The sequence below is a fragment of the Pantherophis guttatus genome, chromosome 4, assembly GCF_059756535.1.
Source record: "Pantherophis guttatus breed Tessera chromosome 4, ASM5975653v1, whole genome shotgun sequence".
NCBI lineage: Eukaryota > Metazoa > Chordata > Lepidosauria > Squamata > Colubridae > Pantherophis > Pantherophis guttatus.
Genome location: NC_142066.1, coordinates 126,864,946 through 126,937,034, shown reverse-complemented (window position 1 = coordinate 126,937,034; position 72,089 = coordinate 126,864,946).

Below are 72,089 nucleotides of genomic sequence, written 5' to 3'. Positions count from 1 at the left end.
TTTCTCCGGTTGCTACACAGTCCCTTTAATCTTCAAATCACTCTCCTTCTCCCTCTTTCTCTGTCTGTTCTGTTTTGCCTTGTCTCCCTGAGCCGGTCAAAACCGCAGCGTCATTGGCTTCTGGGCCGCTGTTTCACGGCCCTCTTCCTGTCCTCCGGATCCTCGGAGCTTGCACCTCATCGCAGGGAGGGGTCGCACTCCCCCCTCTTGCCTCCGAAGAAAGCCTCTCTGCTCTCTCAACCTCTCCGGGGCTGAGAACGGCAAAGAAAAACGCCCCGGAGGTCTGGAAATTCGATCGGTCTTAATCAGAAATCATAGAGAAACTATGATTTCTGATTAAGATCCTATAAATGGTAGCAAGTTTTTGAAGGACAGACGGGAGCCAAGTAACCTTATCTGAATCTCATTTGCAAATTGCTTCAACTGGGTTTAGCAACTAGGTGAATATAAACAAGATGATGGAATTTGTACATATTATAGGGAAATGCCAGGCATGTTCTGTTCAACCAAGTTGTTTTTGTCTTACTACACCCTTATCTTGCAACTTTATTCTGTAGCAAAAAAGAAACTATAAATCCTGTTTCATCTTAGAACCAAATACATCTCAAAGAATCTTTAACTCACTAGACTTGATCAGGTTACTCCAATTTCTCAGATTCCTTAAATAGGATTGAAAGAAAGAAAAATTCAAACGGTTGAAAATTTATTAGTATTACAATTATGCATTATAACTTATTGTTGTAGTGTATGTATGTGTGTGTTTGTATAACTAGATGATGGCTAGATTGATATACTATTACTGATTTTCTTTTTGAGAGTTGAATTAATTGCTGATATGCATATCTTGCCTATAAGTTATTTCTTGGGTTATAAACATTCATTTTCAAAATGAATTAGAGTTGCATAATAGAGGACTTCATGAATATTTTATCCCCATCTACTATTTTAGGACTAAGTTGGAAACTTGCTTGATATAAGATTGCTCTAAATAATATAGCTAAGGAAGGAAATATTTGGCATAAACACAAATTTCAGACACCTGCTATTCCTCTCGTCTCCCAACCTCCTCTCCAAATATCCTGGTGTCATTTTTTAAAATTGCTGTATATTTTTGTTGGAAAGATCTGGAGAAGAAATATTCTTTTCATGAAACCCAGCTGGGCAAAGCTTCTTGTAGGGTAAATACAAAAATGGAAATTGTGCTATGACATTGAACAGAGTATCTGCCAAAAGCGAATCTCCTTACTGGACTAATTAATTGTGATTGAAAGCTTCATCAGATCCCATTGTTTCATTTAACATGGAATTCAGCGAGGTATACAGCACCTATCACAATGAGCAAATTTATTCACAAACTATACATAATTAACAAGAAGTTATATACGTGAGAGTGTGAGATTTTAACTTGAAAAATCAATAGCTATCTAGTTGGGCTATTGTTGTCTGGGGTGTGGCTGCTTAGAGTATAAAAGCAGCTGGAAGCAAAATCTTAAAACTGCCATAACAAATGCATATAAATAAATAATTTCTAGTTAGAGATTTTCCTTTACTTAGAGAAAGAGTTATATAACATAACTGGATTTTTCATAGATGTCAGAAAAAGGAAAAAAAGGGAGCTCAAGGGAAACAGGGGGAATTATTGCCACTAAATCAATTTGGCTCAGTGATGGGTTCATATATCTCAACTACCTTGAAATACAGAAATGACAGTAGCCAAAGGTACAACATATGTATCCCCAAAGCTATATTTTTCATTTGTCTGTAGTAAAAAAATCAGAATAATTGCTGGTTCAGTAGCTCTGGTTCAGTTCAGGTATCTTTGAAATTTTTCTGATTGAATCTTACTGTCTTGATTTTTGATTGTTCCAATGTTGATATTTCCTTTTTTTAATTTCTAGTACAGAATTATAAACACACACACACACACACACACACACACTACAGTGGCTTACAAGCCACTGGGGGAGAGAAGTATTCTCTCTTTTAGGGCATTTAATTTCTTTGTATCGGGAATAAATTTGATTGATGATTCTTAGGCTTGAATTATTTTATGATAACTTACATGATCTTGAATATGCAAATTCCTAATGTGGATATTATTAATGCATGAAATAACTAAGTTGGTATTTGTGAATCAGCTTGGAAATCCAGTATCCCTAACTTTATTCCACAGACAATAAATATCCATTTGTGGCTGGAGTTACTGAGGGATGAATAATTTTGGTTCTGACATTATTTTTTCTCCTCTTTTCTCATTTTAATAATTTTCATGTATTAATTTCATTGGCGATTAAAGAGGTATAAAAAAGATATACCTCAAAATTTCAAAAGCAAACAGGTGCTGAAGTCATGTTAAAGAGATCCTGGATATTGAGAAAGTGGTACTGCTGGAGGTTTTCAATATCTGTTTATGATTGTGAGGACATGACTTCTCTCAGTTTAACCTTTAATAATAAAAATATGGAGTTTTGTAATTATGCAATTTTGTTAACTTTGATACGAAAGAGTCTCTTGTCTAAAGAGAAGATGAGCTTTCTTGTTATTTGGTTTTTCAGAATTTTCTTGAGCATAATTCTTGAGCTAAATCTGAACTTTCTTAGTAATACTAAATTTTCAGAACAGAAAGGTCATGGTAGAGAAATTGTGTGGTAAATGGTTATGCGACAAGTACTGGCAATTACTTTCCTTATTCCTTATATTCTTTCTTCTTAAAAGTTGCAGTGCCAATGCATATGAAAAGGATATTCCTATTAGTAAATAAGAAATCATGCTTCTAATGAAAGAAAGAAGAAAAAAAAGTCAATCGAAAGAAAGCAAAAAACATATTTTTAACTTTTGTAAGGATCACAAACTTGATTTTTAAGCATAACTATAAATCTTGGTTTTAGATGGTATAATGGTATATTATAATCATACCATTATGATTTTAATGTTAATTTATAAACAACCAAAGAGCAGACAGTATTCCAAACAACAAAACAGAAATTCCATTATGTCAATGTACAATCACTTCATCTGCACACAGCAAACATAAATCCAGGATGAACTATTTTTCATAAAACAATAATGTGTTTCAGCATATTTCATCTGTGATAGCACTATAATTCTTCATATATCAAAATGTTTCAATTTGAGGAATAGAATTAAAAATTACATTTACATTTTTTAATCAGCGTGCCTTTTCCAAAATCACATTATCAAATAACATTGAAGTAAATACTATATATAACTTACACATTATCATTTTGCATTTCCAACATAATTAAGTTGACAATCAATCCTTTTTTGCACATTCCATGGGCAGCCCAATGAAAATGGGGAACATTTTTTTTAATTTTCATAATCTCAACAGGTTATAACAAACACATTTAAAATCCTTTCAGATTCTTAACCATTGATTTGTTAATATGAGTATATCAGATCTTTGTTCCATAAATAGAGCCTTTTATTTGTTCCATGAATAGGGTCCTTCTATTCAAACCTGATGCATAAAGCTGACTAAAAAAACTGTGGATAGAAGTAATAGGCCATCTGCTGTTCCTGGGACCAGGAAAACTCATAATATCTGCAAATGATGTGAAAACAAGACACACAAAAGGCAAAAGGATTATTGGGTTGAATCCTTGTCTTCTTTAGGCCTTGTATATAGAGAGATCAAAACTAAAAGAGACAAATCCTTCTAACTATAGGAATTAAAATCTATTTTGAGCAGAAGAAAATATCATTGCAATTATTGTGTAGTACTAGTTCACAAAAGGCTTTTAAAGCATTTTCTATTTAGCCAAGACAGGATAGTGAGGCAAATTGATAGCTTAGATTCATTCATTTATAGGAAAAATAATTATTTTGATGTGGAACCTTCTATAACCAGTCATATTCAAGCAGTCAAAACACTGATATTGCCTAATGCCCTATACAAAATAATGTATGTGACTATTATTTTCCTCAGAGCCTTATTGACTTATTGATATGCTCACATCAGTAAAATAGTTTTTAAAGGAAGGCAGATTTGCTTTTGACAAAGGCATTTTGTTGAAAAAAATTCTAAATTAAGTATTATTAATCTGTAACAAAACTAATAAAATTATTGGTGGAGGAGAAAGAAAAAGAGAAGAAGGAGAACAGTCTGAATTATTTGGCTTCAAAGTGAGAGAAAAATCAGACTGATGTGTCTCTGCAAATAGTGAAGACAATGCTGGGTTTTAAGCCCAGGATATGAGAGGCCAGGAGATTTTGTGCTCGGAAAGACTGCTCCTAATGAGGGAAACTACAAGATTCAAGGTGATTCTATGGTTTTCTCAGATCAGGGCTTATTCAGTGTAGCAGAGCAATCAAGGTATCTGATGAATGATCTTTCATTTATATACTACTAAAATTCTTAATTTCATCAGAGGAGAACAATATTTGAATCCACATGCTTCAAATGGGCTAATTTTTAAAAAGTGTCCAAAAATGAGGAACCATTACTCCTGTGGAATTGAAATTTGCCAGAATTGTGATCCTCTAACACAGGGGTGTCACATTTGTATCATCATGGTGTCATCATGTGACATAACATGACTTTACCCCCTTCACTAAACTAGGCATGGATGTTGGCAGCGCGTGACGCATCTGGCCCGCTGCTCTAACACTACCATGTGGCCAGCTGCTGCACCACTGAGGAAATGTGATCAACATTTCCAAAGCTACCTGCTGGAAAAATAAATAGGGAACCTGGTAGAAGTTAGAAGTTGTTTCTGCACCCACTGCTTGTTTGCCCATCTGCAATTTCTCAGTTTATGCAAAAAAATAATTTTGAATCAATGACCCAAACGGTCATGGGTTATCTAGTCCCAACTTAAACATAAAATAACAATAACAATTTAAAGCATTGAAAACTAATTTAATGCAAAAAGGTTGCCAAAACCTTTAAAGTTTAAAGCAGTCTAAGAATTTTTATTTACTTATTTAAAGCATTTTTTATAACAACTAAACAATCATGTATCATGTGTATGATTTTGTTTCTTTTCCTTTTTCTGCACGTTCTACTTTATGCTTATATTTTACTTCTCATTTTTCTTTTTTCTTTTTCTCTTAATCTTTTGTTTTACCCTTTACCTTTTATACATTTAGCAATAGATTTATATCCTGCTCCATAGCCCTTTACCACACTCTTTTGGAAATTTACAATCTAAAAATATTATTTGCATATTGTCTCCAAAAATCTAGTTCTCATTTTGGAAGGATGGAAGACTGAGTTAACCTTGAGCTCCATAAGGATCAAATTTTAGGCTATGGGTAGAGTTAGCCAGCAGTACTGCATTCTAACCATAGCACACCACCTTTAATAATAATAAAAAAAAAATTAAAAAGGGAAAACAGTTGCTTCAGACCTGGGCAATCAAAGCCAAACCAAAAATAGCTAGTAGGCAAAGAACCCTAAGAATTTACCACACAATAGAAGCAATCTGCTTCTTTACAGAAAGAACAGTTTTCCTTCACTGCTGAATTGAAGAAGCTAATTTTGGTCTTGACAATTTGGGGTTCTACACCATTAGTTTCCACTTGATTCTATAGCAACAAAGTAAGAGAAAATTAATTATACTAGATGCTGGAAACCAACTAGTGAAATTAAAATCCCAGCATTCTCATTTAATGCCCAGGAAACAAATTATGCTATTACAGCAGAACAACTATTTTAACTTTCCTGAACTTGTTTTCATGTTTGTAAAACAAAGTAACAAACAAACATGGGCATAATTTAATTTGCCTTCTTGGCCTAGAATATCAGTACTAGGGATTTAAAAATATAGATATGCAAAACATTCAAGGTTCAGAACTTTTTAAGCTCAAAATCATTGTGCTGATTGTAGTGAATTTGGGAAAAAAACTTCTCCATTCTGCCCCTGCTCTCCCCATTTGTCCCTGGTTTTAATGTCTGATTTTAACTTTTTATGTTTTAACTGTATATGTAACTGTAAGATACCCAAATTTAGCCTTTGTAAGATAGGCGGCCAATAAATTTTATAAATATTCCTTCTAACATATGTAGTCATGCCATAGCTGCGGTGGTAAGTGGCTCAGAATCTTGCTTCTGAGTTGCTGTTCTTCACTTTCTATGTGTGTCATGGCCCTGTCAGAGCTTGGATCTGAGAAGGAGGACTAGATGGAGCTGGGGCCGATGAAGGAGGATGGCACAGTTTCTCTGGAGCAACCGGGGGAACAGGACCAGGCAGTTCCAGATCCCTCAGGCCTTGGAGGGATGGTCTGTGATGGAGAGAGGATGATTGAAAGAGGGAGGAAGAGAGGGAAAGAGTAGGTAGTGCAGCAGAGGAGTGATGGAGCTTCGGGGAAGAGGGATTGCCTCCCTCACTTGATCTTCAAGCATGAAAGGTGGAGTGGAGATAGGATCAGCACAGGATGGCCTGCGGGTATGTGTGTGTGGCTTGGGGGGGGGGGTGAGGGCGCCCTGCCCCTCATCCACAAGGTTCACATGAGGAATAAGATTTAAAAAGATGCTGTGGGGAGGGATGCTTGTCGGGAACAAGTGCTGCCTTTTTCCAGCTACACTTGCAGTTGCCAACATCTTGCCACCTTGCCTTACTGTGCTTAGCCTTGCTTTGCCTGTGTTCAATTTGCCTTGCTTTGCCTGGCCTGGTCGTGGGCAAGTACTCAGCAACACAGTTCTACTTCGGATTGTGCTACAGTCCCAGTGACCCCTCTGTGTGATGGGGATTCCCTGGAACCAACCGTGTTTGCTCTCAGAACTGACTACTTCTCTGGACTCACAGCAGCCAGGAACTGGCACATGTGTCTGTGTTTGGAGCTTTGCTCTTGGACTTACAGTGAATTGTGGGAACATTGGGCGGAAAAGTTGGAGCAATAAAGGGGAAATATGCTTTCACTCTGGCTGTGTTGCTTTTATGCCCAACCCTAGGTCATCACAATTTGTGTTGTGGATGTTCATGTCTATGTTACTGTCCTGTAAAAGTTTGGAAACATATTGGCTCTTGGATCTGCTAACCTTCAACATTGATTTGGCAGATTCGAATAATCTCTTGTCATTTGGGCCTAAAAATGTCCATTTTTTATTTTAGTTTTTGTTGCCATATATTTTGAGAGCCAGGAAAGTCTAGATAGTAGTCTGGCTGCCAGCAGTTGCTAGTTTGTTTAGTTCACATTGTCATGCTATCATGCTGTCATGGTACCATGAGGAAGTGAATTAACTTCATATCCCATGTTATTACAATTATACTTTAGTGGCTATTTGTGCAAGCAAGTTAGCTTATAAAACGTGTGCTCAGCAGCTATGTCAAATGCTGGCTCAAAGGTCCAGGAACTATCTGGACATCATGGCTAAATGAGAACGTTTATAATATACTTTAAGCAGTTGATTGCCTTTTGTCAATGTGAAGTGAGAACACTCTGATATCCATGATGGTTTCATTACAGTATTTCTTTTTCTTGTTTTTTCCATAGCTTAAAAATATATATTTTTATACTTTGCAGCTCAGCATCACCATTGGCTGTTCACATAAGTGATATTTATCCTGACATAACCCTAATACATTGCTTATTATGGAAATGTTTAAAATGTTCTAAAATTGTAATGTTGTTAGTTTTTAAATTAATAAGAGGATAGGGATTACTAATTTCCTTTAGTTTTATAGCTCTAAAATAAAAACAAGAAAGCATAAGGCCTACTATAAGTACCCATTGTTCTAAATGATACAGTATTCAAACTATGTGAACCTAGGGAAAATATAATTAATTTTATTTGAGTGATTTGATTCTCAAAACACAGTAGAGTTATAAAACTGCTTTCGAGTATCACTTAACAGGATATTGAGGCAAGCTAGTTATCAGACTGACACCAGAAATAGTGTCACATTTTAATCATTACCAAATGCATTTTGTAACATATAGAAACATAAATGCAATGTCAGTGTCTGTCTGTCTTATCTATTTTTGTATTCATTTTATATAACAGAGTGAATTTATTTTTACAAGATTTGCTGTTCTTACATATGAGGCAACTAAGATAACTTTTAAGCAAAGAAGGAGATAAAGCCTGTTTATTGGTGAACAGATCTATTTAATTATTTATTTATTTATGTAGGGCTTTATAGGTAAGTACCAGCACCTTGAAGCAGATCCGAAGGACCACCGGTAACCAGTGCAGCTCGCGCAGGAGAGGTGTAACACAGGAGTAACGGGAAGCTCCCATAACAATCCACACGGCCACATTCTGGACCAGCTGGAGCCTCCGGATACACCCCAAAGGCAGCCCCATGTAGAGGGCATTGCAGTAGTCCAAACGAGAGATAATGAGAGCTTGGGTGACTATACAGAGGGCATCCCTGTCTAGGAAAGGGTATAACTGGTGCACCAGGCAAACCTGTGCAAAAGCCCCCCTGGTCATGGCTGTCAGATGGTCCACTAAGGACAGCCGCAAATCCAGGAGGATGCCTAGATTGTGAGCCCTTTCAGAGGGAGTAAGCAACTCCACTCCCATCAAGAGTGATGGGGCCACTAGACCATGAGATGCCAGCAACCGCTGCCACTCCATCTTGGAGGGGTTGAGTCTGAGCCTGTTCCTACCCATCCAGACACGTACCACCTCCAGGCACTTAGACATCACAGAAAGGGCATCTCTGAGTTGGTCCGGGGTGGAGATGTAAAGCTGGGTATCATCAGCATACTGATGATACCTCACCCCAAAACTGTGAATGATCTCACTCAGCGGCTTCATATAGATGTTAAAGAGCAAGAGGGAGAGAACCGACCCCTGAGGCACCCCACAAGTGAGGGGCTTCAGGGAGGATCTCTGTCCCCCTGCCCAGACAAACTGCATGCGACCCGGGAGGTAGGAGGAGAACCACTGCAAAACAGTGCCCCCCATCCCCAACCCTCTGAGTCGTCGCAGTAGGATACCACGGTCGATGGTATAGAAAGCCGCTGAGAGGTCAAGTAGGACCAGGATAGAGGAATAACCCCCATCCCGTGCCCGCCAGAGATCATTCACCAGAGTGACCAATGCCGTTTCCATGCTGTGTCCATGCCTGAAGCCCGATTGGTACGGTCTAGATAATCTGTTTCCTCCAGGAATTGTGGAAGTTGGTGTGCCACCATGGACTCAACAACCTTCGCTATAAAGCGAAGATTGGAGACAGGATGAAAGTTGTTCAAGAAGGCTGGATCCAGGGCAGGCTTATTGAGAAGTGGTCGAACCATTGCCTCCTTAAGGGTGGCGGGGAAGACCCCATCCCTCAGTGAAGCATTGACAATCACCTGGATCCAGCCTCTGGTCACCTCTCTGGTTGCCACAACAAGCCAGGAGGGACATGGATCCAACAAACACGTGGAGGCCCCCAATCTACCAACAATCCTGTCCACTTCATCTATGGATACAGGGTCAAAGTCAACCCAGATGTTGCCTTCAAGGCTTGCTCCCGTCTCCTCGTCAAACCCTGCTCAGTCAAAGTCTAAACCCATCCAGATCTGAGCGATTTTGTCTTGTAGAAATCTAGACAGTCTGTTCTTGATAGGCTTCCATTTATTTGTTTGTTTGTTTGTTTATTTGTTTATTTGTTTATTCATTTATTTTATTCGATTTTTATACCACCCTTCTCCTGCTGGACTCAGGATGGTGCACAGCCAAAGATAAAAACAGTGCATACAAAATTTAAAATTTTAAAAGAATTAAACTAGTATTGGCCCAATAAAATGTAAAATTATCCCAACTAAAACCAATTTAGCAATTAAAAATATCTAAATGGGGGGGGGGGTCAAGCCAGCCCAGCTTGATGAAATAAAAAAGTTTTAAGGGCACAGCGAAAAGCACGGAGATCTGGGATTCTATGTATCTCTGGGGGCAGGTCGTTCCAAAGGACCGGTGCTGCCACAGAGAAGGACCTCCCCCTGGGGGTTGCCCGCCGACATTGTCTGGCCAATGGCACCCTGAGGAGTCCCTCTCTGTGGGAGTGTACTGGCCAGTGGGAGGCTACCGGTGGCAGAGGGCGGTCCTGTAAGTACCTAGGCCCTAAGCCATGGAGTGCTTTAAAGGCAGTGCACCCGGAAGACCACCGGGAGCCAATGCAGCTCACGCAGGAGAGGTGTCACATGGGAGTGCCCCATTGCTCTCATAATCCCCTGCACGGCCGCATTTTGCACCAGTTGGAGCCTCCGGGTGCTCTTCAAGGGGAGCCCCATGTAGAGAGCATTACAGTAGTCCAGAAAAGAAGTGACGAGTGCCTGAGTAACTGTGCGTAAGGAGTCCTGATCCAGAAAGGGGCACAACTGGTGAATCAGGCAAACCTGATAAAAAGCCCCCCTGGCCACGGCCGTCATATGCTCTTCTAAAGACAGCCGTGCGTCCAGGAGAATACCCAAGTTGCGGGCCCTCTCCGTGGAGGCCAGTAACTCGCCCCCAATAGCCAGTGATGGCACCAGCTGGCTATATCGGGACACCAGAAGCCACAGCCATTCGGTCTTGGAAGTGTTGAGTTGGAGCCTGTTTCTCCCCATCCAGACCTGCACAGCCTCCAGGCACTGGGACATCACTTCAAGGGCATCATTGGGATGGCCTAGGGTGGAGATGTACAGCTGAGTGTCATCAGGGTACTGATGGAACTACACCCCAAAACCACGGATGATCTCGCCCAGCGGCTTCACATAAATGTTGAACAGGAGGGTGCCTCGGGGTCGACCTCTGCCCCCCTGCCAACACAGACTGCGACTGGTCAGAGAGATAGGAGGGGAACTACCATAAAACGGTGCCCCCCACCCCTAACCTCTCCAACCGGCGCAGCATAATACCATGGTATCAAAAGCCACTGAGAGATCTAACAGGACCAGGATAGAGGAGCAGCCCCTATCCCAAGCCCTTCAGAGATCAGCCACCAATGTGACCAATACTGTTTCCGTGCTGTGCCCAGCACAGACAGCTTCATCCAGGTACCACGGAAGCTGTCACGCCACCACATTCTCAACAACCTTCACCACAAAGTGAAGGTTGGAGACTGGACGGTAATTAGACAAAACAGCCAGATCCAGAAAGGACTTCTTGAGGAGGGGCCTCACCACCGCCTCTTTCAAGGCGGAAGGCAAGACACCCTCACTCAGAGAAGCGTTAATAATCCCCTGGAGCCAGCTTCGTGTAACCTCCTGGGAGGCCAGCACCAACCAGGAGGGACACGGGTCCAATAAACATGTGGTCACGTTCAGCTGTCTCAGGATCCTGTCCACGTCCTCGGGAGCCACAGGGTCAAACTCCTCCCAAATGACATTCTCAAGACCTGCCTCCATCATCTCGACTGTACCTACCCAGTCAGAGACCAAGCCTTCCCGAATCTGAGTGATTTTATCATGCAGATACTCAACAAAATCCTCAGCCCGACCCTGCAAGGGATCCTCCCACGCTCCCAGGTGGAGAAGGGAGCGGGTCACCCTAGACAGGGCGGCTGGGCGGTTATCTGCAGATGTGATAAGAGCAGAAAAATAATTACATTTTGCCGCTTTTATCACCACTAGGTAGGTCTTAATATGAGACCTCACCAGTGTTCGGTCAGATTCGGAGCGGCTGGCCCTCCAACTGCTCTCCAGGCGTCTTTTCTGGCGCTTCATCTCCCTCAGCTCCTCGGAGAACCAAGGAGACGGGTCAGAGGCCGCAAAGGCATGACTCGGTCCAAAGCTCCGGCGTCCGCCATATCCCAGGCGGCCACCAGCTCTTCAGCTGAGCCGTGGGTCAGAGCCTCAGGAAATGGCCCAAGCTCTGTCTGGAACCTATCAGGATCCATCAGGCGCCTGGGGCGGAACCACCTTGTCTGTTCCACCTCCCTGCGACGGGGTGTGGCTGTTAGAAAGTTGAGAAATTTATTGTTTATCTATCATTTTAATAATTTTTCACTTGAAGATAGTTCTCATCTATTATTACTGGTAGTATGTTCTGTCTTCTTTAGTTTAAGCTGTTGGAATAAATTATTATCATACATTTTTATGAACTTGCTTTTCCTATGATCCTTTCTCAAATATTGTGAGAACGTTAGTTATGAATTTTCTTCTGTCAATTTATAGCTGGTATCTCTTAACAAGGGTTTGCACACTCTTTTAATTCTGTCTGATTTCATGCTATAACCAATTTTTCATCCATTTTATTGTATAGTTTTTAATTTACTCAGCCTCTGAATCATATATCAATAACAATTTATAAAAATGTCCTAACAGATGATCCTGATTTTGGATAATTATTTCAAATTCTGTTCTATTTTTCAGTCTCCTCTTATTTGAGACGTCTTTTTATTTTTCCAATTATTTGCAGACATATTAACCTTGGTAGAGTCCTTCCTTCACTGAGCAGTTCCTGTTGTGTCTTTAATCTGTTTTCTGAATATAGATATGTCATGTTGGTATAGGTAATGAAGACTCTTTTTTGGAAAAAAAAAACTGGAGCAAAAAAGCATTTGACCTAATGCTAGTGGCAAGATTGCAAGATTTTTCTTTGCTTTTAGATTTCATATTTTTAACAATGGCGTTATAATATGGCCTTTTATATTGTTACTTCTTTTGTTGTTTTTTTGTACCATAAAAAACTGTGAAGTCTATTGACTAAGCCTACTATTTTTATTGATATTTTGCTATTCAGAGATTTTATTTATTTTGCTATCCATAAGCAACTTGTTCTATAATATTAGTCTAAGATTGGTAAATGCTAGTCTATCTCTTTTGATTCTTGAGGGATTTTTTTTTCCTGCTCCATATAAACCTGTTCATTTATTATTGCCATAATACCTAATAAGAAATTTTAAAATTTTCTATCTTTTGAAGTTTAAATTTATTTTCACAACTTGCTATAATATTTATTATTTCATTCTGTCAAGCATTTCACTGAATCCTTTGTCGTGCGTAGCCATCCTGTTTTTTTGGATAAAATTTTACTTGTCAAAGGCTAAATGCCTTATGATTACCTTAGTTTTATTATTAATAATTATAAATTTAGAAAGAATCCAAAGTTTTTATGGAACTTTGCATTTTGTCATGTTAATATTGTATAGTGCATAGAGTTTCATCTTTACTCTTTTCCTTTAATTTGGATCCTAGTTATATGTTTATCTTTTTGGATCTTGTTTGCTGGGATGCTCAAAATGATAACAGTAATATCAGTACCCTTGTGTTGCATATTGAGAAGCTTGCAGAGAGTGCCATACCTACTGTAATCTTCAGTGTTTGTCATTGAACTATGTCAATGCTGGTTAACCTTTTTGGTGCCGAGTACCCAAAGAGCGCATGCGCGCACATGTGTGTGCCAGAACACCCAAAATGCAATGTGCATGCGTCTCATCCCACCCCATGCCCCGTGTTGGCTTCCAGGTTGGTGCAGGAGGCCTTCCAGGCCCAAAACAGGGTGCGAGGTACTCACACATCTCCCACACCCCTTTTGGGCCTGGAAAGCCTCCTGCACCAACCTGGAAGCCAACACGGGGCGTGGGGTGAGATGAGATGCATGCACATTGCATTTTGGGGGTTCTGGCACACACATGTGCGCGCATGCGCTCTTTGGGTACTCGGCACCAAAAAGGTTAACCAAACATGTGCATCCCTCCACGCATGTGTGGTAGAGACCTGAAGACCAATTGGCCAGTGGGAGGGATGCGTGCATGCGCGGTGGAGCTGGGTTGGGGCAACAGCTGACGTGCCCGCAGAGAGGGCTTTGCATGCCACTTGTGACGTGCGTGCCATAGGTTCACCATCATGGATCTATGTTATCTACTCAAATACTGAATTTTTCTCTATGATTCATTTTATTGGAACTGCGAGTAGAAATATCTAGTCAAAATTCCTGAAAAGTTTTTTCTGCATCCAAAAGTATTACTCTATTTATTTGTATATTCAATATTTCATCTTTTTTCCAATTATTTATAGCAATAGCACTTAGACTTATATACCACCTCACAGTGCTTTACAGGCTATTCTAGCCTGCAATTTACAGAGTCAGCATATTGCCTCAACAGTCTGGGTCCTTACTTTACCAACCTTGGTAGAATGGAAGGCTAAATCAACCTTGAGCTGGTCAGATTAGAAGGAATTGAACTCTTGGGAGTATGAGCAGAGTTAGCTTGCAATACTGCATTCTAACCACTGCGCCACAGAGTTTGTCATTTTCAAGTAATTTTCAAGTACACATTTGAATTAATCCCACTCTTGTTCAGTAAAGTATCTTCACCTTCCATACCATCATTTAGCCTATCAATAATGACAACTACTTTAGCTTCTGAGTCCATTATTCCAAAATATCTCTTAAAACATCCATTTTTTCCCTTCTGATGCCCTTTAATGTCAAATCTTCAAAGACTTAACATATTATTTTTCTTCTGATTGCAAAAATATGAGTAGTTTCCAATAGGGAGGATTCTTATATTTTTATATATTCATTTTTTAAAAGAAATCCATCTAATTCCTTAGTATATTCATAATCATCATTTTACTGTACTCCCCCATTTTTTTAAAAAAAAATTAAATACTTAAAACTTCTTTTATAATAGACTAATTGAATATCCATGCTCCACTATAAAACTACGTGATTGGGCTTGATAAATCGACACTTACAGCTTGAAAATTAATGAGTAGTTATGATTGGCCTCTCCTCTCCTCTTCTCTCCCTCAGGCTTGCCCCACAGAAGCCTCCCTTATGCTATCCCCTTCTCTCCCTCAGGTTTGCCCCACAGAAGCCTTCCATATCCCATCCCCGTCTCCCCCTCAGGCGTGCCCCACAGAAGCCTCCCCTATTCTACCCTGTGCTTGCTGCTGTGAAAGTAAAACTGAAACTGAAACTCCTCTCCTCTGCTTGTGTTTTGCATTTGGAACAGATTTCTTTTTAGGTAGGGAGTAGAACTCCTTAGCATCAGAGGGCTGTTTGGAAAGCGAAAAAGTATTTGCTGTGTGAACAAGAAGGAGACAGGAAGGAGTTTGGCCATGGCTCAACTGTTCTGTATTAACGCTGCTTGCTGCTGTGAAAGTAAAACTGAAACTCCTCTCCTCTGCTTATGTTTTGCATTTGGAACAGATTTCTTTTCAGGTGGGGAGGGGGAGAAGAACTCCTTAGCATCAGAGCATGTTAATAATAATATAGGAAATGCTAATGCTCTGATGATTATTTCAAAAAATCCTTTCTTAGTGAGCACCTAGAAGCCAAGAGGAACATAGGTGGCAAATTTCAAGTTTGTAGGCTTTACGGTTCTGGTGATTACGGCATGGAGGAAACTTGCCCAATAAAGTCCATAAAAATTTACTCTGGTGGCTCTTAGTTCTAAAAACAATAAAAAAAGTGTAAAATGATTACAAAATAAGAATTGACCAAATTTTGAGTCCTTAAAGGCTACATTATGGCAATGAGCATAAACCCTCCACTCTTAGTCCATCAATCTTCAATCAAATGGCAGAGACTTTGGTTCCTCCATCTACCATGAGAAGTGGCTGTTAAGGAGTCCATGTCAGCTATGTATCCTTCCTCCAGAAAGCTTTAATCAGTATGAATTTTACATCTGGCCATGGATTTCAGTCATAATGCTGGACCCATTTCTTCCGGGACATCTTCAATTTGCCATATAGCTGGAAGTGCCTTCTTTAATTTTCTGATTGAAATGCCAAATTTTTTCTACATTTATCTGCATCCTCAAAACAGTTTTTTAAAACCTATTTTATTTTATTCTGGAGTTTTACTTTTTAAAAGAAAATCTAATAGTTATATGATTATTTAGCACTTTCAGAGCCTGCCATCTCAGATTGATTTTTGGGATTTGTTCTTCTTATTTTGTCTCTTCCAGATATGATTTTTATTTCTGATTTTGTGAGTCTTATGAGAATTCCTCTCATATATATTTTACTTGTTTCCCATATGGTTATCTCTGACATATCAGGAGGTGTAGCATGTGTTCTTAATGTAGTAATGTGTCATTCATCCTCTATCTAAAAGGAGTTTTTCTCCTTGAAACTATTATATTAAAATTGGATTGTGATCTGCATATGTCATTGGACAGATCTTCACTTCTTTAATAAATGGTATAACAGCCTTGGAAATTAAGTATATGTCAATTTTTGATATGTTTGATGTCTACTTGAAAAAAAAGGGAGAATTGTCTGTTACTTATGGAATTTTGAATGTTTAGGCATCTTGTCATAGACAATGTGTCCATATTTTGAAAGACTTTCATGGAAATTTTCTTTCTTTTTCTCTCTCTCTCTCGAATTGATTTGCCTAAATTCAAATCCAGCAGTCCATTAATTTTTTCTATAGTGATTAATTATTTTTCTATTAGTATATCAAGAAAGTTTTCATAGAATTATTCTTTATCTCTATTTGGACCGAAAATGAGTAACAATGTGAAAATTCTTTTCTTACTGACAACATCAGAATTCTTTCTTTGACATTTGGATTTGAGATGCTGTCCTTGGTGCTTTCTTGTCTCATGATCCCATATAATCATATGACCAGTTTAAGAAGTATTGGGAAAGAAGCTTCTGGAATTATTGTAATAGTGCAATGCTGGAATTTTTGCCATATTTTTGAATTAAGGGCACCCCTGGTTCTCATCTAGCAAATATTACTTTAAAACATGCATATACACACACACTTCAAGCCCTTTACAATTAAAGATTAAAGATAATTTTTAATAAAATGTTAGCTTAATCTAAAAATATGGAAACAGCATGGTTTAAAGCCAATTGTACTAATAAAGGATAAAATAATGCATTACACTGAAAATATACATGAGAATCTACATTTTGTACTTTATAATATACTTAGGTTCTCTTAAAAATTCATTTTTGTTTGATGTTAATATATTTATCTTGTTATCAGCCTTTGGATTTTGACATACAAATTTGTACTTTCTACTTTCACAGATATCCAGAAAACAATGAGACTGAAATTCAAGCAGTTAGCTGTGATAGACTGCATCAGCATAAGGAATGTAGGGAATGCAAATAATGTCTAACCCTTTTTCTTTACAATTTTCATGTATTAAGCCAAAGTTCTGAAGGATAAATATACTTGCATTTACGTGAATGCGAGCTACTGCTATCTTTATGCTCTAGTTCCTTGTTTATTATGTTTCGGTTCATTCAAAAGATATTGATGAAACAAACCATAGTCTATACTAGTGTGAACCCAGCAAACATTTGTTGTGAAGAGAGAAATAAAAGTTGATATCAGAATTTATGTGTACTAGCATGTCATTGGAATGTCTTCTCACCAATTTTATTAGTCAGTATAATTTATTGATAATGTTTTACATAGAAAAAATGCAGTAGTTGCATACCATATATTATCTAGGCCCTTGGAGAAGAGCTATACATCCTTGATTTATAACACATGAGTAGTTAGTCTACTAATAAGATACATCCTTCTAACCCTGAAAAGTTTAAAAATTAATTACTTCATTTAGAAGACATAATAGGGGCAAGTATTACATTTTCAGCATAATAATTTGAGGGCATGTTGAAAAAATTAAATGAATATTCATCCTGAAATATACATATATGAAAATAGAATAGAATATAATGGAATGGAATGGAATGGAATAGAATGACAGAGTTGGAAGGGATCTTGGAAATCTTCTAGTCCAACCCCCTGCTCAGGCAAGAAACCCTATGCTACTTCAGACCAATGGTTGTCCAATCTCTTCTTAAAAACTTCCAGTGTTGGAGCATTTACAACTTCTGGAGGCAAGTTGTTCCACTGATTAATTGTTCTAACTGTCAGAAAATTTCTCCTTAGTTCTAGGTTACTTTTCTCCTTGATTATTTTCCATCCATTGCTTCTTCAAATGCATTATTTTGAGTTGCACCCCTTGTCTAAATTCTTATCAGTTTTGATGTGAAACAAGCATAAAAAAAGAATGATACTTCTTTATAATTATAACCCCCAGATTATAAAACCTGTGAAAATAAAAGGAATTCCAGAGGAGCTTTTCTCCAAACACAAACTTTTAAGACATGTAAAATAGTTTTTAAACTTTTTGCTATTTGTGTGGATACCTAGTTTCAAGGGAAATACTAATGTTTGCTAACAGTTGGAGATGTTGCTAGATATTATTTCAAGCATTATGTTAAACTTTAGAGTGCCCAGATGTCCTCTGAAAAAGAAGACCAGAATCTGAATGCAATTTGAATTAACTATCTTATTTATTCATGTTTAGATGTATAAATATTTGCTGTAACAGAACATTGTAATAAGATGGACAGTGACAGGATGTTTTCAGATGTTAACTGTTTAAGTAATATGAATTCTTTTAAGATTTTAGAATCTTTAAGATGGAACTTGGTCCATGATCAGTTTTCTGACTTCTTTTTTTGTCTATTAATGTGGAAAACTCTGTGTTTGGTAAGCACCTCAGTCATGAAATAAACTAATTTTTCGCAATTGCATTTTGTGCCAGAAACTGAAAGTAAATGAAGTTTCTGGCAAAAAATATCTAGAAAATCACAGTTATATGAGCACAGTACGCTGCAAATGTCGCCCAATTGATGATTGCCCTAAATGCCGTATGTGATTGCATGTTTGTATGTCTGGCCACTGGAACTTTGAATCTGGGTGATAAGTAGTTTGGGGTAGATCCAATGTAACTTTGAATAGTTGCAAAGTGACTGACCACTCTATAAAGTAGCATACAATCTTTGCTTTTTTTTTCAAATCCTTGCACTAGTCTGGATAAATTTCAAGTTGCTGCCAAGCAGTGTTTTATGTAGTATTGTTTTTGAGCACTCCAATTAAGATACCAAGCCAAGTTCTAGGCAGGAATCCTACTGGGATATGCTGCTTTCCATAGATTAGGACTGTCAAACTCATGGCCTGCGAGCTGGATGCATCACGTGCTGGCCACGCCATGCCCAGTTTAGTGAAGGGAAAAAAGGTTTTGATATATCATGATACTGCCATGACAACCTGAGTTTGACACCCCTGCCATAGATTGCGGTCCTAGCAGTTGACTGATAGTTGCCTGGCCTGTCTATAATGTGGTCAATCTTCAGATGTTGCCTACCGCTTATTTACCTGTATGCCATTTTCATTTCTCCCTCATCCCCTTCCCACTCTGTCTTAGCATTTAAATTTAACTAAGGGTTTGGGTGGGATGAAGCTGCCTCTGGAGATCAACCCATCCTTGAAAACACCAAGTATGGTTCAATTAGCCAGGCAGCTGGATGCCTAGTTTACAATTCTAAGGAATAGATGAAGGAATGGAGGAAGGATACTTGTCTGCATAATCCCAGCTACTTTTGAAAAAAAGCAAATAGCTCTTTTTCTCAACTTTATTCTCCGATCACTAACTTTGAACAAATGGAAGTTTGTCTTCCATGATTTCAGAGCAAAGTATTTTTTTTTTCCTGCCCCAATACTTGGAGTTGATCATATCTATACAATTGTTATGTCATTGATCTACAGCCTTTCCTTAATGTTTATTTTGTCAAAATTGGAGATATTCTATGTTTGGTTTTGATTTTAACCTGTTTTTGAAAATAAATGCTATTTCAAAATTATGGCTACCCTGTTTCCCTGAAAATAAGACATCCCCTGATAATAAGCCCAGTCGGCCTTTTGAGTGAACATGCTAAAATAAGCCCCCCTCAAAAATAAGCCCCCTTGAAAATAAGCCCTCTCTGAAAATCAGCTCTCCCCGAAAAATTTAAATGCATGTTCAGCTGGTCCCTGCCATTTCCTTTGGTTAGGGTTAGGGAGACAGAGCTGGAAATCAGGTAAGACAGCAAGAGGAGCCCCATCTTGCTCCACGCACCCCAAAATAATACACCTCCCTGAAAATAAGGCCAAGCGTTTATTTCAGGGGTTCAAAAAAATATAAAACAGAGTCTTATTTTCAGGGAAACATGGTAATAGATACTTGGGGATTTCCCCAAAATAGAAAGAGGGGGCTGCCATCTAGTTTATTCATGAAGGTTTCGGTATATCTGCCGTTCTAATCCAATCCAGTATTTATTTTATTTTATTTATTTATTTTGCTTTGACCTAACAGGTAGAAGAGTGCTTTAGTATGTTTACATACTAAATCCTGATAATAAATCTGTTTACAAACCCTTTCATTAGACTGCCACATCTAGTGTCAAAAACAATGTCACTTTTCAGCATGAATCTCTAGCTGTTGCCAGGAAGCAAGGAAATTTGAATTCCATAGACAAACGTTTCTGAATAATAATTGAAAGCAAAACAGCCTTGCTGAATGCTCCCAACTGCTAAAAAAAAATTACAATGGTCTTAGCCAATGACAGCTGTCTTTCCTTGAAATCAAATGTGCTGAGACTTCTCACTCAACTATAACTTCTTGATTCGTCCATATCCAGTGAATGAGTCTGTATCAAGGAGTGATAACTTTCCCATTGAGGGGACTATGGTCACACAATTAATTCTCCCAGGACTCAGATGCAACTAACTAACTTTAACTGTTGGGGGAAAAACATTTGAGCTCAAATGTCTTTACAAGTAGTTTTCAAGTTACAACAGTTCATTATTCAAGTTTGAAGTTATAACGGCTCTATAAAATGTGACTTATGACTGTTGTTCATACTTATGACTGTTGCAGTATCCCCATGATCACACAATCAAAATTCAGATACTTGGAAACTGATTCATACATATGATAGTTGTTCTGTCCCGGGGTCATGTGATTAACTTTTACAGCATTCTAATAAGCAAAGGCATATTTGGAAAAGCTACATTTACTTAACTGCATTGCTAACTTAACAATTACGATGATTTACAGTTAGCAATTGTGGCAATAAACGTCATAAAAGGGACATTGGTCCTTCCTGATATGCACCTTCTCGTTGGGTGCAGACAGCAGCCAGACGTGGGTTGTGTTCATTGGTCAGAAAAGGACTGAGCCTGTCTTAGAATCTAAATCCCGCCCCTGTTACTAGGGACACCCAGCTTTTGTCGAAGAAGGAAGACAGACTCGGAGTGTGGAATAAACAGAAACAAACATTAGTGACCAAACTGATGCAGGGTGGGGCTGGCTGCTGTCTCCACCCAACGAGAAGGTGCGTATCAGGTAGGACCAATGCCCCTTCTCCGTAACAAGATACAAAGTAATGGAGCAAACAGTGCTGGCTAGAATAGAGAAAAGAAAAAAAAATTATTCTAAGTTTCTTTCTTTCTTTTTTTGGAGATCTGATATTGATCTTGTTGGAGAGAAGTCCTCTTTCTTCAAAAAGAGTTTGTCTGTGTGGCAGGATGGCATTAAAATTAACAAAGCCAGACAAACAAGCAGCGGGTGGGGGGTTTCACCCATTTACAATTGTGTGAGCAAGTTTCTAGTTTACAGACTCAGAAGGATGGTTTTAATTTAAAAGAATTTGTTTTGAAGGAAATGGCAAGACATGACAAGATTGTGAACCAGAATTTTGAAAAATTTAAGCAGGAAATTAAAGAATTCATACAATTAAAGTATGATAACTTACAAAGAAAGATTGTAACAGTGACTAATGCTTTTTCAGAAATAGTTATAAAGATGGATACAAATATCAAGTTATTAGAGTCTAAAATGGAGGAAGTTGATGATAAGATTTATAATTTGAACAATAAAATACAAAGAATTGAAAATGATTTGATAAATATTCAAGACAATAGTTCTGAAGTAAAGTCTAAAAAGGAAGCTGATCACGAGACTTACAATAAGAAAATATAAAACAAGGGATTGAAAGAGAAGTTACAATGATGCAATACAGGCTCACAGAATTTGCGGTCAGAATGAAAGGATTACAGGAAAACAATAGAGATGATTTAAGAAAAATATCTGCTGAAGTTCTGGCTGGGATTTTAAAGATTCATCCAGAGAAGGTATCTTGTAAGATCGACAAGGCCTATAGAATAAATTCTTGAATTGCAAAGCAAAGGCAATTGCCCAGAGATGTGGTGATTTATTTTACAGATAAAGAAATAAGAAATGATATTGTGCAAAAATCTTTTAATTCCACTCTACAATTGTATGGAAGAAAGATCTGGATATATAAAGAGTTGCCGCCCAAGATGTTAAAAGATAGAAAGAAATTTGGATTTTTGGTGACTGAGCTAAACAAACAAAACATCTCATTCAGGTGGGATGTTCCAGTTGGCATAATATTGAGATATCAAGGAGAAAGATATCAACTAAATTCTGTTGAAAAAGCGGAAGAATTTTACTATAAGGTTCTTAAAATGGGTTCAACATCTTCATGTATAATACATGAGTGGAATAAAGAAAAGCAAAATCAACAAGAGATAGAAATTCAGGATAAGCAGAAAGAGATGGAAGTAATGGAAAAACAACAAGTTACAGAGGACTTTGTAGATGAGCAGCTTCTGGATTCTCCTTCAGAGGTTACAGCTGGATTATTTATAAATACAAGAGAGGCAGCTTTGGATTCTAATGTGATGATTCATCAAGTTACAGACCAGCATAGAAATCAATCAGTTGACATACAACTCAAAGAAAAGAAACCAGAATGGAGACTTAAGCCACAAAAGCAAAACCAACAAGATCAAGTTATAGATCAGCATGAAAACCAAATAGTTGATACACAATTTATAGAAAGGAAATCAGGATGGAGATTTAACCCACAAAAAGTCAAGAAAAGAAGAAGCAGGTCTTACAAAAACAAAATTTTTTAAACTAAACAACAGTGCAATGCCAGTTATCTAAGAGATGATTGAATATATGACAAGATAGCTGAGGCAAAGTATTGATTTATATTATCCTGAGGACAGTGACAGACCTCTGCAGTGCTGTACTTTTGGGATGTGAAAAGGGCCTTAAACTGAATGGATTGGAATTATCTATTTTGGATTCTTTGGTAAATGTATTACGTTTATGTTGAGCTACAAGGCAAGAGAGTTATGGGATTGGGGCACACAGAAGATCTGGTTGTTACCCTATTACGGTATTGGAATTAATAATTTAGATGAAAGACACTACTATAGACACTATATGGAATACAAATATAAAGTCACTGGGTGGTTGTTTTTTATATATCAAGTCATCTATTGTTGATGGGGCAGATGGTAATTGAAGATACCGAACATACTGTTGGAATTAGGATGTGATGTTACCCTAATATGGGTGATGGAGTTAACAATCCAGCTGAAAGACATTACAGAAGATATTATATGGATTACAAGCTTAAAGTCATTTGAGGATTTTATTTATATAAGGGAATACTTCTTAGTGGTGTGGGCAGAAGAATAAAGAGATCAAGAATTATTATGTATGGTAGTTCTGTAGGAATGTGGATGGAGATAGGTTAGTTTATTGATTGTTTAGTTGAAGAAAAGGGATATTATGTTTAGATATGAATATATGTAAAAGATTTGAGTTAAGAGATATATCTATGGGGGTGGAGGAAATGGGCAGACTATGAGTTGAATAAATGTTAAATTAGGATTTATTATATAGTTTTATAGTGGAAGGTTGCTTTGAAATGTTATATTAATATACAAAAAAAAAGATTTGATTTAAGAGATATATGTATGGGGAAGGAGTAAAAGAGTAGATCATGAGTAGAAATTGTTAAATTGGGGGATATAATAATATTACTATGCTAAATTAGGAGTTATTATATAATGTTATAGTAGAATGTTATTCCGAAATATATAGTATAAGTGGGATATAATAACATTATTAGAAAGAAAGGGTCAGTATATGGGGGATGGAGCAAGGGGATGGTAAAGTATTATATAATCTGTTATGAATTTGGGTTGTACCTTAAAGAAGCCACGGGGGGAGGGGAGGGCGAGGGGGGGTTAGGGAGGAGGGGGGGAAAGGGGGAAAATTTTGTATTTGAAAAACTTTTTCAATAAAAAAAAATAATCTGGAAGAACAATCTCCTGTAAACGATGAAAGAGGGAATTAATCTTTGGTACAAAAATAGGGTTTAGCCATAGGACCACACGGTCCACGTGGAAAACACACAAATCATCTCTCACAGACAATGCAGCGATCTCAGAAATCCGCCGTGCCGAGGTCACGGCAATAAGGAAGACCAATTTGCAAGACAGTAGGTGGAAACTCGCCAATTGCAGAGGCTCGTAAGGAGAACCCGTAAGCGAGTGCAACACCAATGGAAGATCCCAAGTGGGGTACCAATGTAGTACTGGAGGAGATAAGTTCCTAGCCCCTTGGAGAAAATGACGCATTAGAGGATGGTACATCAAGGAATGAGAAGAGTCATAAGTCAGGATCGACGAAATGGCAGCCACCTGCCTCCGAAGCGTGTTGGGCGAAAGCCCCTTGTCCAACCCGGTCTGGAGAAAACGAAGGACCTGTATTACCGACGCTCGAAGAGCCGAAAAGCCCTGGAGTTCACACCAAGAAGAAAAAGTCCGTCAAGTGGCTGAATAAATCCGGTCTGTAGAAGATCTGTGAGAAGCCTGGATTGTCTGAATCACTGAGGTTGGAATTTGGTCCCGCTGTAGAGCGTCCCGCTCATCGCCAAGCAGTCATTCGTAGCCACCGAGGTTCCGGGTGAACTATCGCCCCTTGGCTGAGACTGTCGTCGGTGCACGGGATCCTCCAGGGAGGAGCTACCGCTAAGTTCATGAGGTCTGTGAACCAAGACCTCCTCGGCCAATAGGGTGCTATGACGATGATCTCCGCCTGTTCTAATAGCAGCTTCAGCAGGACCCTCGGGATGAGGGGGATTGGTGGGAAGGCGTATAGCAGGCCCGGAGGCCAAGGGGAGTGCAGGGCATCCACTGCTTCTGCTCGGAACGATCGGAAACGAGAGAAAAACCGGGGAAGCTTGGCATTCTGAGGTGATGTGAACAGATCCACCTCTGGTTTGCCGAAGTGGTCTGTCAACCTCTCGAAAAGGAGCGAATGGAGACTCCATTCTGAGTGATCTATCCTTTGGCGACTCAGCTAATCTGCCGTTACATTTGCTTCTCCCGAAATATGGTCCACCTTCAATGAAGCCAGATGGTTCTCTGCCCAGAGGCCCAGTCATTTGGCTTCCAGCATCAGAGATCTGGACCTGGTGCCTCCTTGGCGATTTACATGCGCCTTGGCAGAGGTGTTGTTGGTGAGCACCAACACATGAGAGCCGTATACAAGCTGGCGAAATGCCCAAAGTGCAAGGAAAATTGCTCGTAGCTCCAGCCAATTGATACTCAAGAGGTTTTGGAGGACAACCACGTGCCCTGAGCCACCTGTGATCCGCAGTGAGTTCCCCAGCTGAACTTGCTGGCGTCGGTGGTCACAACCACCCATTGAGGCTCCAGGAAGAGACAGCCCTTGGAAATTGCAGGAGACCGCCACCAACGAAGGGATACGAGTACAGCTCTCGGTATGGTCACCTTGGTCAAGGATGAGCCCTTCCCCACCTTCTGTAAAGGTAAGAAAAACCACTAAAGGTCTCTAAGGTGCAACCTGGCCCAGGGGACTATCAAAATGGCCGAAACCATCTTCCCCAAAAGTTTAGAGAGGAGCAAGGGAGATGCCCTCCTATCATTCTGCACCTTAGCCACAAGGGATCTTAACCCATTCTGCGGATCCGGGGAGAGAAACACCCTACCTTCAACAGAGTCAATAATAGTTCCTAAATGCAGAATCTTACTCGAGGGAACTAGATGGCTTTTCTCCATGTTAATGGAGAAGCTGTGTGAGGCCAGAGTCTGAGTGGTGAGTTGTAGGTCAGAAAAGGCCTGCTGCTGAGATTTAGACATACTGAGGATGTCATCCAGGTAACACTGGAGACAAACCGCCCGCAGCCTGAGAGAAGCGGCCAAGGCCGCCAAAATTTTGGTGAAGCTACGGGGAGCAGAGAAAAAGCCGAAGGGCAAAGCCCTGTACTGGTAGTGGACCCCGGCATAACAAAAACGAAGGAACCTCCTATGAGAAGGCAAAATGGGCACATGAAGTTATGCCTCGGTGAGATCTATTGAACAGAGGAGATTGCCCCTCCGAAGCTGTCCAGAATTGATCGCAAGGATTGCATTTTGAACCTCTGGTATCGAACAAAGCAGTTCAAACGTTTGAGGTCCAGAATAGGTCTCTACCCACCCGAAGACTTAGGGACCAGGAAAACCTGAGAATAGAATCCCTCAGCAGACTGATTAGAAGATTATCCCCTTTGAATAGCCCTAATGGCAAGCAGGTGACTGATAGCTGATTCCATAAGGGCTCGACGTGTCGTATCCCAGGACAGAGGGCATCGGAGGAAAGAAAACGGGGGTGGGTGGGTGGTGGAAACAAATTGAATGGCCAGACCCGATTGAATGGAGGCCCGGACCCAGCAATCCGAAGTAGTACACTCCCAAGCCTTGGCGAAGAGGCCCAATCTTCCGCCAATAGGAGGATTCGGTGTGCTACTAATGACAGCGACAGATGGAATGACCCCCTCCCCCTCGAAAGGGCTGTCTAGACATATAACGTTTACCCCTGGGTGGCCTATCCTGAAAACCTCGCTGCCGGGGGTTGAAATTACCCGCATTGCAAGAAGTCCCCAAGCCCCCTTCCGAAGCTTGAAATTGAGGCCGAGGAACATAGGGAGAAAAACGAGGCTCCCCTCTATGGAAGACAGATGGCAAAATCTTTCGTTTGTCCTTGGTTTCTACTAGAAATGCCTCGAGTGGTTCCCCGAACAGTTTAGTTCCAGAAAAGGGAATCGACGCCAGGCGCCACTTATACCTGGCGTCGGCCTGCCAGTGGTGAAGCCACACTAAATGACAGGCAGCAATAGAAGAGGCCAAGGATTTAGCTGCAAAACGGGTCGCATTCAGGGTTGCATCAGCAGAGAATTGCACTGCTGCCACAATTTTGTTTAAGTCCTGCTTCAGCCTTGAATCATGGGGTGAGAGCTTATCTTGGAGCTGTCGGAGCCACAAGAGTGTGGCCCAATTAAAGAAAGAAGCCGTGGTAGCCGATTTAATGGCCCAGGCAACACCCTGGTGTGCTCTCTGAAGCACTTGTTTGGACCGGCACTCCTCGGGCTGCAGGCAGTCCTCTGGGTCCCCTGGAACAGATGTAGTGGAAAGCAAGGCTGCCACTGGAGCGTCGACCAAGGGCACCTGGAGTAAGGTATTCAGGTCAGAAGATGTGGTAAAATTCTTCCTATCCAATGATGAAGGAACCGGGGCTGAACCAGGAGATGACCATTGACATTTGATGACATCTAGGAAAAGTGGAGGCATCAGAATGGCAGTCACAGTTTTGGAAGGTTCGGCAAACAAGGGGTTCAATGAACCCGGTGTTGGAGGAGGTTCAGGTTGAGGAATAGCAGTCTTGAGCTGAGCAGTATTCACTGCCTTGAACAGAAGCGACTTGAAGAGGGCCTGGGAAAACAATCCTGTGAAAGCAGGTTGATCAGGCAGTAAGCCCTCATCCTCCGACAATTCAGGTTTCTGAGTTTCCATCTCCTCCAGAAGAGAAGGCTTACTGACACAGGAAACGGTCGGAGAGTCCGAACCTGCAAGCAAAATGACATCCGCCATATCAACCCTGTCAGATGAGGCAGATGGATCCGAGTGAACTGAGTGAGCGGTCTTCTGTCTGGATGTAGACAAAAGGTGAGCCGACAGGGATTGTCGCACCGCCACCGAAATCATTTGTTGAATGTCCTCTGGTCGCAAATAGGCTTGAATGTTGGGTCAAGCCAGCTCGGCCTCCATAAAGGTTCAAACCAGAGCAGAAGAAGAAGGCAGTAGCCGTGGTACTGGAAGGATGGGAGTGCTAGACTGCACAGTGTTGACAGAGACCACAGGAAGGGCAGAACCCCATAGATCAGCGGACTCTACTGACAAGGGGTAATTTTGTAGGGACAGTTGATCTGGGGTCAAAGGAGGGTCCCGACCCCGTGCTCCTGAGGGGAGTGTGGTGACCATAGCCTGAGGCTCACCGGCCTTACCATCGGTATGTCACCGTATATTGTCTCTGTCCCTATCTCCCCGGGATGCCTTCCAAGGGTGTTGTGAATCCCCTTGACAAGATTGCTTGGAGACCCGGTCCCCTTGAGCTGCAAGGAATCCTCCCGCTGGGAAGACACTGACGGTAACCATACGATAGTCTTGCAACCATGTCTCGATTTGGCCAGAGCCTTGGGCATGATGTAACTTGTAAACCCTTAAGGGTAACTGTGCTACGTACAGACTAAGGCAAGAAAGGCTGTATGCAGCTGGCAGAAGCAGAATCAGCCTGAGAAGTTGCAAAGGAATAACTGCAATGTCCAACAAGAAGCTTGAGTAACGCCAAGCCGGGTGTAAACTAGTGGCTCAACTGCCAATTAATGCTAGGCTGCGGTCTCCCAATAGCAGACTGCGAGTGTGAGGAAGTGTCCACACGTTGCGTCGTTATACAAAATGGCGGCAGGAGCTTAGGAAGGCTTCGTCCCAACACAAAATGGCAGTCAGGGCTGAGGAAAACGGGAGCGTGAAGCTCTGCTGCAATCGAGGGTGCCCGCCTGAACCTCCGTGAAAACCAACAGCTGACTAAAGACAATACAAGGCAGCTCTGTAAAAGGTATGTCCTGCGTTCAAATCAGGAGGCTCCGTGTAAAGCCGACAAGCGGCTAATATAAGGAAGCTCCATAACACTAAAAAGGGAACAAACTGCCATAAACAAAGCTGATAAACGGCTAGGCACAGGAAGCACGAAAGGCTCCGCACAAATAGATCGCTCAGTAATAAAATGGCCACTCGTAAATTATAGGGAGTGCTAGGCTCCACAGCGGCTCAAAGTAGACAGCGCTGGTCTCCTCAGGCCCTGTCAACGGGTCTTGCCCTCGCCCACGGGAGCGGAGAGCTCCACCAATGAGTGAAGTACTGACCCGGTAACAGTTGATCCTGAGGGACAGAGAGCAAAACTTGAACCCAGGGCTCAAAAATAGCCTCAGAGGCTTGAAATTAACAAGAAGAGTCCAGCAACCACAGGGATAGTCAGAAGTGTTCCAAGGTCAAAATCCAGAAAATCAGGTTAGGAAACGTACTCTAACACTCAAATCAGAGTGTTTTGTGTGGATTAGTCAGAGTCACTAATCCACACAACTGTTCAGTCTGACGGACTGAGCAAAAGCTGGGTGTCCTTAGTAACAGGGGCGGGATTTAGATTCTAAGACAAACTCAGTCCTTTTCTGACCAATGAGCACAACCCACATCTGGCTGCTGTCTCCATCCTCAATGGAGAATGGGGCAAAGTTCACTTAACTGTCTCACTTAGCAACAAAAATTTTGGATTCAGTTGTGGTCGGAAGTCAAGAACTACCCATATTTCATTATCTAAATGAGTGTAAAACTAAAGAACAATATTTGACAATTTTTATTTTCTCAGTTATGTTAAGGGCTGGCAAATCAGAATCCATGAAGTGAATGAACCTTAGAGGCCCTCTGAAATTTAATACTGACTTTCAGTCAGATTTGGTTTGCTACAAAAAATCAGTGACAATCTATTTAAGAAATGAAATGCTTATATCGTGTTTTGTTTTCTGAGAGATATTTTATTTCAGGATGGAAAAAAAGAGGAATTTAAAAAGAATTTTAATTTTTAAAATAGTTCATATCGTAGCTACATTCAGTTGAGTGCTATTAGACATAATTAATATTTTCACCCTGTACTTGTGGGCTATAAGGAATTGGATGGCACAAAAGAAGCACAGACTGAATGCTAGCAAGATAATATTGCCATTTGGTTTGAAATAAAATTACTCCTATTTAGCTAAGGACTCAAACTTCTTCAGAAGTAGTTAGTCTATGGTTCTCATAGATTCATGACCCTGCTAAATCTTTGGTTGATATGCCTGTTGTACGTAGTCTTGCAATAAGAGACCCTGGCAATAGTAATTTATGCACAATCATTTCCAGAATGAATTAGTATAATATAATCTATTAGGAGTTAATGTTAGGAAGATAACGCAGGCATTTTCAGTTTGTACCCATGTTTGACCAACAAATTCCTAAATAAATTGAGTTGAAGAGGTCTCAGGAAATCCACTCATCCTAAGCAGTGAATTTGGGGAAGAACATTATAGGTTCCTCCTCTTCCACCTAAATGTTAGGGATAGGGACCAGCAAGCAAGCCTTCTTAATGGATGTCCCAATTATTTGAAATACATTGTCCCTAATACTGTTCCTCATTTTTCATTTTTAGGTAGATGACAAAAAGTGTTCTTTCAGCACCTATTTGAATCTACTGTTAATACACTGTTCTTAGTTTTATTTAATCTTAGATATTACTGTTTTTATTATTAATTTTACCTGCATATTATTTTATGATTGTATTGTAATATATTACGCTGTACTTATGTAAACTGCCAAAAAGCAACTGAATGGAGTTTGTATACAAATTTTGTAAGAAAAAAACAATAAATACATTGATAATCAATTTTTTTAAAAAATTAGTTTGAATGTTCTATTCACCGATAGCTGTCCAAGTTTTCTGGAAAGACTGTTTTGTAATGCAAATGCAGAATTAATTCTTTCTACCTTCTGGTCTTCATTATGACTGTGCTGCATGATTGAGTAGAAAACCTCACTTCTCTTTCCTGTTTCATGTATATTATATTTTTCAAGTCAAAAAGATATCCCTTTTCCTTTTTCAGAAGCACAAAATATAGTAACAAGGGAAATGCCATTTTATCACCCCTCATTTTAAGCATTAAATAGCTTCGTGCAATTATCAAGACCCTTAAACAGCATCCCACCACAGTAATATTTAGCAACCAGGCATGAATTAAGTCAATTGTTCTTCCTTGTCACGTTGATGAAGGGATTGTGGACTCTGTTTTCATGACAAACACATGATTAGAGTACATACATTTAAACTGATTATTTCATTCAGTGTAAGGAACCCAAGGGTTAGGATGATATAAAAGCCCAAATCACACTCAGTGTTTCCCAAATACCCAGCTTTGTGTGGGCTAATCAAGACTGCATCAAATGTTTTATTAGATACAACCACACAAGCCTAGTTGAAGCCAAATGATCACTTATTATCAACTAACAGCAAATTACATTCTTTTTTGGACTGAATTTCAATGAACCCGTTGTTAAACTACTTGGATAATACTAAGAGGTCAACACATTAAAAAATTTGTACAAAGACTTTAAAAAAAAAAAGAAAAGGAATAATGTATAATGAAATAAGATAATAAATGACACTGATAACATTAAAAGGAAGGGTTATTTTCCCAGTGAAATAAACTCTATTCTCTAATGATGAAAACAGTTAGCCTCGATGCACTGGAGAACGTAGTTAAACATTTAATTATGGGGCATAAATTTGATGTAAATGGCAAACACTTTTCAGTTATCAGGTGAATGAAATTATCTACTAATGGCACACACACACACACACACACACACACACACACACACACACACACCCCTATTTGAGTTATGGAGAAGTTCTAGAATAAAGCAAAGTTACAAGGTAAAGAAAGGTTGGACAAATATAGTTTCATTATTCTATATAGGTATAGAAAACCTATATAGATATAGGGAGGGGTGAAATGCTCCTGGTTTGGACTGGATCGCCCGATCTGGTAGCGATGGAGGCGGGTGGTTCGAAGAACCAGTAGCAAAAATCCCTGGCCCCCCATTGCCCAGCTGAGCCACGCAATCATCAGGCTTTTTTTTAATTTTTAAAAGCATTTTTTTCTACAAACTCTTTGGCCGAAAAAATGTTTTTAAAAGGAAAAAAAGCCTCTGCTGATCAGGCAAGTCAGCTGGGATCATCAGAGGCTTTAAAAAAAAAATAAAGCCTCTGCCGATCAGGCAAGTCAGCTGGGATTGTCAGAGGTTTTAAAAGCATTTTTTTTACAATCTCTTCAGCCGAAGAGGTTGTAGAAAAAATAGTTTTAAAAGAAAAAAGAAAGTTGGCCACGCCCACTCAGTCATATTACCCCCACACCAAGCCATGCCCACAGAACCGGTAGTAACAAATTTTACATTTCACCACTGGGTATAGGTATACTTATTACTATATAGGTATAGTTTCATTTTTCATGTTTTTCTCATTTTTTTCAGTCTTTAATAGGTTCAACCTATTTCTCAAATGATTTAGAGCAGGGATCACCAAGCCGTAGACTATGGACCGTCACTGGTTCATTGTGCAGCAGAAACAGTGGTGGGATTCAGCCAGTTCACACCACGTCGGGAGAACCGGTTGTTAACTTTCTGAGCAGTTTGGCAAACTGGTTGTTGGAAGAAATCATTAGGGCAGAGAACCAGTTGTTAAATTACTTGAATCCCACCACTGAGCAGAAACCAGTTTACACAATTGAGTGAAGCCCCATCTGCACAAGCGGATGCAGGCAATGTGCAAAACCATGCCCCATTTTATAGAAAAACCTCTCTCCATGGAACTGGTCCCTGATGCCAAAAGGATTGGGAGGAGTAGCTATTTAGAGGTCTTTCAAAAATTTGATAGTTTGTTTACTGATGTTTGTAAGTTTTCTAGTACAGGCTTTACAATTACATTTTTTTTTTTGGTTTTAAAAAAATGGTCTTTGGACAATCCATTTTCCTTAACACAGTTCCTTTTGTACTATATTTTCATGAGTTTTCGTATTGTAAACATTTTTGCACTGCAAATTCAATGCAATAAAATCTGTATAAGGAACTGCATGGATGGAGAACATTTCACTTTTGCTGCATTTCAAACCATTTCCATCACAAGCAGACAAAAAACTTAGCTGTTCTAAATAATATCTTTATAGTTGCTTTTCTTTTTCTGTATGAAGTCTAACCTTGCATCCCAACTTCTGTTCCCAGAATTGGGAGGGTTGGGAGAAATAAAGGATTGGGCAGTGCAGAGAATGAGAGAACTGAGTAACTTTTCAGCTGTGATGGCTTACATCTTCTGTAGGTTCTTGTATGGTTTGGAATTTATAGTACAGTTTTGGCTGTATATGAAAGTATAATGGAGATACTAGAGGGGATTATCAGCATACTACAGGTAATCCTTAGTTTAAACTACAATTGGAACCAGAATTTCAGTTGTTAAGCAAACCAATAATTAAGTAAGAAATTGTATGATCACTTTTCATAGGGATTGCAATTTCATTCTCCAAGCTGCCATTGTTTGGTGAGAACCAGGGTTGGGTTCTACTTACCTTTACTACTGGTCCGCATCGTGCCCACACCCGTGCTCTTCTGTGCATGCACAGATCAACTTTGATGACATCCGGGTCAGTGGGTGGAGCCTCCTGCCAGTTTTACTACAGGTTCTTGTGAATGCTTCAAGGAAGTGGGGAAGACCCTGGGAAGGTGGCACAAACGTCATGCAAGTTGGGGATTCTTCAATGCTGTACAAAGTTACAGCTGTTTTTGAAAGCCTCAGCTATCCACCTTGCCCAGCAGTACTTATAACTACAAGGCAGGGTGAAATGCTCCCAGTTTGGACCGGATCACCCGATCTGGTAGCGATGATGGTGGGTGGTTTGGAAAACTGGTAGCAAAAATCCCTGTGCCCACCCCACCCCCCCATGCCCAGCTGAGCTGCACGATCATCAGAAGCTGTTTTTTTTACTTTTAAAAGCATTTTTTCTACAACCTCTTCGGCCGAAAAATGCTTTTAAAAGTAAAAAAAAGCCTCTCATGATCGTGCGGCTCAGCTGGGATTGTCAGAGGCTTCTAAAAGCATTTTTTTCTGCAACCTCTTCGGCCGAAGAGGTTGTAGAAAAAAAATGCTTTTAAAAGCCTCTGGAAATCCCAGCTGAGTTGCTTGATTGTCAGAGGTGTCTAAAAGCATTTTCTTCTGCAACCTCTTTGATTAAAGAGGTTGTAGGAAAAAAAAGCCTTTAAAAGCCTCTGACACTCCCAGCTGAGATGCCTGATCATCAGAGGCTTTTAAAAGCATTTTTTTTTGCAACTTCTTCGGCTGAAGAGGTTGTAGAAAAAATGCTTTTAAAAGTAAAAAAAAAAAAGTTGGCCACACCCACCCAGTCACATTACCCCCCCCCACCAAGCCACACCCACAGAACCGGTAGTAACAAATTTTAGATTTCACCCCTGCTACAAGAGTATTGCAACTCCCCCCACACACATATCAATCTTCTCCTTATTGACTGCTGCGTGGTAGCAGCATTCATCTGTGGTAGCAGAAGGATTAAGGCTTAGGGCCTTCAGCAATCTCAGGCAGGTGTCTCTACCCCCAGCCTCTATTTCAGCCCCAGCACCACCAGTGCCCCTATGAAATGCCACCTCAAGCCCCATACTGCAGCCAGTCATACAAGCAGCATTCAGTACAGTTTTACAAAGCTAATTGACCTTTGCCATGTTGGGCAGTGGCAACTAATTGAAAGTGCTGAAGGCCCAAGCCTCTGTTTCAGCCATTACACCGCTGCTGCTGCTAATAAATGCCACAGTGCAAAAGAGACCAAAAGAGAACTATATTGGGAGAGAGATAAGGGAGTGGAAGAGTGGGCATGACTGCCACAGCACCCAAATTTTGTTCATATAACCACAGGAATGCTGCAATGGCTGTAATTTTGGATGTGGTTTTATAAGTCCATTTTTTCAGTGCCATAATGTTGAACAGTTGCTGAACAAATGGCCATAAGGTCTCCCTTTAGTAACATTCAAACCCAGGCCTTCTTATGACTTCAATGGAGAAAAACATAATTTGAGGCGTTTACCTCCTTTTTTAAAACAAACAAACAAACAAACAAATAATACCCCCCCCTCTCGAATGGTTGCAGCAGTTTATAAATCCAGTGAATAAGTAATGGAGTAAGTAAGTAAATGTTTTATTCTTGGTATCTATTCAACCTCTAGATTCTACCAGAATAATAATATGTGCAACATGATGGTTGCAATGCAAGCTCCACCATTTATCTATGTGCATTATAGGTCAGATATATTTATAAAAAAGACAGAATTCAGAGAATAACATTACAATGCACATTCCTATGGATACCCATGTAATCTTATAATTAATTCCCAAATAATTCCCTCAACAATGTCAAACTATTTATTAAGTCTGTACTACTATTAATCTTCTCATTGTTTCCATCACCCATCTCCTCCCACTTATGACTATATGACTGTAACCTTGTTGCTGGTATCCTTATGATTTATATTGATATTGTTTCCTGATTGCTTATTTGTAACCTATGACTATCATTAAGTGTTGTACCTTATGAGTCTTGATAAACGTATCTTTTATTTTATGTACACTGAGAGCATATGCACCAAGACAAATTCCTTGTGTGTCCAATCACACTTGGCCAATAAAAATTCTATTCTATTCTATTAACCATCTTTGTGAAACTAGCCATCTGGATGAATAAAAAAAGAAACAAGGGATGCTTGGTAATAGAAACAGACAATGTCTTTGGACACTGATTTCAGTAAACATATCATAGAAGGTAACCCACATAAAAGAAATGGATTAAATTACTTCTGACTTCTTGGCTGTTATGCTGCCTTTAATTTAACAGAAGGCATTTTAACCTCATCTTGGAAATAGCTGAAAGTTGTTTTCATAAAACTTAAATACAACATGCAGAAGCTGTCTGGTTGAAAACATAACAATTCGCACAAATGTTATGAAGTCAGATTTACATCACTTATTACATGACAGTTAAATCTTTGGCAACTAAGGAGTTTTTACTGGTTGTGTTTATTGCTTATCCTAGTCACAAATAGCAGGTAACATTCTTCTGTACCTAGACAATTATCATTCAGCCTGATACATTTAATTTATAATGTTTGTATAGATGTTTCTGTATCATTCATGTGATGGACATCATAAAAAGGAGTGAGGGCAAATAAAACTATACAATTACATAAATTACAATTAGCCATGCTTTGGGAGAAGTAGCCAATGAAAATGAGCAGAGAGGAAAGTAGCTTGATTGATATGAAACATATTGTATTTGCTATAGCAGTCAACCTACAGGGGTTGGTGTGATTCTTTGCAGCTGTAGAAGGACTTCTAATTTGGGGGTTCCCTAGGGAGATGAGAAATTTGATTTTTTTTCCAGAAGATTCTTTTGTATACTCTACTCAGGACAGAAAATGATTGATTAGAGAAAAACTATAATGTAAAGTTAAGTTAATTTCAAATAATTTTCATACTGTTGCCAAGGAAATAGCAATTCATATCATCTCTAGGAATCAATTCAATAGAATCTTTACAAGAGAAAAAAAAAGAAATTTAGAGTGTTGATCCAGGTCAAGAATACAGGAAATATAGAAGAATAAGAACACATAGGATCCAATCTAGATAATATATAATCTAACCACTAGTTTCCACCTACTTTATTAAAAGACACCCAGAGTTGTTTCTGGTTTTTTAAACAAAACAGTTTGGACCAATCCATATGCAACTATATTTTAAAAAGTTGGATGAAGAGATTATTGAAGTGAAATAACAATAACTTAGATAAATGCAGTTTAACTTTATGTTAAAAGACAATACTTTTACTGTTGATTTAAGATAAATTTCAAAGTTATTCAATAGCCACTTTCTATAACCTTACCAACATGAGAGATGAAACATCTTGGCAATGTCTTATTTCTGGAATTAAGCATTGTTTCTCATAAAGTTGTTATGAATTCATCTTGGTCAAATCTGTAATTGCATATATTCATCAATTATTTTATTTACATTCCACCCTCTTCTCTCTTGATGAATTTCAATCTATCCCAATCCTTTTTGGTGATTTTATGTAATTGTTCTAGAATGATATATTTGCTCCAAAAATCCTCCTTCTCTCAAGATTACCCAATATATATTGCAATAAAATGACTTTTAAAAATTTAATCCACAAAGGATATATTTATTCTTTAAGTCCTCTTTATTTTTATTATGATCATAAATATAGACTCTGGATTATGAGATCAGTTGTTGATTACTGAAAACAGATAATATTCCAAATCCAGAGGATTGTGATTCAAAAGCAATCAAGACATCCTCACAAAATGAATGAAAGAAGAAAGATTATTCTTCCAATGAGTTGGCTTTCTTGGATTTTTCTAATGTTTAAGCAGAAATTATACTTCTAACAAATATTGGAAATATAAATATTTCTAAAAGCCTGATCTTATGATTCAGTGAACCAGAATAGGAGGTAGTAGGGAAAAACAACAAAATACTAGTTAAACAAACATGTTTACAGTGAATCTAATAGATTTAATTTGCCCCTTCCAAAGTTAAGAAAGTATAACCTTTAGTAAGCTTGTGTAAGACAGCTTTGATTTGCTTTTATGTGGTACTTCATGGTACAAAATTAGGAATCTAACACAAAATCCTTTTCAGAATATTGCAAGTGCTGAAGAAAACAATTGAATAGGCAAAATGGAAGGTTTAGTTTTTTTCAAGAAGCAGTTTTATATCATTCATTTTTTTGTCAAAATGAAACACCTTCTTTAAAGATCCATGGTACTCTGTTCCATTATATGCCTATTTGAAAGTAAATCCAAGTAAATGTATTGCCAAATAAATATGTGTAGAATTTAAATCTACTTGCAATCCCATGCATATCTACATAGATAAAGGTTACCTACAAAGGTTATCTTCATAGATAAAGGTATTTAATGTGATTTACTCGTAAGTAAATGTACAGGTTACAGCAGTGGTAGGATTCAGCTAGTTCGCACCACTTCAGGAGAACCAGTTGTTAACTTTCTGAGCAGTTTGGCAAAGTGGTTGTTGGAAGAAATCATTAGGGCAGAGAACTGGTTGTTAAATTACTTGAATCCCACCACTGGGTTGCAGGCTTGATCACTCAAAAAGAAGCAGTGCAATTTTCTGCTCCTACCTCATAAGGAGTTATTGTAAGAAACAGTTTCTAGATTCCATAACAATTTTAAGCTCAGAACAGAATTTATAGTGCCAACTAGCCTCATCATGGATCATGGATCAGTGGTCTTCCGGGTGCGATTCAAGGTGTTGGTCATCACCTTTAAAGTGCTCCATGGCACAGGACCCGGGTACCTTCGAGACCGACTTCTGCCACCAATAGCCTCCCACCGGCCAGTTCGCTCCCACAGAGAGGGTCTCCTCAGGGTGCCATCAGCCAAGTTATGTCGGCTGGCGACACCCAGGGGGAGGGCCTTCTCTGTGGGAGCCCCAGCCCTGTGGAATGAACTGCCCCCAGAAATACGTAAGATCTCTGACCTCTGGGTGTTTTGCTGCGCACTGAAGACCCTGTTGTTCCGCCAGGCCGGGCTATCAATATAATAATTTTAAATTGGGGTATTTTAAATTTTTTGGGGTTTTAAACCAGCCAAATCTATTTAATTATTTTAATTTTTAATCATTGTTGTGTCTTGTGCTTTTAAATTGGCTGTACACCGCCCTGAGTCCTTCGGGAGAAGGGCAGTATAGAAATAAAATAATAATAATAATAATAATAATAATAATAATAATAACAACAACAATAATAATAATAATAATAGTAGTAGTAGTAGTAGTAGTTGTTGTTGTTGTTGTTGTTGTTGTTGTTGTTGTTGTCTTATAGTTCCAGCAAAGGAAGGAACATTTCTGGTTCAGGGGTGGGTTCTAATTTTTTTTACTACCATTTCTGTGGGCGTGGCTTATTTTGTGGGTGTGGCTTGATGGTCATGTGACAATTATTTAGGATTTAGCAGAGGTACTGGTCTACCAGGCTTTTAACTTCTTGCAGAGCTGTACCGATCTACCCATTTATTTTTGCAGGCACTGATCTACTCATGTATTTTTGCAGGCACTGATCTACTTATGTAATTTTGCAGGCACCGGTCTACTAATTTGTTTTCTTTTAACACTGATCAGATGTAGGGCAGCCCTTTGAAGCCCAGCAGAAAGAGTTTAAACAGGTTTTTTCCCTCTAGCATCCCCTGGGATTCAGGAGGCAGCAATAGATTGGGGGTGGGGCCAAATAAAAGGTAAGAATAATGCGGGGGTGGTGTGGGGGGAAGGGGGGGCAGAACCAGTTCAGTGACATCATATTGTCACCACTACCGGCTCGGGCCAAACCAGGAGGAACCCACCACTATTCTGATTCCTATAGAGATTCTCATTCATCCAGATCATAGCTGTTCCAAAGGTGCTTTTTCCAAAAGGCAACTGGATTTTCTTGGTTTTTTTTTTCCTTTTGAAAACATTTTGCTTCTTCATTTCATGAAATAGCTTCAACATTGAAGAAGCTTTTTGGATGAGAAGCAAAACATTTTTAAAGACAAAAATCAAGAAAGTCCAGTTGCCTTTTGGAAAAAGCATCTTTGTGACATTTATGGTTCCCATAATTCTTTGGTAAGTATTTGGTAATTTGATCCTAGAATAGGGATGAAATCCAGCAGGTTGTGACAGGTTCTGGAGAACCGATAGCAGAAATTTTGAGCAGTTCAGAGAACCAGCAAATACCACCTCTGGCTGGCCCTAACATGGGGAGGGAATGGGGATTTTGCAGTATCCTTTCCCTGGAGTGGGGTGGGAATGGAGATTTTGTAGTATCCTTCCCCTGCCACAACCACCAAGTTACGCTCACTACGCCACGCCACACCACACCCACCAATCCACACCCACAGAACCGGTAGTAAAAAAAATTGGATTTCATCACTGCCCTAGAGATATGAAAACAGAATGGATTCTGGAATGGGACTATAACTGGCAATCAAATGAGAACCAAGACATCTAGTGAGGAAGGATTGAGGAACTCTTTACCCTCAAGAAGGGAGGAAGAATCATCGTTAGCCTGCAGACTAACTATCCGTGAGAGTAAATCCATAGATTTTGTGGGTCTGTTTTCCTGAGAAGACCTGCACAGGATGAAATTAATTTTGGTTAATTATGGTTTCCTAATTTAGACATGAGTCTTGCCATGAAGGTAGGAAAGATTGCTCTATGGCCGTAGAGTATTGATATTTAATAGTGTCAGGAGAGTCCAGCCCCATAACCATAAATAATCCAGCCCTGAAAGATTACCTTTCCAAAACTTATATTCTTTTATTTTTAGGGAACTTTCCTATCTTTAACAACATACATAGTCTGTATTCTGCCTGCACTGTCTTACCTCCAGTCATGCAAAACATCCATAGACTAGATTTATCAGCTTATGCGAACAGATTTGCAACTATTTTATATTGCAAAGATGTAATCTGTATATATGAACAAGCCTGAGGAAGGAAATGGATATCTTTGTAATTACTCAAGAAAGGAAATTTTCACTCAACTGATAGAAAAAAGCACCTCTAGAAAGAACAGAGTCATGTATTATTTTAGAGTTGTGCATTATTCAAATTGTAATAGCCTAATGTATGAATACCTGCTTGTGATTATTACTTAGGTAATTAAGACTAACAGATTACATATACATTTTTGCAGCATGATGTAGTGACTTTGTTTAATGCAAACCCCATCTTGCAAAGCTTTATAACATTGTATACTTTATGTATGTATGGTATGTATGTATGTATGTATGTATGTATGTATGTATGTGATATTCTGCCATTATTACTTCATAAATAATTCAACACAGTGAACATGCATAACTTGTCTCATTTTTACCACCACACAACAACCCTGTGAAGTGGGTTGGGCTGAGAGAGAATAACTATCCCAAAGTCATTCAGCCAGCTTCCATGCCTAAGTGGGACCAGAACTCACAGTGTCCTGGTCTCTAAACCCACACTTTTATCACTACAGTAAACTGGCTTTCCCATTTCTTCCTCTATGAACTTGGCTTTCTTGTACTATAGAACAGGGGTGTCAACCTCAGATTGTCATGGTGCCATTATGTGACGTATTGGAACTTTTCCCCCTTCGCTAAACCGGGCATGGGTGTGGCCAGCATGTGACTCATCTGGCCCATGGGCCAGGGGTTTGACAGTCCTGCTATAAAGCAAGTAAGGTTTTGATGAAGATGGAAAAATAATTTTGTGGAGTGGAGATATTATTGTCATTAAGATTAAGTTTTCTTTAAGATTCATGAATTTAGGGATCATTTAAAATGGAAGTTATTTGGTAAGACTTGTATGTGATTTTTAAAGTACTTTTATATTGAAAACTTTCAAAATAAAAACAAATATACAGTATATTAGCATTCCGTGAATGTTGCTACATTTATCTTGATCTACAGAGCTATCCATTTTGATCTTGCCCAATTTCTAGTTTTCCAAAAGGTAAATTTATTGTTTTGGAATGATTTTTTACAGCTATTTTTTATTTTAATTTAAAAACTATTTTCATATATATTGCTTGTAACATGCATATTTTATAGCAATAACAACAGACTTATATTCCGCTTTACAGAACTCTCTAAGCAGTTACAGAGTCAGCATATTGCCCCCAAAAATCTGGGTCCCCTTTTACTGACTTCGGAATGGTAGAACCTTGAGCTGATCAGGATCAAACTTTTAGCAGTAGGCAAAATCAACCTGCAGTACTGCATTCTAACCACTGCACCACCATGGCTTCTTATTGTTGCAGAATATTTTAACTAAGAGATATGCACATTTCAAAGCAAATATGAAACTCAGGTGTGACAACCACACATTCATTAGACAAAGGGGTTGAATTTTCCTGTAGAATAACACAATGGAACATCAGCAGGAAATGGCAATGAGAGTAACTATTGTTGGGGAAATTGCATTTGAAACAATAAGCAGTGTTGAGGGAATAGTAATGAAAACATGACATTCACAAAGCACTCAATGAAGGAAGTAACAGTAAATGGGAAATGACAATGAAGGGGAAAATAGCAATCACTGGGAAACAGCATTTAAACAGTGTTAAGGGAACAGCAATGAAGACTCCCAGGAGAATGTTGAATAGGACAACAAGTACAGTGCAGTTTTTAGGGGGAGAGAGAGCAAGTCTCACATACATTCTATATTTTATTTGCCTACAGAAAATTTGAAGTGGCAAGGGGTTAGCAGCATGTACACCTGAAAGCCATGGAATTTACAGGAAAAGGAGAGGCAAAGATAGGCTAGATGTGCAAGTTCAACAGAGGTCTTCCAATTTTGATTTTCTTAGTAATAGTTTTAGAAATATCCCTTTCCTCTTCCATTCAAAGTGATCAGTATGGATTAATTTTTTTAATCCAGGCAGTCTTTCAATATCTATGTACATACTTCTTTTTCCAATTATGGAAGTTGTTTCCCTATAGGCAATATAGTTACTAAACCTCAGCAAAAATTCACATTTGCAAAGAGAAAGAAGAGTAAAATAATAGATTTCGTTATAAGTATTATCCTGTAATAAACTTGTTTCCACTTTAATCATTTCCATGATTTATATTTTGCTTTTATTTATTTATTTGATCACATTACACCTTCCATTTAGGAACTGAAGATAGCATACTATATATTCTTTTCCCTTGTGTTTTTATAAAACATTCATAAAATAGAGTGGGTTGAGAGAGAGCAATTGGCCAAAAGTTACAGTCAACTTCCATGGTTTTTCTCCCATTCCTATACCAACATCTTAACATTGCATTAATTATCTCACTGTTAAAAGATTTTTCCTGTTGTATAGATCAAAATGACATTGGGACTTTAGAGATAACAGTGAAAGAAGAAGGTTTTTTTAAAATTAAACTAGAGCTTCCTTACATAATTTGCAATATTTTTCAAGAATATATTAGTTGTTTCCAAAGATCTCCTCTTGACACTGTCCAACATTCAGAAACTTTCTACCTCTTATTTGCTCAGTTTTTACCATAAACAACTTATTAATTTCTTTTACTATGCATACATATGAACAAAGCTGTTTATATTTAGTGTTTACTTATATCATCTAAGAGAATTATTTTTTTTTTGTCTTTGATACCATGGACTTTCTCCCAAAAGTCAACTCTGGCTCTAGAAATGTAGACAGTTATTTATTTCTACTTATATGCTTGTTGCCAGAGATGAGGCAAATAAGAGCCATCCACCAGGGAAGTTCCTAGAGACAAAATGGACAACAGCTGCCAGAATCACAGGAATATCTAAAGTTTTATTAAAAAGTAGAAACAATATATCTACACTGCAATGAGTAAGTAACAGGGTAAACTGTAATCATCCTTGATATATTCAATGGCAGGACATGCACTTGCTCATTAAGTGTTTGTAACTATGGATTTTTTAGCACCTGGGTTTATAGTCTTGAGCTTCCCATTTCCATCTGGCATCAGGAAATGGTGGTAGGGCAATTGATCATGCAATTGATATTTATTTATTTATTTATTATTTATTTTATTTCCAATTTATATACCGCCCTTCTCCCTGAGGACTCAGGGCGGTGTACAGCCAGAATTAAGAACATGAAATACAAATATTAAAAACAATTAAAATATATATAAATTTGGCCCCAAAATTAAAAATCACAAACCAATTAAAAACATTTAAAAATTTCTTCTTAAGCCAGCCTGGCTTGCTGGAAAAAGTGGGTTTTAAGGGCACGGTGGAAGGCACTGAGGTCTTGGATTCTCCTTATCTCTGGGGGCAACTGATTCCAGAGGGTAGGTGCCCCCACGAGAAGGCCCTCCCCCTGGGGGTCACCAGCCTACATTGTTTGGCTGATGGCACCCTGAGGAGGCCCTCTCTGTGGGAGCGCATGGGTCGATGGGAGGTCGTCGGTAGCAGCAGGCGGTCTCGCAGATAGCTAGGCCCTATGCCATGGAGCGCTTTAAAGGTGATAACCAACACCTTGAAGCGCACCCGGAAAACCACCGGGAGCCAGTGCAGCTCACGCAGGAGCAGTGTTACATGGGAGCGCCATGCTGCTCCCGTCACTACCCGCGCTGCTGCGTTCTGGACCAGTTGGAGCCTCCAGGTGCTCTTCAAGGGGAGCCCCATGTAGAGAGTGTTGCAGTAGTCAAGGCGAGAGGTGACGAGGACGTGAGTGACTGTGCACAGGGAATCCCGATCAAGAAAGGGCCGCAACTGGCGAATCAGGTGAACCTGACAAAAGGTCCCCCTGGTTACAGCTGTCAGATGTTCCTCCAAGGACAGCTGCATATCCAGGAGGACTCCCAGATTGCGAGCCCTTTCTGTGGAGGCCAAAGACTCACCCCCAATAGTCAGTGATGGAGTCAACTGACTATATCGGGATGCCGGGAGCCACAGCCACTCAGTCTTGGAAGGGCATTTGTGAATATTTGTGTATTCATATCAGTAAAAGCATTAATATGTGAAGGAGGGATACTTCAGTTACTCAAGTTGCATGCAATAAATCTCTCAATAGGAAGTGGAGGCTTATTATGTGAAAGGGGACCATGAAGGGTTAATTACATTGTTAGCAAGAATAGAAAGGCTATTTACATTATCAAAATGGAATCTGCACTATTGCTATCATGCAAACCGGGCAGCTCAGGTGGCAGCAATATTTCATTGGAAAGTGTGACAAGAAAATAGTAACTTAATTAGTGAAGAAATTCAGATGCTGGTCAGCGTTGCAGAATACGTTTTATACTAGTGCTGCTCTGTTTATCTAGACTCCAATGAAAGGTAAACTATCACCAACCTATAGATTCTTACTTTCATATGCAACCATATTAACCTGACTCAAGCTTTTCAGAATATATTTTAGTCCTTTCATTAATAATTAAGCATATACCTTCATATACTTGTGTGTGTTTATCAAGTATCCTGCTCAATATTTTTAAATATAATATTTAATAAATATATATATATTTATTTTATTCAAAAAACATTAAAATATAAAACACCAAAATTAAAGAAACAAAGAAAAAACACAAAACAAATAAGACATTAAAAAAGCTAACACTTATACCCATATTGTCTTCACTTTGTTGAATACTGATTAATATATTACAACAATATTAGTTGTCACTCCTTGAAAAACAGGCCAAAAGAATTTAAACTACTAAACTGCTAATTCTATTTTCAAGTTATTAAACTGTCATCTATATACTATATTAATGACAAAATAGTTAACAGGAGAAACAATAATAATAAAAATAGGCAAGATTAAAATTTCAAAAATTTCTGTTAGAAAACTGTTATTGTAATCATGGTAAGAAAATTTACCATAGCTTCTTAATTGTCCCAAATTGTCCCAAAAGTTAACACTGATTCATCCTGTATCAAATATTCATGTTTGCTTCTTAATACCACCTCTTATCAGTTGTTGTCTGGTTAAATAAGATAACACCAATCTCCACAGCCACTCTATCTTCCCCAAAAAGTCCAGATGAAATTGTTTCCCAGTTAAGTATGATAAACTCATTCTCCAATCTCCTTCAATCCACCTAAAGAAGATCAGTTCATCACTTATCCACTCAAGACAGTTTTCTGCTGTTGTATAAGAATGCAGGCTTGAACTTCAAGGAGGCATATGGTGTTGATTCAGTTAGTTCTAAGTTTGGGTCCATATTTCTCACAAGTGAATCTATTGATTACAGATCACAGAGTCCTTTTATGGGTTCAGTTTATCCAGTCACTTGCCTTTGAATGTTTTCCATAGTCTTTATGAGTCCATCAAACCTTTAAAAAAGTTTTCATTTAGGAATTGCATGTTATGCACAGACTTTTTTTTAATTTTTAAACTTTTATTAATTTAAGAAACCACATAATACATTTATAAATGCAAGTAAAACAATTTACAACAAGCATCATCTTAATGACATCTACCTATAATATCTGAATTGTTACAATATCAATATCCTATATTCTTCAGTATACATTATTTCTCACCTTATATAATGGTATTATTTTATTGATATCTGGTGTCTCTTTCTTAAATTTCATTTGATGTAAAAATTTATTTTACTCTATTGATATCTTTTCTTTTACTTAATTTTTCTTTCTTTCTTCTTCTCCTTTTTTTTCACTTCCCTCTAACCATTTATACCACTTTTGCCAGACCAGATAATATTCAGATTCTTCCTTTCCTTGGATCTCCTTGGTGAGTCTATCCATCTCAGCGCATTCCATAATTTTGGATATTAATTTCTCTTGAGACGGGACCTCTTCTTGTTTCCAATTTTCTGCGTATATGATTCTTGCTGCAGTCGAAATGTGTGTTATTAAATATATTATTTCTTTTTCATATTTGCTTGTAGGTAGGCCTCATTCCCTTGTTTGTAACCTGTCAGCTTCATTCCCTTGTATGTAAGTGACTTTCCGGCTGCTTTCACAGGAAACTGCAATTTTTAAGATTCCCTCTCCCAAATGAGCCCATGACTATCCAAAAGTCATCTTAGGTCATTCCTAGATGCCCCTATTCAAATCCAGGGAGCAGCACTGCCAAAAAACCAAATCTGGCAGCAAAATTAGCAGATTGTCAGCGGGAGAGAAAAATCTTCCTACCTGTCAGCAGCCATCTTGAGGAGGAAGATTATATTTCTAAAACAGCCTTAAATTATCTGCAAAGTGACTGAAAATCTGGTAACATATTTTCTTTTCTTTTGTTCTTTTGCTTTTGTAAAATAACAATGCAAAGAACAAAAATTAAGGTAACAAGATCATCTGCAGAATCTGAAAATTTCATGAAAATCAAGAAACAAATATCAGAATATTGCACACATGGATTAAAGGAGAGAAATTTGCATTAAAATAGTACAATGCTTACTCTGTCTTCTTGGTTCTACAGACATCTCAGTAGAAAGTTAACAATGAAAGAAGTAGCATACAAGCTGAATTTAGAGAAGACAGGACCCCTCAGATAACATAGGTAATTTCCAGTGTACAATGGAAAATGTAAGGGAGTTCCAAATAGACATCTATTTTGGTTTTATTAATTATTAAAAAGTTTATGACTCTGAATATAAAACAGCTTAATTTCCTATGGAAGACTTTGTACGATGAACAGGTAGTTGAACACTACACAACAGTGGTCAGTCTCATTCGAGACAATGATGAACCCACATACAGATGGGAGGTTAAACAACTAGCCTCGTGGTGTGACTGGAACAATCTGGAACTGAACACACTCAAAACCATAGGAGAAACCCTCCCATACTACCATCTCTTACAATACTAGACAACACAGTATCAACAGTAGAAACCTTCAAATTTCTAGGTTCTACCATATTGCAAGATCTAAAATGGACACGTAACATCAAAAGCATTATCAAAAAAGCACAACAAAGAATGTTTTTTCTGCACCAATTCAGAAAGCTCAAACTGCCCAGGGAGCTGCTGTTACAGTTTTACAGAGGAATTATTGAGTCTGTCATCTGCACCTCTATAACTGTCTGCAACCCAACAAGACAGACACAGACTTCAGAGGATAATTAGAACTGCAGAGAAGACAATTGCTACCAATGCCTTCCATTGAGGACCTGTATGCTGCACGAGTCAAAAAGAGGGCTGTGAAAATATTTACAGACCCCTCACATCCTGGACATAAACTGTTTAAACTCCTACCCTCAAAATGATGCTATAGAGCACTGCACACCAGAACAACTAGATACAAGAACAGTTTTTCCCCGAATGCCATCACTCTGCTAAACAAATAATTCCCTCAACTAGTCAAACTAGTTACTAAGTCTGCACTACTATTAATCTTCAAATAGTTCCTATCACCCATCTCCCTCCACTAATGACTGTATGACTGTAACTTTGTTGCTTGTATCCTTACGATTTATATTGACTGTTTCCTAATATGATTTGATTGCTTATTGTACCCTATGACTATCATTAAGTGTTGTACCTTATGATTCTTGACCAACATATCTTTTCTTTTATGTACACTTTTATGTACACTGAGAGCATATGCACCAGGACAAATTCCTTGGGTGTTCAATCAAACTTGGCCAATAAAATTCTATTCTATTCTATTCTATTCTATTCTATTCTATTCTATTCTATTCTATTCTATTCTATTCTATTCTATTCTATGAAAAAGCTTCAACTGATCCAGGATAGAGTGGCAAGAGCACTGATGTCCATGCCTCAGTAAGGTCATTTAACACTTGTGCTTTGCATTTGTTGCTAGTTTGCTTTCAGGTATAGTTCAAGGCACTGATTGTTATCTATAAATTTCTATATGTCATAGAGCCTGATTACTTGAGGCATCATGTGTATCTCTTAATATTTGCCCAAATAATACAAATCTGATAGGGTTGTTGTGCTTCAGTTTCCTTTGATTGGACCCCAAAATCAGGACTCCAAAAGCACATTTTCTCTGCATCAGCAACTGCTCTCTGGAAGAAGGTCCCCTGAGATTTGGATGATCTCCTGATATTGTTTAGATTAGCCATGAAGATTTGTTTTGTCACTCAAGCCTTTGGCAGGAATAGTAAAATGCCTCATTTCATCACACTTACCATCTTTCATCTATTTATTATAATTTCTTTATTTCTTTATTATTGTTAACTGCCCCAAATCATTGGGAGTTGGGCATCATAAACATTTATGCCCTTTAATAATAATAATAAAATCACCATCTGAAATGGAATTGCTGTTCAAGATTGGTATACCACCATAATATTGCAGTGGAATTTGGGCTGAACAAATGTGCTATCCTCACTATCAACAGAGGAACAATTGTCAAAGCTTGAAGGAATAAAGATGCCCTATGGTAATAACATTAAGAGTCTGGATGACGATCACAACAAATACTTAGGCATCTATCAGGCTGACAACTTCAAGGGTACTGAACTCAAGAAAAAAAATACATCAGAAGAGTGAAGAAGGTGATTAAGTTAAAGAGACAACGGCTAATTCTGGTTTAGAAAATGAAGCCTTAAAAACAGAAGCATTCAAAGCCAGAATTCAGAAAACAACAGCAGATAGCAAATGCCATCTCTGGAAAGAAGCTGCAGAAAAAGTGTGTCACCTGTTAGCTGCTGCAAGAAGATCACAAGACTTATTACAAACAAGGCATGACAAAGTAACTACAGTGGTTCATTGGAATATCTGCAAGTAATCTATTTGCCTGTAATAAGAACTGGGAGGACTACAAAACAGAGAAAGTAATAGAAAATGAAGAAGTTAAAGTGCTCTGAGACTGTAGAATTCAAATAGACTACATCTGCCACATAACACCCCAGGCTTAACAATTGTTAACAAGAAAGACAAAAAAGTCTGGATAGTAAACATTTTCCTGGAGATAGGAGAATAGGGGAGAAAGAATTGGAGAAAAATATAAAGATTTGCAAATAAAATTAAAGTTACTGTGGTAAAAGAAAGCAAAGATATTATCAGTAGTAATATGTGCCTTGTGTATAATGCCAAAACAACTGGGCCATTACTTAAACACCATCAGCATTGGCAAAGTTAACACCAGTCAATTGCAAAAGGCAGCTTTACTAGGATTAATTTACATCCTGCAATGATACTTGTAATTTCATCAGATAACACCTGACTATCCCAGGTCCTTGGGAAAGCCTCACTAGGTGGACAGAAATGTCAAATACAATATAAACATATAGCTGATTGCACAAACAATTATAATAAATGCATTTGAATAGAAAATGAATAGAAATTAAATGATTCAGAACTGGAAAAGAAGTATCCAGGGTTCTATGATGTTATCCTAATTACTTAACATATATCAAGAATCATCAAAACTGTTGGTTATATTCTCATAAGATACAGAAATTGGAATTAAACCTGGAAAAAGGACATCAACTAGTTCTGCTGATGATGTTCTTTTAATGATATCATTTTAATAACTGGAAACAAGGAAGACACAAAAAATATCTGTAGATGAAGATAAAAGAAAGTGTCAAGTTGGAGCTGATCTCTCTTTCTCCTTCCCTCCCACCTTCTTCCCTAACATAGTATAGGCCCAACAATTCACAGGGATGGTTACCTAATCTTTCATTAATGAAATTAATAACACTTGTTACTTGAGAGAAAAGTTATAATTGACTTAGACCAAATGTTAAAGTAAGGAAGCCATCACACTGAAAGAAAAGGTATGTGTTGTTGAGGCCACATTATTTTCTAAAATATCACATGACTGAAAGTTAGATCCCCAAAGGGAAAATAAATAAATAAAAAAAGATACTTTTGAGTTGTGGTGCTGAAGTTGACCAAACAGAAAAATAAATAATTCAATATTAGATGAAATATAGTAGAACCAGACTACCCACTAGATATACCAAGATTTAGATATTTTGGACACATAATAGAAAAGGGAGGAAGAGGAAGGATAGAGGAAGGATCAAGCTTAGCTGCAAGTGCCAGATAACAAATCAAGAAGTAATGAAAATGGAGGCAAAATATTCATTGCAAGCCATAGTAGATTGAAATGAATATTAAAGAATAAATCATAAACTCAAATACATCTAATCCTTCTCTGTTCTTTTGGAAAGCAGCAAAGTTATATTTACTCCACATAATACTTTATTTTATAATGAGATTTTCATCCTCATTGCAAACTAATATTGATATAATCCTAACAACAAATATTTCTAACCAGAACCCCTAAATTGCATAGGAACAGGCAATAAGATTGTCTCAACATGCACAGACAATCAAATTTTCAGTATCTGTATGTATGCATATGTATGTATATGTAAATGTATATGTACAGTGTAATCAAAAAGTATTCAGACCCCCTTCACTTTTGTCAATTTTGTTTGCTGCAACCTGATTCTACAGTTGTTGAAAATCATTTTTTCTCATTAATCTATTCAGTACCCCATAGAATTTTAGAAATGTTTGTAAATTTATTAAAAAGAAAAAACCTGAAATATCACATTAGCATAAGTATTCAGATCCTTTGCAACAACACTTGAAAGTTAGCTCAGATGCCTTCCAGTTCTTGATTGTTGTTGACATGTTTCTACACCTTGATTGGAATCCACCTGTAGTAAATTAAATTGATTGGACATGATTTGGAAAGGCACACACCTCACTATAGAAAGCCATGGGACTGACAATGCATACTGTATCAGAGTAAAAGCCATGAGGTGCCTGCAGAGCTCAGAGACAGGATTATTGTAAGGCACAGATATAAGGAAGGCTACAATAAAATTTCTGCTACACTGAAGCTTCCTAAGAGCACAGTGGCCTCCATAATTCTCAAATAGAAGGAGTTTGCCACAACCAGGACTTTTCAAGAGCTGGTCGCCCAGTTAAACTGAGCAATTGGGGAAGAAGGGCCTTGATAAGAGAAGTGACCAAGAACCCAATGGTCATCTGACTGAGCTCCAGAGATACTGTATGGAGATGGGACAGAATTCCAGAAGGACAACCATCACTGCAGCCTTCCACCAATTTGGGTGTTATGGTAGAGTAGCTAGATTAAGGTGACCAGACGTCCCGCTTTTGGCGGGACAGTCCCGCTTTTGAGCAATTTGTCCCACGTCCCGCGGCGTTTTAAAAAAGTCCCGATTTTTCATTCTGCCTCCTGAGTCCCGGCTGCCTCCTGAATCCCCGCTGATGGCTAGAGGGAAAAAAAACCTCTTTAAACTCTTGCTGCGGGGCTTCAAAGGGCCGACCTACAGCTGATCAGTGTTAAAAAAAAAATTAGACCCATGCCTGCAAAAATAGAAAAAACAGCCCCTGTTAACAGCTTCCGCTAGGTTAATTAGCTACAAAAAGCTGCAAAAAGTTCCTGGAGCAGATTTTTTTCCCCCTAGCTATGCTGAAAACAAAGGCGAAAGCGAAAGTAAAGCTGCAACGTGACAAAATGAGGCAGAGAGAGATTTCTTTCTTTTTCTTTTTCTTTTTCCTCACCAAAAAAGGTAGGTACAAAACTGCAAACAATGGGAAATTTTGGGCAAAAGAGGAGAGTTCAAGATTTTAAAACACAAAAGAAAAAAAGCTCTATTTAACTAGGGAATTGTAATAATTGAGATACTATTAATAATTGTATATTGTGTTGAAAGCAGAAATGGTTAAGTTGTGGTTTGGAGGAATATATGGGGGAAATTATTTGGTTTATTATTATTGGTAAATATAATTAATTGATTTGTAAGAAATTGGATTGCATGGAAATAATTGGAATATTCATGTTCATATTGATTAATATACAAAAAAGATAGTTATATAACTAATTGATTTATATTAAAATGTTGAATTTGTATTAAACAACTGTATTACATAATTACATAATTAACCAATGTGAGGATGGATATAAAAATAGATGACAATGAGAAGGGGTATAATATAGAATAGAAGGGAAAAATTGAATTTGATTAAGATTAGAGATGAGGATGAAGGGTAATATTGTTTTTTTAAAAAAATAGATGAGGAATAAATATGGCAAAAAGGAAATATAGAAATTGTAAATTTAATTGAAATGACTAAACACTGTTTAAATTTGTGAACCAGCCAAATATTCTATTCAAAGAAAATACATTGTATGTTTGTATGTGTGTTTCTAATTATTGCTATTTATTCATATTTGTTCTCTTTTATTCTTTAAAGTTTAACAATTCATTCTTAATCTTAATATCTTTATATTTGCTTGGGGTTGGCTTTCTTCCCTTTCATCTTTTTTATTGTACAGCAATCTTTCTCCTCAAACCTACCACCACTATCTTTTCTTTCCTTCTTACTTTCTCTTCCCCCCACCCTCTTTTTCTCCTCCCTACTTCCTCTTCCTTTCTCCTTCTCCTCCTCTCTTCCTCCCTCTCTTACCCTCACTCCTACTCTAATTTCCATTCCTTCATCCCTCTCTATTGCTGTATCCTTTAATGCATATGGACTACTCAGAGGGCTGAAAAAGTTATTTTTGACTGGTCCTCACACTTTTGACCAGTCCTCGAACTTATGACTGTCCTCACATTTTACATTTTTGCCCTATCTTGTCATCATGGTGAAGAGAAGCAGTTGTGAAATGAGTGACATGGTTGTTAAGAATGCTGCACGGGCATAAATGTGAGGATGGTCATAAGTGTGAGGACCAGTCAAAAGTGCGAGGACCTGTCAGAAATGACTTTTTTCAGCCCTCTGGTTAGTCCTTTTGTGCATATGGACTACTCAGAGGGCTGAAAAAGTTATTTTTGACAGGTCCTCACACTTTTGACCAGTCCTCGAACTTACAACTGTCCTCACATTTTACATTTTTGCCCTATCTTGTCACCATGGTGAAGAGAAGCAGTTGTGAAATGAGTGACATGGTTGTTAAGAATACTGCACGGGCATAAATGTGAGGATGGTCATAAGTGTGAGGACCAGTCAAAAGTGTGAGGACCTGTCAGAAATGACTTTTCAGCCCTCTGAGTAGTCCCTATACACATAGCCATGGCCACCCGGTCACATGACCAGCTAGCCACGCCCACCCAGTCACATGGCCTCCAAGCCACGCCCACACAATAAGTCACGCCCACAATGGTGTCCTTCTTACCAATGTTAAAATCTGTTCACCTTACCCTATACACATAGCCATGGCCACCCGGTCACATGACCAGCTAGCCATGCCCACCCAGTCACATGACCAGCTAGCCACGCCCACCCAGTCACATGACCAGCTAGCCACGCCCACAAAATAAGCCACGCCCACAAAATATGCCACACCCATAATGTCCCTCTTTACCAATGTTAAAATCTGGTCACCTTAAGCTAGATGGAAGTTTTCTTGGAGTTTTCAAAAAAATGCCTGAAGGACTCTCAGTCTGTGAAGAACAAGATTATCTGGTCCTGATGAAACTGTTTGCCCTCAATTCTAAATGTTAAGTCTGGAGAAAACCAGGCACCTCTTATCCCCAGCTCAATATCATTCCAGCAGTGGTGCATGGTAGTGGCAGCATCATGCTATGGGAGTATTTTTCAGCAACGGACTGGGAGACTGGTCAGGTTTGAGGGAAAGCTGAATGAAGGAAAGTAGAGGGATATCCTCAGCAACCTTTTTTTTTTTACTTTATTAAAGCATTTTTTACTACCTATTCACCAGAACCAGTAGTAAAAAAAATGCTTTAAAAAAGAAAAAAAAGGTTCTGATGATCGCAGGGCACAGCTGTGATCATTGGAACCTTTTAAAAGCATTTTAAACTACTTATTCGCCGGAACTGGTAGTAAAAAATGCTTTAAAAAAGAAAAAAAAAGGTTCTGAGGATCACGAGGCACAGCTGATGCCGCATGATCCTCGGACTGGGTGGGCATGGCCAACTTTCTTTTTACTTTTTTAAAGCATTTTTTTAATACCAGTTCCGGCAAATAAGTAGTAAAAAAATGCTTTAAACAAGTAAAAAAAAAAAAAAGGTTCCGATGATTGCGTGGCACAGCTGTGATCATTGCAACCTTTTTTAAAAAACTTGTTTAAAGCATTTTTTTACTACCTATTTGCCCGAACCGGGAGTAAAAAAAATGCTTTAAAAAAGTAAAAAAAAAGTTGGCCATGCCTACCCAGTCACATGATCCCCCCCCCACCAAGCATGCCCGAACCAGTAGTTTTTATTACTACCGGTTTCCCCGAACCAGAGTGAACCGGTAGCATTTCACCCCTGCTACTGACAGTTGCCATCCAAACTAACTGAGTTTGAGATGATTTGCAAGATAGAATAGTAAAAAAATGCACAAAGCCAGGTGTGCAAAGTTTGTTGTGTTATACCCAAAAAGACTCAAATATATATATATATACTATATATATAAACATATAAAACATATATAAATGTATGTCTGTATGAAGAGTGGTATATAGTGAAGAAATCCAGGGAGTGGATTAGCTACAATCATTTAGAGGTACAACCCCCTTCATTACTTTAAGACAAGAGAATTAAAACATGACCTATTTTCTGCCTAGTATTTATCCTAACAAGCAGGGGCAGAGGAAGTTTTAGATATATTCTGGAACTCACCCTTTCATTCTCCACAGCTCCTATTTAGATTATTCTACAATGGTGCTTTTCAAACTTGACAATTTTAAAATATGTCAACTTCAGCTACCATAATTTCCCTGTTAGCATGCTGTTGGGTTCTAAGAACTGAAATCTGCACATCTTAAACTTGCCAAATTTGGAAATTTTATTATTTTATAATCCAAGGCAACAAACAACATAATACTCCTTCCTCCTCCTATTTTCTTAACAACAGCAACTGTACAAGATTGAGAGAGGTGACTGACCCAAAATCATTCAGCTAGCTTTCATGCTTAAGACAGAACTAGAATTCACAGATATTTTAGCCTGGTGCCTTAAATGACTCTTTTAGGAATGGGTCATTTTTTACAAAATAATTCAAGACTATAATATTTATCATTATTTGACCAAGATATTGTTCCATCTGCTATATCATATCACAGAAAAGAGTCTCCTGTTTAAAGCGAAAAATCTGCAAAATATCCATATAATTATATACAAATAAGAAGGAAAATAGATTACTTGGTGACAATAGTGTGCCTGGCTGTTATTTCAATTTAATATATTACAATTAACTGAACTGAGATCCAGAATTGATGTACTCTAAACAATACAGTTAATATAGTTTCTTACATAATTATCTTGAGAATTAAAAACATTATAATGCCTGGTTTTAATTAAAACTTTTGGAAAAGAACACCTATAATTTGACAATAACAATGATTACTTTTAATAAGTGTATAGATTTGACCTAGATTAATTCTGAAGGTGATTAGAAGCTGAGGGTTCAATAAAAGTAGAGTGGAAAATGAGACGATAGAGGGACTTTAGGCATGATCACTTGATAGATCGAAAACTATTTACATATCAGAGAGGCAGTTAATATTTAATTTCAGTGCAGCAGAGGTCAGTTGCTGGGTAGATATCCATGGGTGTCCCTCAAATCGCCTTGTTTTCTATTTCTGATTCACAAGATTTCAACACTGAAAACTGATGGTTAAACATTGTGATCATTGAAGTATTTCATATTTTTTCTGATCAGTGAATAAACATTTGAAAAGGTAGATAAACTTCTAGGTTTAATTTATCTAGTTACTCTCTCTCTCCCCTCTCCCCCCTTTTCTCTCTCTCTCACACACACAGAATCACTCACAAACATAAGTCTGAAAATTTTAGATCTCTGATAACACTAAATCAAAACAGTTACTATATTGACTTTATGTACTATTTTTTAAAAAAGGCTGGCCTGCAGTTGAAACCCCTCATCTTTTACTAACATATATTGCCTAGTAAACATAGTAAATGTATTATAAATAAAGGATCATTGTAAACATTATCTCTATAATTTTGTCATTTTAATTTGTGAAATGGGATGGTAACTGTTAGATTTATGTCATTTTAGATCTGTTTAGTTTTTTTAAATAAAGAATATCTAATCAGTTTTGGTTATTCTTTACAAAAGAGAAAACAGAATTTACTCTATGTCCTGTGCAACATTTGCTATTGATTTCTCAAGGACAGCTGCACCAAGAGAGCTACAGTAGTTAATATGTTCCAGTTTTGAGGAAAAAGTTGATTTCCATCTACAATACTTTGAACTGAAACTATAATAATCCTAATGGGATCTCCTGACTCATGTGAAGGGTTCACTTACAATGTGATCTTCAAGCTTGTGTATTTATAAAGATTACTAGTGGTAAGATTTTTCTGTAATATTGGGGCTGTTGAGTCCTCAAAGTTACGACTCTACGTGGCCACGGCTGTTGCCGGGCTAAGTTGATTGGTTCTGACGCGAGCAGCTGAAGTGGAGGGAAATCGCTGCTCACTCATTGGTTCTCGCGTCTGACAGCTCGCTATTTAAGTGGCTGTCAGGAGTCGCGTTCTGTTCTGTTGCTTGCCATAAATGGTGGTTCTTGTTGGTGTCTTGTTAATAAAGTTAAGTTCGAGCAACCAAGCCTCCACCTGTGTTTGCCCACTGGATTTTACACATGGCAACGAGGATGGGATCAGCATGAGGTGACGGCTGCCGGACACTCGACCGAGCTGCAGCGGTGAGTATATCCAAGTGAAATTAACCATGATAGCAATGGGTCTCCCGGCAGTCACGCCATTTGACACAGCTTCGGAAACCTGGGAAGATTACCTCGAGAGGTTCGAGTGTTTCCTGCAGGTGAATGACCTATCCAAGGTGTCTAGCGCTCAGAAGAGGAGTTGTTTCCTCAGTTCGTGCGGCCGCAAAGTTTTTGGGACGGCCAGAGCCCTGGCTGCTCCTCAGCCTGTGTATGCGGTGCCCTGGGAGACATTGGTGGAGAGGCTTAAACACCATTATTCTCCCGCTCCATCAAAGATTGCGTGGCGGCACGCATTACAAAGAGAGGGAGAGTCTATTAATGATTACACGACTGCCTTGAGAACAGCGGCTCAGCATTGCGAGTTCCGTGAGCTTGATGACATACTCTTAGACCAATTAGTGTGTGGGGTGAGGAACCTGAAGCTGCAAGAAAGACTACTGACACTCCCTATTGCCTTGGACGAGGCACGGGCTGCCGAGATGTCTGCTAAGTCTGCGGCAGAGATCCAGCGCTACCAATCTGGGGGTGGAGGCCAGACCAATGGTCATCCATCCATCCACTATGAGGAGGCGGACCATGATGGCGTTTTCGATGGGGACGATGATATGAGCCGCCTCAAGGTTCCCAAGAGGAAGAAGTGGGCACCCACTGCTAAGAAACCCCAGGGCTGCTGCCTGGGCTGCAGCGGGTCACACAACCACGCCGATTGCAGATTCAAGTCTGCCATCCGTCGGCGTTGCGGGAAGCGAGGGCACCTGTCCAGGGTCTGCCGCGCGGTTTCCCAAATTCGGACAATGTGGAGGAGCCGGGATTCAAGCGGCAGAAGATTAGACGGCCTGGCCACAAAGAGCGAGCGAGCGAGAGAGAGAGCTTCGCAATCTCTCAGGATGCCGAGGTGTCGGCGGTTGCCATAAGCCACACCTCTTCCCCATTCTCTGACAGTAAGATCTATTTGACCATCCTCCTGGAGGGAGCCCCTTGTAGGATGGAAGTTGACATGGGCTCCTCCAAATCTTTGATTGCATGGCCCGCACTCAAAGCCCTGCTTCCCTCTGTTTCCCGGCGGCATTTGCAGCCCTGTCATGTCACGTTGAAGGACTACCAGGGGAAAATTATAACAACCCTAGGTTGTGGGTCGTTCTACGTGCCCAATGGCTCATTTTCTGGCCATCTGCCCCTGGTCATTGTACAGGACAGCCTCCCCTCCTTACTTGGCTTAGACTGGTTTGCTGCCCTCTGCCTCGGTCTCTCTGGTGTCCACACTACTGGCTCTGATGTCGCTGCTGACATTATGCGTGAATTTGCTGACGTTTTTGATGGCCGCCTTGGTAAATACAACGGCCTCCCTATTTCATTTAATCTGGACCCTCAAGTGGCGCCCATATGGCTGAAACCGCGGAGGGTGCCCCTTGCTCTGCAGCCCAGGGTAGACAGGGAGCTAGATAAGTTTATCACCCAGGGGTCCTTCAACCAGTCGAACATTCCAAATGGGAGACCCCGATAGTAATTCCCCTCAAGCAGGATGGCTCAATTAGAATATGCACTGATTATAAGGCAACCCTAAATAGGGCGCTTCAAGCCAACCATTATCCGGTGCCCATTGTCCAACAATTGCTGCACTCCCTGGGCCGGGGAAAGGTCTTTGCAAAACTGGACCTAGCCCAAGCTTATCAGCAACTTCCAGTTGATAGCGAGACTGCCCTGGCCCAGACGATTATCACACACCGGGGTGCATTTAAGTGCAGCCGGATTCAGTTTGGTGTCAGCATGGCCCCTGGAATATTTCAGAGCCTTATGGAGCAGCTGCTCCATGGGTTGCAGGGGGTGGTGCCCTACTTTGACGACATACTGATCGCAGCTGCTGATCAGGGAGAACTCATCAATAAGCTTAGGGCTGTCCTTACATGGTTTAGGAAGGTGGGGTTAAACCTGAAAAAAGAAAAATGTCACATTGGGGTGCCCTGGGTTGAGTTCTTGGGGTTCCTCATTGATGCTTCTGCCATCCGGCCTACCCCGGCCAAGGTGGAGGCGATCAAGCATGCCCCTATCCCCACCTCCAAAGCCCAGCTCCAGGCCTTCCTTGGCCTCCTCAATTTTTATTCCATTTTCTTGCCCCACAAGGCTTCCTTGGCAGAGCCTCTTCATAGGCTCCTTGACTCCAAATCCCTGTGGCACTGGGACCGGTGCGCCGCCGATTTTTTCAGGGCTGTTAAGGATGTCCTCTCCTCCGACTCTGTCCTGGTGCAGTATGATGACTGTTTGCCTCTTTCCTTAACTTGCGATGCCTCCCCCTCGGGGTGGGGGCTGTCCTGAGCCACATTTTGCCAAACGGCGCTGAGGCTCCTGTCGCCTACTATTCCAGGACTTTGTCGGCTGCAGAGAGGAACTACAGTCAGATTGATTGTGAGGCGTTAGCAGCCGTAGCGGGAATCAAACAGTTCCATGACTATGTGTATGGCAGGTTCTTCTATCTGGTCACCAATCACAAGCCTCTCCTGGGGTTGCTGGCAGGTGACAGGCAGACCCCCCAAATCTTATCTCCGTGCATGTTGCGCTGGGTGGAATTTTTGGCAGCTTACTCCTACTAGTTACTATATAGGCTGGGTAAGGCTATTGGGCATGCGGATGCCCTCAACCGCTGCCCGTTCCCTTGTCTGTCCACAATCCTGCCCCCACAGCAGCCGTCCTTTTAGTGGATGAACTGGCTTCCTTGGTGGCGGGGGCGGACATTCGCACCCGCTCGGTGGTGGACCCGGTCCTGTCCAAGGTACTGGACTGGGTGCAGGGGATGGCCAACCTCACAGGGGTCTGCGGAGTTTCTTCCTTTCTTCCACAGGTGCCATGAATTGTCACTGTTACAGGGCTGCCTCCTGTGGGGTAACTGAGTAGTCGTGCCCCCAGATCTCAGGGGCAAGGTCCTGGCTGGTCTTCACACTGCCCACCCGGGGGTGGTGCGAATGAAGGCCCTCGGCCGAAGCTACATGTCATGGCCTAAGTTTGACCAGCAGGTTGAAGATTGGGTAGCCTGCTGCCGCCTATGCCAGCACACGTGTCCAGCTCCCCCTACAGCGCCCGTGCAGGAATGGGAGCCACCCAGGGCGAGGGTCCACCTAGACCTAGCAGGCCCTTTTTAGGCCAAACCTTTCTGATCACGGTTGATGCCCATTCTAAATGGGTGGAACTTGTCATAATGCAACTACTACCACCACGGCCATCATCAGGATATTGGAGGGATGGTTTGCCATCCATGGGTTGCCGGATACCATAGTCACCGATAATGGGCAACAGTTCACTTCGGCCCCCTTCCAGCTGTTCCTCACCCGGTTGGGCATCCGCCATGCCCAGATGGCACCGCTACATCTGTCTGCTAATGGGCAGGCAGAGAGGGCTGTACGATCTGCCAAAGAGGCGTTGCGCCATTTAGGGTCCACTGATTGACACCACAAAATTCACCAGTATCTGTTAGCCCAGCACATGACCCCTTGCGCCACCATTAAGCAAAGCCCCGCAGAGCTTCTCATGGGCCAACGGCTCTGGACAACCCTAGACCGCCTGCATCCTAACTACACCCACAAACCGCCTTCCAGAACGTGCAAGGGTCTTTGGTGTGGAGGACCTGGTATATGCACTGAACTTTGATAAAGACCTACAATGGCTACCAGGACGAATAATTCAAATAACCGGGCCCTATTCTTATAGGGTCCAACTCACTGATGGGAGAGTTTGGAGACGACATGTAAACCAGCTGGGGATGGTGGGCCGCAGAAACAGAGCCCTGGCCTATGTTAGATCCTTCAGTGCCAACAACAGACTGCCGTCCTGACAAACCGCCTCCTAGTTCAGATCCCGCCCGGCCTCCCCTGACTGAAGCGTTTTCACCGGAGGGCTTACCTGACATCCGTGGTCCGGCAATGAGTTCGAGTCCTTCTCCATTGAACAATGCTCCACTTCCCACTGTGCCTGTGAGAGAAGGCGGGGCTCCACCTGAGTCATCGGCCGCGCCCGTGTTGAGATGGTCTGGGAGGCGCTGTTGTCGTCCCACGTATTTGGAGGACTACGAATGTGTGAGCTGGGTGTGAAGGGGTGTTGAGTCCTCAAAGTTACGACTCTACGCGGCCGCGGCTGTTGCCAGGCTAAATTGATTGGTTCTGACGCGAGCAGCTGAAGTGGAGGGAAATCACTGCTCGCTCATTGGTTCTCGCGTCTGACAGCGAGATTTAAGCGGCTGTCAGGAGTCGTGTTCTGTTCTGTTGCTTGCCATAAATGGTGGTTCTTGTTGGTGTCTTGTTAATAAAGTTAAGTTCGAGCAACCAAGCCTCCGCCTGTGTTTGCCCACTGGATTTTACAGGGGCATGACAAAAATGTCCAGAAATTTTAATTGTTCAATCTAACCCTTTGAGAACACAAAACCCTGCAACAGTTTAACTAAACTTTTTTGAAGTACACAGAGGTTTAAGCAAATATATGCAGATAGGTCTGATAGATCACCTCTTCTGTTCAACATTTATGTGAAGCCGCTGGGTGAGCTCATCTGTGGTTTTGGGGTGCAGTGCCATCTTTACGCTGATGATACTCAGCTGTACATCTCCACCCCAGACCACTCCAATGATGCCTTTGCAGTGATGTCCCGGTGCCTCGAGGCTGTGCGAATCTGGATGGGGAGAAATAGGCTCCGACTCAATCCTTCCAAGACCGAGTGCTGTGGCTGCTGGCGTCCTGATATAGCTAGCTGATACCATTGTTGACTATTGGGGATGAGTCATTGGCCCCCACGGAGAAGGCTCGCAACTTGGGTGTCCTCCTAGACATGCGGCTGTCTTTAGAAGAGCATATGATGGCTGTGGTCAGGGGAGCTTTTTATCAAGTTCGTCTGATTCACCAGTTGCATCCCTTTCTGGATTGGGACTCCTTATGCACAGTTACTCATGCCCTCGTCACTTCCCGACTGGACTATTGTAATGCTCTCTACATGGGCCTCCCCTTAAGGTGCATCCGGAGGCTCCAACTGGTCCAGAATGTGGCCGTGCGGGTGATTATGGGAGCGACATGGTGCTCACATGTCACATCTGTCCTACACGAGCTGCACTGGCTCCCGGTGGTCTTCCGAGTACGCGTGTTGGTTCTTACCTTTAAAGTGCTCCATGGCTTAGAACCTGGGTACCTATGAGACCACCTTCTGCAACTGATAACCTCCTACCAACCAGTACACTCTCACAGAGTGGGCCTCCTCAGGGTACCATCAGTAAAGCAATGTCAGCTGGTGGTTCCCAGGGCGAGAGCCTTCTCTGTGGAGCACCTGCCCTTTGGAACAGGATACCCCCAGGGATACAAATGATCCCAGATCTCCATACTTTCTGTTGTGCCCTGAAAACCTTTCTGTTTCACCAAGCTGGGCTGGCATAAATTTTCAAATTGTCTAAATTCTATGCTGAGGATCTTAACTGATGAGCCAAATTGGTTTAATTATTTTAAATTGTTTTTATTTCACATTATATGTATGTTATTCTGACTGTTCACTGCCCTGAGTCCTTTGGGAGAAGGGCGGTATAAAAATTAAATAAATAACAAGAACAACAACAACAACAACAATAATAGATACACATATTTATTTTATTCAGATTTTCCATGCAATGATTTGCCAAGATTCTTTCTAGTCCAACTTCTCATTTGGTTATGATATGTACAAAGAGACATTGCTTATGCTGAGTTTCTTGGAACATTAATTTCAAATGCTAGATGATTCTTGTTCAACATTGTGGCCACTAGTATAGAGATCAATCTTAAATCAACCTTGACTTGTGTTTCAATCTTTGTGTTTACATGGGCACATCCATATAGTTTTCTAGGCAACAGCTAGAATTCTTGAATCTCTCTCTCTCTCTCTCTCTCTCTCTCTCTCTCTCTCTCTCTCTCTCTCTCTCTCTCTCTCTCTCTCCCTCCCTCCCTCCCTCCCTCTTTCTTTCCCTCTCTCTATCCCCCACCTCTCTCTTCCTCTCTCCCCTTCCTCCTCCTCTGTACCCCTCCCCCTCTTCCAATAGTGTTGATGAGGTCACTAGAACACAGCCTCCACTCAATAGTTCTCCTATTTGAGCATGGGGTTGGACTGGACCTCCAAAGTTCACTCCAACTCTGTTATTCTGTTTTCTGTTATTGGAACAAGAGCTAGAAAAATCATCTCTTTTTCCTAAAACAAAGCGGCTTCACAGGAGGAAGAAAGAGGTGCAAGATTCTAAAAGTTAATTTTATTATAAATGGAGCTTATATCTGAGTTATAGCAGTCACCCAATATTTATAATAGTTCACTTTCTGTTTTGTTTTAATTTTAATTTTTTTTTTCAGAAAATGTATTTATTAGACATTTTCATGTCCTCAATCCAATTTGCCAAAAGATGACAAGGAACTCAAATGTTTGTTTTGCTTTTAAACATGAGGCTGGAGGATAAATAGGTTCACGGAATAGCTTGAAATCTAGGCGAAAGCAAAGAACATCCTTGAAATCATGCACAATCTTTTAATAGATAATTTGTTTTCCATTCATTATTCTTTGTACATTACATCTCATTTTCAAATAAGATGCCAGCTTTGCTGGTCTTCCTCAATTACTCTTACATTTCCATTCTTGCAGTATTTGGTTTAAATGAAAAGGTGATATATAGATGTAGCCACAGAGCACTTCTTTGTTTCATGATATGATGTGATGGTTCCTAGAATTACATTATAATCAGATGTGCCACAAAAAATATAGTTATAACTAATTTAATATCCATTACCTCTTTCTGCTTCCTTTGATCAGCCTCACTTCGCAGGTGATTTTAGCTTGCATATCATCTCTATTTGATACCATTTTCTTTTATATGTATTGCTCCATCTTGCATTTGCCTTGGATAAATTTCTTATTAGATCCTTCTTTTCTGAAACTTTGATGTTACCATTTTTGTTTTCTAAAAAAGAGTTAAAGGCTACCAAATAATTTATACCCTGCTGTCCTTTCTATAGAACTTTAATATGAAAAATTGAATAACACCAGATTCTAGGTACTGACATATAATACGATACATCCTTGGAACCAGCTTCCCTAAATCCCAATCCTCCAGATGCTTCTTATTATAATATCAGTATGCCTCTATCATCAAGACTAATGGACAGGGATGAAAAGATTTATAGTCTAAAACTCTGGAGGTTGCCAACTATACTATATTGCTGTTTAACTATGCAGTTTTATGACTATTTTCCATACATTCTTATCAGTTACCTTTCAATATTCATTTTCATTTATGATTTCTAAAATAGTATTTCTCTATTATATGAATGAGGACAATAAAAACAATTTATCAACAAATGCCATTTCAGCAGCAATGGCAAATGGTGACTTTAACAAATACAGAGAGCTACATGTTTATAAACAGTATGTCATAAAATTCTAGATGCCATTTAGGATATGCCTGATGTATTTTTTGTTTATTGCTTATGTCTCAATATTTTAATAGTATATAAATTTGAAAAAGACATAAATATTCATGGTAATTGTATTTTAGACTGGACTCCAACTACCAATCAGCATGAAGCTAGGTATTTAAGCAAGTTATTGATTGTCTTTGTTACTGATATGTATTATTGGAATATACTACAGATAAGAAACCAAGCTTTAAAAAAATGACCTCTTTATTTAAAAAATAAAAATAAAAATGGCAAATTTATGACAGCCTGACCAGACAGATTGAGGAGAAATATAGAGAAGTACATATCGAAATCAAAGAGTTTAGTTCCTTCTATGGTGACATATGATGATCTGAGTTACCATGTTAAATCAGCAAACACAGGTTCAGGAAGTGGATGGCTTAGAATTGTCACGAACCACTTTGTTGAAAAGCCACTTCCAGGTTTCAACAACTCTTTGAATCACACTGTATTTTATTTGACAATGAACACTAACTCAAATGGTGTTAGAGCCTGCTAAGTAAACACTGAGATAAAATAGCAGTGAAAACATAGAGATATCCAACATATAATGAAGAAAGGGAGGGTATAAATAACTTTGTCCTCACCTGCTTTTCTATGTATGTAATAGCCCATTATAATTAGATTTGATACCTGCTTTTACTTCTAATTAATGCTAATGGTGTCCACTGTCTAATTATTCACATGCCATCACCGTCAAAAGACTACCTGTGCTATTTTTAACTGCTTTATAAAACTGTAGAAAATGCTACATCATTCATATAAGTCAGCATCTCTAGCTGTTTTGAACCAATGACCTTATTTGGAATTCTAAGAATCTATTATGGATGTTGTCATAAAGCAATTGCCATGACTGACATAGCCAATCATGAAAAATCATCTGACAGGTGGCAAACCCTTTCTGGCTATGAACAGTGTTACTTTCTAACACACTTTACTTTTCCTCCCATAAAACTAACTGGACTTCTCAATATTTATATTTGTTTTAAGAATGCTTTTATGGGTCCAGCATAGTTGGAAATACAAATTATATTTGAGAGTAGTGATCTGCTTTAAAACTTGATATTTTCCAACATCTTTGCTAAGAGAATTTTGGAAAAATGTCTGGGGACCCAGTAAGTATAATAGGGATCAAGGGAGATGTGGTTTTTTTGAATTTTTTTTATTTAAAACAAAAACAAAACATAAAATCGCCATCATTCAAATACAATTACAGTGTGTTGATTGGTTAAAATTCTTTTGTGCTGAATCCCTTATCCCAAAATACCAATTATTTAATTTCTCTTATTTAACAGTTTTATATGTTATATTCATTTAGCCATTTAACAAAAAAAAAATTCATATATTTTAATATTACATTAATTTCATATTTCATCTCATCTCCATGCTTTATTATCTAGCAGTTGATAAAACAAGTCCCAAATCAAATAGTATTGTTTATCTCCCTATTCTCTAATTTCAAATATCAGTTTACTCATTCCAGCACAGTCCATAATTTTCTTAATAACTTCATCCTCAGTAGGTATCTTTCCACCTTTCCTATTTTTAGCAAACACAATTCTAGCCGCCGTTAGAACATTCACAGTTAAATATCTCAATTCTTTATTATATATTTCTGGTAAAATCCCTAATAAAAATATCTCTGGTTTAAAGTCAATGTGTTTCTTTGTCATTTTTTCCAACCATGTGTGGATTTTAGTCCAATATTTTTTTGCTTCTGCGCATGTCCACTACATATGGTAATATGATCCTGGAGTCTGATGGCATTTCCAACATTTCTCCGATTTATTCTTGAACATTCTGGCTATTCTCATCAGGGGTAGATGCCACCTGTAAAACATTGTATACAAATTCTCCTTATATGCTGTAGACATTGTCATTTTATAATTTTGCAACCACAATTTTTGCCATTTCTCTAAATCAGTCCCATGACCAAGATTTTCCCCCCATGCTATCATTGTCTCTTTAACTTGTTCCTCTTTCAATTTTACCTCTAGTGAATAACCATACAGTTTTTTAATTACATAGTCACCAGACCCTGTCAATATCTTATCTAAATTAGTCAAATCATTGTAAAAACCTTCTTGTTTAGAATCTTCATATCTAGAACGTATTTGCAAATAAGAAAACCAATCATTTTAAAACCTTGTTCCTCCAATTCTTGCTTCGACTTAAGTTCACCCTTTTCATCCATTAATTCATTTTATCTAATGATTTGTTCTCTTCTAAATATTACTGAATATGAAAAAGCTTCAATCGTTAATACCCAGACTGGAATTTTCAAATAATGTTGTTTTTTAATCTTCTCCCAATTCATCATGTATATGATGTCTCCTGAAATACCCCTGTATTTTTGTTCCCTTATACCATAAAAAAGCATGCCACCCCATCAACAAATCATGACCTTCTAAATTCAGTAGACTAGTATTCCTTAATGTTAGCCATTCTTTAATCCACATCAAACTTGTCGCTTGATAATAAAGTTCCCAGTTTGGTAGGGCAAAACCCCCTCTTATTCTAGCATCTTGTAACAACTTTAATCTTATCCTCGCCTTCTTTCCCCGCCAAATATATTTTAACACCATTTTATTCAATTCTTCAAAGAAGTCTTTCCCCAATCTAATTGGAATTGTCTGAAACAAATATAAAATTCTAGGCAAAATATTCATCTTTATAGTTGATATCCTTCCAATCAAAGAAAGCTGTAAATTTTCCCATTTCGCCAAGCCTGTCCCTATCTGTTGTTTAAGTTTATTATAGTTGTTTTCTTTAAATGTGCTACATCTTGCTGTCAAATATATCTCCAAATATTTAACTTTGTTTGTGACCTGCATCTTTGATATATCCGCCAATTCTTCTTTTGCTTTACCAACATATTTTTAGTCAATATTTTCATTTTCTCTTTGTTGATTTTCAAACCAGCCACTTTTCCAAATTCTCCTATTTTATCTATCAGTGTAGTTATAGATATTAGTGGATCTTCAAGTATAAAAACCAGATCATCAGCAAATGCTTGCAGTTTATATTCTTCTTTTCTAATTTTCATTCCTTTTATATCTTTTTCTTCACTTATACATCTATTTAGCACTTCTAAGGTTAATATAAACAACAGAGGGGACAGTGGACATCCTTGTCTAGTGCCTTTTTTTTATCTCAATAGAGTCTGTCAATTCTCCATTTATCATTACTTTTGCTGTTTGTTTATAATATATAGCATCTATTGCTTGAAAGAATTTTTTGCCAAAATCCATCTGTTCCATTTGAAGCAACATAAAACGCCAATTTATGTCATCAAAAGCTTTCTGTGCATCTAAAAATATCAAAGCCATTTGTTTTTCCGGATGGGCTTCATAGTATTCCAAAGTGTCCAGAATTATTCTCATATTGTCTCTAATTTGTCTTTTAGGCAGAAACCCATTTTGATCTGAGTGTATAAAATCATTTAAGTATCTTTTAAGTCTTTCTGCCAATAATGAAGCGAAGATTTTATAATCTGAATTTAGCAGGGAAATAGGTCTATAATTTTTAATTTGTTGTGGGTCTGTGTCCTCCTTCAGAATCAATGTAATATATGCCTTGGACCATGATTTGGGTATTTCCTTCTTTGTCGTCAATTCATTCATAACTTCTAATAATGGGAGACTTAAAGATTCCTGCAATGTCCTATATATTCCACTGGCTACCAGGTGCTCTGGTAGCGCAGCAGACTAAAGCACTGTTATTAACATCAGCTGCCTGCAATTACTGCAAGTTCAAATCTCACCAGGCTCAAGGTTGACTCAGCCTTCCATCCTTTCTAAGGTAGGTAAAATGAGGACCCAGATTATGGGGGCAATAAGCTTACTTTGTATAAAATATATAAAAGTATGAAGGCTATTGCTTAACGCATTGTAAGCCGCCCTGAGTCTTCAGAGAAGGGTGGCATATAAATCAATTTAAAAAAAAAAACCAAAACTATCTGGCCCTGGTGCCTTTCCATTCTTTTGTTTCTTAATTGCTTCATTTAATTCCATGATCATTATGTTTCCCTCTAGCATCTCTTCAATGTCTTTAGGAATCCTAGGTAAGTTTGCATTTTGAAGATATCGTATCATGTTTTCCTCCTCTATCTTTTCTTTCTCATACAATTGTCTATAGAAATCCTGTATAATTTTTTTCTTCTCTTCATTACCAAATTTACTTTGTCCTTGGTCATCGATTACTTGTATTATTTTCCTTGATTCTCCCTCTTTTTTCAATTTATATGCTAACCATCTTCCTGGTTTATTAGCATTCTCAAAATAGTTCTGTTTAGAACTTCTAATTTTTTGAGCTAATTCTTCTTTGTCCAGTAAGTCCTTTTTATGTTTTATTGTATCCATTTTCACTTTAACATCTTTTTTATATGGACATTTCTGAAGCTCTTTTTCAAATCTCTTATAGTCCTCATCCAATATTTTGTGTGCTTGTCTTTTCTTTGTTTTTCTCTTCCTTGTATAGTCCATTATCAAACCTCTAGCATAGGCCTTCATCGTATCCCAAAGTTTTTGCATTGAGATATTCTTTCCTATTCTCCTTGAAGAAGAAAGCAAATTCCCTCTCCATTTTTTGTACAAAATCCTTTTCTTTTAATATAGTATTGTTTAAAGTCCATCTAAATTTTCTCCTTTGTCCTTTCCATTTCACTGTCACTGGATTATGATCTGCCCAAGTATTGGCTTCTATCTCAATTTGTTCTATGTTTAACGTCATGTCCATTGTTGTCCATATCATGTCTAATCTAGACCAAGATGAATGTCTATCAGAATAAAAAGTATATTGTCTATTTTTTCCATTTCTAACTCTCCATACATCTTTTAGATTTGTTTTCTCAATCATCTTAAAAAAAGATTTTGGTAGTATCTTTCTACTATGTCTTATTATATTGTGTGTTTTATAATCCAAGTCTCCGTCTGCTATACTGTTAAAATCTCCTATCATACAGATATTAACATATTCCAATTCCGTTATTTTCATGTGCAATTTTCTATAAAAGTCACTTTGATTATTATTTGGAGCATATATTGCTACTAAAAGAATTTTCATATTATTATACATAATTTCCACCATCAGAATTCTGCCTTCTTCATCTGCATATATTTGCTCAGCTGGTATTGCATTTTTAATGTATAAAACCACTCCTGTATTTTTACATTGTGGCAATGATGTGAACATTTTTCCAAGTTTAGGATATACTAATATCTGTTCATATTGCTTTTTAATATGTACTTCTTGCAGGCAAACTATATCAAATTTTAATTTTTCTAATTTGTGGAACATCTTTCTTCTTTTTACAGCTGAGTTAAGTCCATTTATATTTATTGAAATCAATTTTCTCTCTTCCATATTCATACTTTGTATGTAGGCTTTGTTGCTGTAGTTTATTTATTTATTTATTTATTACATGTATTTATATGCCGCCATTCTCCCGAGGGACTCAGGGTGACAAACATAAGTTAAGAAACAAGTACAATAAAATCATAATTTAATCCAAATAATTAATTAGTAGTAAATAATAAAGCCCGGAATCAGTCTCAGCCTATTTGTTTGAAAAGCCAAGTCTTCAAGTCCCGGCAGAAGGAACGGAGATCAGGAGCCGCCCGGAGCTCAGTAGGTAATTCATTCCAGAGGGTGGGAGCACCCACAGAGAACGCCCTACCCCTGGGCACAGCAAGGTGACATTGGCTCGCCGTCGGAACCCTGAGGAGAGCGGCCCTATGTGACCGAACAGGACGGTGAGAGGCAGGCAGGAGAAGGTCATGCAAATATCCCGGATCTAAGTCATGAAGGGCCTTATAGGTGAGGACTAGCACCTTGAAGCGGACCCAGAGAACCACTGGTAACCAGTGCAGCTCACGCAGGAGGGGTGTTATATGGGTGTAACAAGGGGCTCCCATAACAACCCGTGCAGCTGCATTCTGGATCAGCTGGAGTCTCCGGGTGCATCTCAGGGGCAGGCCCATGTAGAGGGAATTGCAGTAATCCAAGCGGGAAGTAACAAGGGCATGAGTGACTGTGCGAAGGTCATCTCGGTCCAGGAAAGGACACAACTGGCGCACCAGGCGAACCTGTGCGAAGGCCCCCCTGGTCACAGCCGTTAGATGGTCTTCTAGGGATAGCTGAGCATCCAGGAGGACACCCAAGTTGCGAGCCCTATCAACGGGTGCAAGTTTTTCCCCATCTATCAAAAGTGATGGAGCCTCTGAAACCCGAGATGCCAGCATCCACAGCCACTCAGTCTTAGAGGGATTGAGTTTGAGTCTGTTTCTGCCCATCCAGGCTCGTACCTCCTCCAGGCAACGGGACATCATGGAAAGGGCATCTCTGGGGTGGTCTGGGGTGGAGATGTATAATTGGGTATCATCAGCATATTGATGATATCTCACCCCAAAGCCACGAATGATCTCACCCAGTGGCTTCATATAGATGTTAAAGAGCAGTGGGGAGAGAACCGACCCCTGAGGCACCCCACAATTAAGGGGCCTCAGAGTGGATCTCTGTCCTCCCACCCATACAAACTGAAAGCGACCCGAGAGGTAGGAGGAAAACCACCGTAAGATAGTGCCTCCCACCCCTAACCCAACAAGTCGCTGCAGTAGGATACCATGGTCGATGGTATCAAAAGCCGCTGAGAGGTCAAGTAGGACCAGGATGGAGGAACAACCCCCATCCCGAGCCTGCCAGAGATCATTCACCAGAGCGACCAATGCTGTTTCCGTGCTGTGTCGGAAGCCTGATTGATACAGGTCAAGGTATTCCGTTTCCTCCAGGAATTGTGGGAGCTGTTGAGCCACTATAGTCTCAACAACCTTCGCGATGAAGCGAAGGTTGGAGACGGGATGATAGTTATTAAGTGAGTCTGGATCCAGGGAAGGCTTCTTGAGGAGAGGTCGAACCACCGCCTCCTTAAGAGAAGCGGGGAAGTTCCCCTCTCTCAACGAAGTTCCCCTCACTCAACGAAGTTCCCCTCTCTTGACAATTGCTTGGATCCAGTCTCTTGTCACCTTTCTGGCAGCCAAAACCAACCAGGGGGACAAGAGTCCAATAAGCAAGTGGAGGAACTAAGTTTGCCCGCAATCCTGTCCACTTCCTTGACAGAAACAGGGTCAAACTCAATCCAGATATTATTCTCAAGACCCACCCTAGTCTCCCGATTGGATTCTGCCCAGTCAGAGTCCAATCTGATCCGGATCTGAGCGATTTTATCATGCAGAAACTGTACAAAATCCTCAGCTCTGCCCTGCAAAGGGTCTTCCCTCGCTCCCTGATGGAGGAGGGAGCGGGTCACACGAAACAGGGTCGCTGGGCGGTTTTCTGCAGATGCAATGAGGGTGGCGAAGTAGTGACATTTCACCGCTTCCATCGCCACTAGATAAGACCTAATATGGGTTAACTGTGTTCGGTCAGATTCAGATCGGGAGGACCTCCAACTCTCCTCTAAGCGTCTTTTCCGATGTTTCATTTCTCGGAGCCCCATGGAAAACCAAGGAGCAATCCGGGATCTGCGTCGGGTTAGAGGCCGCAAAGGTGCGATTCTGTCCAAGGCATCGGTAGTTGATCTTAATTCACGCTGTTCTTTGTGTTCCACCATCCCTCCTACTGCACCTTCTAGTTTTTTCATCATTGCCAGCTGCTCTTCTTGGAATTGTACTGGAACAACTGTTGTTTGAAATTCCATTTCTGTTTCTTTCTCTTTAAAAATTCTGTGTGAAATGATCTTGCTCTGTATCTATTCTGTATCTTTGAAGTTGCCACATTAACACTAATCCCTTTGGTACCAGCCATCTGTAATTCACATCTTTTTGGAGTAATATTTTGGTCAAAAATTGATATTCTCTTCGCATTTCTCTCACTTTTCTTGGTATTTGCTTCAAAACCACAATTTCTTTCTCCTTATACTTCAATGTTTTTTTCTCTGGCAATTTGCAGTATTTGTGTTTTAATTGATTTCTTAGTAAA